The 69,120-nt window shown below is 40.8% G+C and overlaps 3 protein-coding genes and 1 long non-coding RNA gene across 5 annotated transcripts; 2 read left to right on the top strand and 2 right to left on the bottom strand.

The window, feature by feature from the left end:
* Positions 1 to 38,197: 38,197 nt before the first annotated feature.
* LOC124279219 (ribosyldihydronicotinamide dehydrogenase [quinone]-like) lies at positions 38,198 to 43,616 on the bottom strand. Of its 2 annotated transcripts, none has more exons than XM_046715031.1 (5): positions 43,544 to 43,616; positions 42,551 to 42,750; positions 41,661 to 41,857; positions 40,840 to 40,923; positions 38,198 to 38,613 (listed from the first exon to the last, which is right to left on the bottom strand). In XM_046715031.1, the coding sequence occupies exons 2-5, from the start codon at positions 42,747 to 42,749 to the stop codon at positions 38,509 to 38,511; spliced, it is 585 nt and encodes a 194-aa protein (XP_046570987.1). In that variant the 5' UTR covers position 42,750; positions 43,544 to 43,616; the 3' UTR covers positions 38,198 to 38,508. The 2 variants fall into 2 exon arrangements, with proteins under 2 accessions (XP_046570987.1, XP_046570986.1); XM_046715030.1 differs by having other exon boundaries at positions 41,667 to 41,869.
* LOC124279220 lies at positions 42,648 to 44,390 on the top strand. The gene is made up of 2 exons (XR_006899328.1): positions 42,648 to 42,686; positions 43,214 to 44,390. It is a non-coding gene; the product is annotated as an uncharacterized LOC124279220 (long non-coding RNA).
* Positions 44,391 to 61,905: 17,515 nt separating this feature from the next.
* LOC124279231 lies at positions 61,906 to 62,739 on the top strand. The gene has a single exon (XM_046715043.1). The coding sequence runs from the start codon at positions 61,906 to 61,908 to the stop codon at positions 62,335 to 62,337; it is 432 nt and encodes a 143-aa protein (XP_046570999.1). The 3' UTR covers positions 62,338 to 62,739.
* A 3,332-nt stretch (positions 62,740 to 66,071) lies between these two features.
* On the bottom strand, positions 66,072 to 66,599 carry LOC124279232 (putative nuclease HARBI1). The gene has a single exon (XM_046715044.1). It carries the CDS (start codon positions 66,597 to 66,599, stop codon positions 66,072 to 66,074), a length of 528 nt encoding a protein of 175 aa, XP_046571000.1.
* Positions 66,600 to 69,120: the final 2,521 nt, after the last annotated feature.

The raw sequence follows: 69,120 nt of genomic DNA on the forward strand, positions 1-69,120 counted from the left end.
AATGTGTTACACCGACTCGCTCGGTTGTGTTCCCCATGACGACAGTGGTCAGACTGGCCTGACATTTTGTAAGGCTTCTGCAGTGCAGTGTTTGTTTACATCACAGAAATATACAAAATTCATTTCATGGGGGATTTTAGGGGACGCTCACGGTGAAATGCTCGCTCTTATTTTCACATAGAATAGGAAAAGACACCATTTTGGTTTCTCTACGATTGATTTTAGCTATCCTAAGTTGGTCATGAGCAGCTTAGACTTTGAATCTTAACTTTACGATTGACTTTGGTAAGATTGGTTAGTGGAACGGTATGCCGATCGTAACGTCACGCTAAGATTGGGATTTTAGGGTTTACGATTGGCGTAGGGCTAAGATCGGTTAGTGGAACGGCACCCTAATCGAGCTTCATGAGTCCTACTCGTGAGAACTTGTGTTAGTGACAAATGGGTGATTTTTCAAAACCCTGTCAGGAGTAGGCAATATACGAAAGTATTTTTGCTGGACGTAAAACTTCATCATGTAAGTAATTTACCCACTGAGATCCAAACATGCAAGTGTATTAGACATGCTTATATCATGTTCATTCTTTTCAGTTCTACACCTAGATATGCTATTCCCATGTATTATAAAGTTAAATTATCTAATTTTTGCAGTATATATTGCTAGCTTATATGTAATGTCAGCTCAATATATCCGAGTGAAATGAGTTTAGTATTACGCCGCACCCAGCAATATTCCAGCTATATGGCGGTATTTATCCAATTATACCAGTTCATCCTATTTTATCATTTTATAACCATTAAATCAATTATTACATATACTTTACACTCCTTGGCTTTGTGTAATAATTTGTGTAATCAATTATTAAACCTCTTAGCCTTACAATGCATTGACACAAGTCACGTATAACATTTCTAAAGAATCATTGGTTCAATTTACAGATACGTTTTGTGGATCTAGGGACTTGTTGGAGATTGACAAGAGGCTTGGCTTGGTAATCATTTATAGTTACACCCTACCATGCTCCTAATTGCATTAAAGGAAATCTTAAAACAATATTTTTTATTCATCAGCATTTAGTCAAAACAAGTAATCACTAAATAGATACATAGAATAAATTTCTTTATCTTTGTGAAAAATATAATCACTCAAAATGTAACAGTGCGTGGATTCCAGTGTAATTATAAGTTGATATGTTTTCAGTTCCAAGAAAAAGACCAGTTTTCTGTCCGCACTGCCAGTCGCTTGTTTCAAGGAAACAAGGAATCCGTCTGGAATGGACGGCAGTTTCTCATCAGGTTAGTCGTCAAAGATACTTCACTTCATAGGTTTCACTTAACGACTTCAGTTTGATCTGTCCCTTTGTTATCCATCATATATCAATAATGAATATATTTAATTATTGTATATCAAATATGTAACTGTAACTGTAAGTGAATAAGTTGTGTTACACATTTTACAGTTTTTAAATTAAAGTAAAGGTCACATTAAAAAATAATATTTTTTGTTATTATGTTGCTGTGAATGTTTCTTTAGAGGGTTGATAAAACTAAGAAATACCCACGATTTTTCATTCATGGGAAATGTTAGGTTTTGTATGCTTTTCTCAGTTGAGTTGGTCATTTCAATTTGAAATGAGTAAGATCACATATATAATAAGGTGTTACATTCAGTGTTTAAACATGATTCGTATCTATTTAAAATATGTATGTACCGTTTTACCTATTCTTAGATTTCAATTGGCGATTTGGTAGTAGATGTTACCTTGAATATGAGTACAGTAACAGTAATAAATATTACCACAATTTTGCTTCAGAATACTGGGTTGGCTACTATTTTCTGGTACCAATCAATCAAATAAGTGACATGTCCAATGGAACATACAATATACATTTATACTACAGATCTTTCCTTTGTGATTGTGAAAAAAAAATCTTTTGGGTACATCTACAAATTAGTCGTTCTAATTTTATAATTTCATTGTGATCAGATATACCACTGTGCATGTTTTGAATATGTATACATGTGTTACTTTGGCTGTTTTTGTAGTTTTACTAAGCATTGTATGTATTGTATTTGCAGGATGATGCAGAGTCTGTGTGGGACGATGAGCATGGCAACGATGTTGCCAGACATCAACCAGGACTCTTCATATTCACCCACAGATCTTAAGTAGAGCATACACCATCTGTTTGCGGTTGTGGACTGGTTCAAGCCTTGTTGTAATCAACTTGGTTATATTTCCCCTTTCTCTGTGTGGCAAAACAAATGTCTCAACTCAGGCTCTGCTTCATATGTACCAGATCAGAGGATTGCTGTCAGCTCAGTATGAGTGCAATAGAAGCTTCATGATTGTCAGCAAGTTGCCAAGTCTTTACTATGTGAGATTGTTAGTGTGTATATGTTAAGATACATTGAGGCAGCTTCAAATGACCTTTCATACAATAAACATTTGAATTTGAATTTAAAATCTGTTTAATAAATATCACAGCAAGTATGTTATGCCTGCACTAGTAGACATCATTTCATCATATGCATAAAATGTTGTAGGGTTTTGACATATTTGTATTTGCATATTCATACAGAAGTTGTGTTCTCCAATGCTGAAGATTCCCTCTTGATGTGGCTTCTCTCATACATACATACATACATACATACATACATACATACATACATACATACATACATACATACATACATACATACATACATACATACATACATACATACATACATACATACATACATACATACATACATTATTGGGTTCTCTTGAAATGTGAGCTATTCAAAATAATGAAACAGATGAATCATATCAGTGACTGTGTTACTGTGTTTGTTGTTTTCGTGTACAATGTAATAAATGGTACATTCACAAGTTATGCAGAATGGTAGTGAGTTACAAAGTCACATCGGCAGCCATATCGTGAAAGTCGTAAATCTAAATTTGTAAATGTGTACATGAAATAAAAACAAACTTATATACCTACCTGTCTTCTAAGGACAGTAAAATAACTAGTCTATCACAAATGTACACTAAAAACTGGCATGTAACCATAAACACTTTAACGGTACAGTATAAAAATTGGCTATAGATTGCCAACACCAGAAGGTTGATCAATATACTAGGGACTACGGGAACGTACAGTACTTTTGCTTCCTGCATGAACACTAGCTGGATTCTGTATATAGAAATTATCTTGCAAATGTAACAGTAAGTAAATATTGTCCCCCAATGGAACAGCACAAAGTTAAGTTTGCCATTTCATCTAAGCTGAAACCAACAGAAACCTAGCGGAAACCTACATTACCCAGTCATCAATAGGTTTCCGCAATAGCGGAAACTAAGTCATTTTGCTATGAATGTTTCAGCGAACTGAAACTAAATGGAAACGCATAATGATAGTTTCAGATGTAGAAACTTGACGGAAACCTAGATTTGTTAGTTTCAGTTTTGTAAACTATGCGGAAACTCGCATTGTCTGTTTCCGGATACTGAAACCTAGCTGAAACCTACATTACCCAGTATTAATTAGGTTTCCGCAAGAACGGAAACTAAGTTATTTTTGCTGTGATTGTGATTTGTTGATTGATCTCTCACCGAAAGGAAGCAAGTCATATCAGTTCAGGACCAACATATTCCCTGGTGAACTGTTGACCGTGTACACACCTACACAATGAGTAAGCATATACGTCCCTTCCCAAGAGGATCCTCAGCCTTCCTACAAATCCTTGCACACACTCGGTCTGACGCACAGCGGAAGGTACTACTGCATACTATGACCACTCAGCAAATGGATGTATTGTGCGAGATTTGTTTGAATGTATTACGAGGAAATATCCCTTTATCCGATGAACATAAAACGAGACTCCGGAAGAAGAAGAATCAGTTACGACTCATAGCGGTCAGATCGGTGAGCAGAGCAAACACTAGGAAATTATTGGTAGGGATAAGAAAGGAGTTACCGTGTATCATTTCTTTGTTGAGGCGAGAAAGTCGATCGCTGGGCGTACCAGAGGAAGGGGGAGGAAGCACAAGTGAAGAAGAAGAAGACGAATACTACCTACCTAGTGAGGGAGGCGGCCAAAACACAGAAGCGTTCAAAGCGGTATTATGAACACCACAACATCAACCCAAGCCCAAGAACTGGTACTCGTTCCAAAGAGGAAATACGAACTGTTATTAAAAAACCAACATACTGAACCTCATACCACTCCCCCTCCGGTTACTACCGGTTCAGTTAACAGACGAGATAATATTCACTCCCACATGCAACCAGACGAAGAACACGTCAAAGTGAGACGTCTGGATGATGATGATGATGATGATGATGATGATGATGATGATGATGATGATGATAATAGCGGTGTTGATGGTATACTTCCGCTCGACACCCAATCGCGGCTGATGACAGGTCGGTGGAGGAAGAAGAAGAATAAAAAGAAGAGGAAACCAAGAACAACATCATCATCTTCCTCCACCAAACGTCGGTGGATTCGTTATTGAGATCAGACGTTGCTACTGTGAACTTTGATGTTGTTGTTGTTGTTGTGTTGAATTTCATCCTCATAATGTTACGTTTAACCTTATTATCATACTTATATGCATTTCCCCGTTATAGTGGTTGTGACTTTTTTATGCATTTGTAAGGACGTTATACTCCTGTGCACAAGGTGATGTTGTATTCTTTTTATGTTTTCCTGTATATATATATATAGTATATATATATATATATTGTATTGTGTTTATATATGTATATGTATATGTATATGCTGTTGAGTTGTACTGTATCACCGTGAAGAATGAAGTAGTAAACAGTATGTGTTTCCTCTCAATTGGTGTGTGCGTGTCATCCTTCATGGGTACAAGGATCCCGTTGCGTTTGCTCAATGAAGATGTGAAGTATGTACTGCTTCACACACACCACACACACACACACACACCGATGTACACTACTTGCTTGCTTACACTTACAGACAAAAGGTGAGAAACCGGTGATCGACATTACAATTTATTCTATAATATTTAGTGGTTACATTCCAATTTATTCTATAATATATATATATATATATATAGTGGTTCTGCGGACAACACAAACAGACTGCCGAGGCCGCATACAGGAGACATTGATACACGAATATGATATTATTATAGGGTACATAAATAACCGTGACCGACAATAATACACAACACATCAACACCGCTATCTATTGAGTCGCATACATGACCCATTGATTGAGGTGGGGATATATAACCATATTATAATCCAATAACACAACATCCTCCCCATCTTGAGTACAATAACAATCTCCTAACAAGTCTAACTGTGTTGTAGAGAAGTCGACTATTCCGCTCGACCCAGCAAGGTGGTGTAACAAACGTGCGTTGTTTGCGACGTGTGGAACGGTGAGTTCACACACCAGGTCACCTATGCTGGGTTAGTTTTAACACCATTTTTAGAGGTCGTGTTGATATTCCATTGTCCTGCACCTCTCGCTTACAATACAGATAGGATAACCCCATTCGTCGTTGTCTGTACGTGAACACGGTGTTGTGTCTCGCTCTGAAACCCACATTTTCAGAACCCCGGTTCTACATTGCATAATATTCATCCTTTTTTATCTGTTGTTTGCAAAGAAGAAATTTTATAAGTTCTCTATTGTGTTTTTTCATGTGGGAAAATTCACACTCCCAAATAGAGACAAGATTGTACCCACTCTTCTTTATGTATTCCTCCTTTGTCAACGTTCTTTCGAGACGTGCCTCGGCTTGCTTCAGCGAGGATGTTGTTGTTTGCATCCAATCAGCCACACGACACCCAGGTTTCGAGCATCCGTGCCAGTAGCACCCGTTAAACTCATAACAGGTGTTTGTCTGCGAATCGTAACCATCAACTAGATATGGACCGACACGCTTTTCCCATCCGGTATTCATCTTTTGCGATAATTGTATATGCTCAGTGTGAGCTATCCAATATAACCAGTCATGGTAGGCTGTATATTTTTCGCACGACTTTACGGGAGTAAACTTCCTTCCATCTACCGTTGGTAACCACCGAATGTAATGTGATACGGGCAAGTCTCGACCTAGGCAATAAAGGTACAACGCGTTACTGTCCAACCCGATAATATTCCCACACACCTTGTACGCGTTGCCTCGCAGGTATCTCTTCCCTGTTTGGTGGAAGTGGTTGAACAACAACGAAGGTCCACCACATATACCATCCTTCACAGTCTCGTATAAGTCAGTGTCCTTTTTATCAAATAAAGAGAACCCAACCCCGGAATCCTTGGCTGTCTTAAACAATAGTTTTCGTGCAACACCGGGTATAGAAATAGCATCCTTGAAGATGTCGACTTTTATTTCCTTCCAATAGAAGTCTTTCAGGCGAGATATTCCCATCACCCCGGGTTCAATGTCGAGGTTGTTGTACCAAATCAACAGATCCCTTAACGTTTTCATGTTATTTCCCTTCCACACCCTCTGCAGATAAGCGTAGTTTTTTTCAATAGAGTTGGGGATACGTTCGAGCCTCAGTGCACACAATGTTTCCGCTACAGACTCCCCAGGACGTTCACGACGGCGTTTGCTGTACATTTCTTCGTTGGGATCCGATAATGTATTCACTTGTTTGAGGTCAGACCAGAAGGATTCAATGGGTGGAAAACCTGACTCATCCAAACGTTTAGCATCGTCTAAGAAGTCGTAAGGGAAGAATCCCTTTCCCTGGTCTACTTTCATTGTTCTCAAAAAACCGGCATAACTAGTACCAGGAGGCAGATATTGAGAAAGGTCCAGTATCCGAAATAGGTCGGTGATTATACAAATGTACTGGTTGTTGCGCTTGACGATGAGGTGTTCTTGACCAGAGTCAACCAATGAGAGGGCACGAGCCAAATGTGTTTTGACGAGGTTTAAGTCATACCTAGACGAGTTAAATCCTAGAAAAGGAACCTGTCGGCAATAGAGCAACGTGCGTTCCCTTAAGCGAAGCAGTTTTTTTAGATGTAACGCGTGTGTTGGTGTCCATCCATCTCCTCCTTGAATCTCTGCTTCATTGTCATCGGGTACTGTCTCCACATCAGCATCAGTTATTTCATCCCAATCGTTGTATTCAGGACTGATCACGTTAGTTTCCACAACTTTCTTCAGTAGCGTGTGGTACACGTTTGGTTTCGCAAGCCTGTTTACCATAGCTCTCGAGGGGTTCTCTCCTCGTCATCATCATCATCACCATCATCAATATCTTCATCTTCACAATAATCATACCCGGTGGTGGAAGAAGAGACATCGGTCTGGTTTGCTGGGTTAGTGAACGACGTCACGGGCGTTCCACTTTGTTCGCGTCGACTTGTGAGAGACTGTATTTGCTGCGTAAGTGTTTGGAGTACTTCCTCGAGCTTATGTTCGGATCGTTTCCTAGCCTCGTCAGCTATATGATGCATGTATCTCACCATACTGTCCAACAATACAGTAGTATCCGGAGATACTATACACTCCGGCTTTGTGTAACCGGGAACATTGCTGCAGACACTGACCGATATAGGATGATGTTTTGCACCCACCTTGTGTTACCCGTTCCATTCGCTTTTTCCTCGTCAGGGACCATCAGTAGCGCCTCCATATCAAACATGATAAAGAAATCATAACACCTGTTTTCATCAGGAATATTAACACCACACATATCCTGCAACTGTTCAAAAATGGTTTGCTGTGTTTTCATATACCCACCGGGTAATACGAACCTAGTTCTGTTACAACACACGCTTGTTTCATGTCGTCGAACCGAGTAGGGTCTTGCGAAGCATCTGTCGCAATGTCTACACTTAAAACGTCGCGCGTAAGAGCTGAGGTTCGTGATGTAAGACAGGTGACCCTCGTAACAGTTCATATTTAAGTCAGCAAGACCAACTGCGCTGGGTGTGTCAATAGGGGATAGATACATGGGAATACAGGAATACCCCCCGTCCTGTAAGGCGAATATGTTCACTCTCACATTAAATACCTTTTCAAATGTTGGTACGTCTTCTGGAACCCTTAAACCCGGGAATGACTTTTTACACTTATTAGTGTTGTGCTTTTTCACAGTTCGCGTCCATTTACGTAACAGTTTGAGTGTGGTGTTTTCACTTCCACAAAATCCGGGTTGATGTGAACCGGTTGTTTTCCCCCTCTTCCCCGCTTTCCGTCTTTGACACAACGTCAGGTGAGTTGCTAGGCAACGAAAGGCGCACAGAGAGTCCTCGTGCCGGGTTTTAGTCAACAACAGACACTTTTTTCTTCTCATCCAAGGCGGAACTATATGACCACACCTTCCTCTCCCCAGGACATAATTGGTCAGATACACGGAATATACCACGTTGGTAACGAATATAGGCATCCACTTGGTGTTGGGTCTTTGTGTTAATACATGATCATCTATGCTCTTCCGCCGTATAGCGGATACAACCTGTCGAATAGATCTCGCGCCGGTGACAAACCGTGGTCTGTTGAATAACTGGTTATTTCGATATGCTATAAAATATCTATATTCACCGGTTTCAACGTGCATGTATGATGCCGAAAGCAACGTTCACCTTGAACGATTGTTGTTCATTTTGATATATGTACGCGAGGTGAGAAGAAAAATCAATGGAATCAACGTTGTCTCCGTTCAATGGGAAGTTGTAAGTATGGTGAACATTACCTTGGGTCTGGTGAGGGCGCAGTATTACATCCCTGTGGGTGTTGTAGTTCCTCAGTAATGCTGGGTCTACAGTCTCACCGCTCTCGTTTGTCCAAGGTCTCTGCTGATCATTTGTTGTCCACGGCTCTGGCTGTAAAGCGACCACATTCACCATCGCTGTCGTCGTCATTGTTTTCATGTTGCCCACCCTCTTGATTGTTATGATAGTGATCTTCGCGGTGGTGGTTCCACATCGTCCTCCTGTCGGGAAATGGTTTGAAGCAGATTCAACACGTCAACGATGGTCTGTTGGGAGCGTGCTTACATAGTCGGGAATGTACATCAACCCCTTGTTTTCGAGCGAACCGTCTCCCACAATGCGGACAAGCGTGAAGATCCTTGTTGTTGTTGTTGTTGTTGTTGTTGTTGTTACCCGCTGAGGAGGTGGACGCGACAGGAGCACACTCGTTGTTGTTCACGTGTTCAAGAAAGTGTGTATTATCGTTAAAGGTTACATGACACTTCAAACATTCTAATCTACGCCTTAAAACACAAAGTTTATAATGTTTCTCATACTTGGTGCGTCCTCCTTTTATCCATCTACTACAGCGTTTACATTTAATTAAACTAAGAGGTTTAATCCTATCTTCTTCTCTCACCATCTTGGGTAATGTCTATATCTCTCTCTCAGTTGTTTCTCTGGCAGTGCGTGCGACATTGATGTAAGATATGACCTGTATTGCGTCGTCAACAGGTAAACAAACTCCGTTACTTCTCCTACCTAATGCTTTCCCATCTCTGACCTTCCAGCTAACTCTCCTCACATCAATGTACCAAAAATTGTTCAATTTTGAATACGATATTTTGTAACACGGGCGTTCTGACAACACAAACCCGGGTGTCATACCAGCTCTGCGTCGTTTCTTGTACTTTTGTTTCATTGTTGTTAGTTGTTCCTTCATTAGTCCCACGTTTGCAGCGAGCTGTTGATGCAAAAAAAAAACAAATATATAAATAGAGGTACTACCTGTAAGAAAACGCGTTTCTTTTTCGAGTGACTGACGTAAAAGGGATATTACACGCAACACACACACACACACACACACACACACACACACACACACACACACACACACACTACACGAGCGTTCCTTCTATCTATTTTCCCCGCTCCATAACGACCAGTGTTTACCCTGACGACGATGGGAGAGGTCTTCGTGTTTTGGTTGGATACTTTTGTACCCTCTCTCATTCTACCCACTCTATCTCTCTCTTGGTCAGTGCTTTGCACAGCTACTCACCCACCTACCACTATGTTGTTATTTTTGACAGTTTGGGTGTATATTATCTTTGAGAAAGTACTCACTTATCACCACCGATGCTGTTGCTGCTTCTGTAAGTTTGTGTTGCCTTCCTCATCTCCGTGTGGAGGGCGACGTCCACTAGCTCCTAGGTCGTGTGAACAACACCCCAACCGTGGGGATCAGGGATCCACCAAGGTAGCCGCAGTCCAAGAGGTGGTGTCGGCATCTTCTTCGTCCCCTTCTTATCCCCGACTAGGGAGGTGACGAGGGTTGCTATCATCGGTAGCCATAGTCCAAGGGGCGGTGTCACCATCTTCTTCGCCCCCTTCTTATCCCCGAGTGGGGAGGGGACGAGGGTTGCTATCATCGGTAGCCGTAGTCCAAGGGGTGGTGTCGCCATCTTCTTCACCCCCTTCTTATCCCCGACTGGGGAGGGACGAGGGTTGCTATCATCGCTACTTTCGCGGCACGACACCCACGGTTTCGATCAACGGGTAAGTTCTTCTCTCTCTCTCTCTCTCTCTCTCTCTCTCTCTCTCTCTCTCTCGTGTGTGTGTGTGTGTGTGTGTGTTGGGTTGTACTCTCTCTCTCTCTCGTGTGTGTGTGTGTTGGGTTGTATTCTCTCTCTCTCTCTCTCTCTCTCTCTCTCTCGTGGTTTGTGTGTGTGGGTGTGTGTGAGTGTGTGTGTTGGGTTGTACTATATTACGATCACTATTAGCAGTAGTGATCGCGTACTTTCCGTGATAGATACTATAATAATATTATCTTCTCTGTTATCAGATCCAGGAGAATTGGTCTGGGAAGAGCCAACCATCTGCGACTACTTACGGGTGAAGAAGACGGATACTGACCTGAGGTGGGTTTTTTTCACGCCCATAAATGCATTCATACGCATAGTAGTCAATTACTTATGACAGGTGGGTGGTTCTTACACCGCGCGAGGGGAGTTCTCTCAATGGTTAGTTGCGAGGGGAGTACTCTCAATGGTTAGTTTTAAGGGTGGTTTGTACTATTCAATGACCCTTTTATACGTTAACTACTAAGTACTTGTAGCCGACTTAAAAATTAATACGAAAGATGTCGGTGTATGCGCGAAGACCCGTTATGGTGGGTATAGAGGGGTTAATTGGGAGTGGAAAGAGCACGCTTTTGCGGAGTTTCTTGGATCGTAACATCGGAAGTGAGGTATTAATGAATACGCTCTGTCTAAGCGAACCCGTAGATAAATTTACCTCTCTTTTGGACACTGGGGGAAAACTTTGGAATCCGCTACTGGAATTCTACGACGATCAGAAATCGAACATGGTCGCTTTCCAGGTACATGTTATGGACTCGTTTGAGGAACAGTTCTCGAGAGTTTGTCTAGATGAATACAGCTCTGTTCTAATGGATAGGGGGATGCACTCGTGCGAGGTTTTCATAAACGCCAACCACAATACGGGAAATTTGACAGATTTTTCCACGGCTTACCTATTGACTCGGCTGTCTAAGTGCATGCAGACTTGGGAGAAGTGGAGCTGTGGATATATATTTTTTATAGATACTCCCATACCTTTATGCACGTTACGTAAAATCTCTCGAGGTAGAGAAGGGGAAGAAGGTATTAGTTCCGAGTTCGAGGCCTATCAAGCATTGTTGCAGAAACATTATTACTCGTTCTTGGAAAAGTTCCGAAGCGTTAATGGTCCTCGGTCGGTCTACATGTGTCGCGAGCTGGACAAAGACCGAGTGTGTGATGAATTCCTTAACTGGTTCACGACGGTTGTGGTTAAGGATGTGGATGTGTCTTCTGAAAAGATACGTTTCATGAACGGACTCGGTATGAAAGTGGTTAGACCTCCAAATATCACGGGAAAGAGTTGCGGAGTATCATCAGCACCTCTATCAGTTGGTCAGGGAAAGGGTCTCGATCTGGAACGAGGATTTGTTCCAAAACAGATTAACACGCCGAGGAGTCTCAAGATAGTGCAACGACTTCACCGACGATTGAAACGGGAGGATGTAAGGGAACGAGATGGTGTGCGTGGATATAATACCAGAACAGTAAAGACTCCACGGGGTTAAGTACTACGCGGTTGCTCTGTAAGGCTTTCTCTACTGCGATGTCCCAACTTTAGAACACTTCGGAGTCCGCGTGTTGTATTAAACAGTACGGGTGTTGTTGTCGGTAATGGAGGACTTCTTTACAGTTAAATGTGTATCCCGTTCAATCTGAGCTATGATCTACCTTAAAAGAACACTTCGAAGTCCGGTGCGGGTGTTGTCGATAATGGAGGACTTCTTTACAGTTGATGTGTGTCTCGTTCAACAAATGTTATGTTCAGTATATTTAGTGATGTATACTTTGTTACTTTGAAATCTGGGGATGTATACTTTGTTTTGTTGTTTCTTTCAAAATCCAGTGTCTCGGTATACCAACCCGGGTGCGGAAACTGAAGACCTCTATATGGATCCCCTTTCTGTTTACGGGTTACTTCAGTTAATAAATATTCAGTAATTATTATAACGCGGTGTGTTGGATGTTTTTGTGTAAATTGTTTTTTGTTCGATGTTTACCCTTCGGATAACTCTTCGTCTCCGGGCGTTCCTTCTCCGTATTGTGGGGCGTATGACAACGAGGGTTCGCACGTGGTGGTTCGAATTTCATATAATTGTTTCTGGGCAACCTCGTTGTCATACTTGGATCAAAAGAAAGAACGAAGCAAGCAAAAAAAAACCCAAATCAAACGTGTAGAATATAAAAAACACGATTTATTTCAACATAGCCTGAGGCTTTACTGATTTTTTTACATAGGGTAAAGAACACACACAGGCGCGCGCGCGCGCACCGACTCGCATGCACACAACACACACACACACACACACACACACAAAAGCGCGCAGAGATACATTAATAATACATAAGGCAACAAGTACATAATACATTACATATCGTCGCACGCGGCAACTCTAACTAAAAAAAACAAAAAAACACAAAGGTCACAAGCGATTCAGTACGTGAACCTAATCGGGGCTCTTCTACGACGCGTTGATCGCCTGGGGAGAGGAGGTTGCTGCTGCTCTTCCTGTTGAGGTGGAACTCGATGCTGTGGGTTGATAGGTGGAGGCTGCTGTTGTTGCTGGAGCGGATCCTGAGGTTGGTGATGGGTAGGTGGAGGTTGCTGTTGCTGTTGCTGTTGCTGTTGTTGATGTAGATAAAGCTGTTGGACGTATCTAATGAGTCGACTTATTACTCTTTTCCTCATTAATAAAGCGAAGCCGGAAACGAACCAGAGAAGGGCCTCCACGATATAGTTTGTGAACCCTGTAATTTAAATGGGAATTAAAACACTACTAACATCACCTCCACACACTCACTTACGACACACACGTTACATCATCTACTCCACATGATGATGTCTGATTATCGCGGCCTCCTCTGATGAAGGTTCTACTTGTCCCGAAATGTTAAAGATGTCAATTTCGATATCGTGGTGTTGTGATGTGTTGGTTTGACAACACCATCCCCTACGTCGTTGGTTGCTGCGACAGCGTTTGCATTGTTTGCAGTGGTACAAACACACGATGCCTATGATGACCCAACCAACACCTAGAACGCTTATCACCACCGGAACCCACGCGTCGATTTCTGTAAAGACATTTTGGAGTCTGTAAGATATAATAGATATATAAATAAGTATCGCATTCAGGTTCTTGAGATCGGTTGATATTGTTCATTACCAACTTCCTCGTATATGGATGAGGATGTGTTAAACTCAGGTATCATCCCATTCTACTTCATCGAACGTGATTGGGCGATGGGACGTGGACGTAGCAAACATGGGTTGTAATTCACTCGCGGTTGGTAATAGTTGTCTCATTTGAATATATCTCATCTTACTTCTCATGTGATAAATAATACAGAAACCCAAACCCACAACAGCAGACAACGTCACGAATATAATACAGTCAATAATCAAATTATATATATTTACTTTGTTTCTGCTTCTTGACAGAGTTGTCGGTATACCTGATACAATATACGAGTGCGGTGTTTCGTCTTTGATGTGGTCATTACAGAGCTGACGTTAGGTAGATGTTATAGGTGTTTGGGTTAGTAGTGGTTGTTGGTGTATCCGTTGCTTGGGGTAGGTGGGTGTTCCCAGCGGTACTACCCGTAGTAGTAGTAGTAGTAGTAGTAGTAGTAGTAGTAGTAGTAGTAGTAGTAGTAGTAGTTGTTGTTACATCAGGAGGAGTGGAAGACGGTGCAGGGCTGGTTGTGGCTGGAAAAGTACATATAAATAATCGCCTATGACCACATACACCTGCATTGTTGTTCTATCAGTCACTGTCTCGATTAACGCATACATATATAACCCGCATTATTGGTTGCATTTACCTTTCGCGAACTCTGGGGTTGTGATAACCGTGGTCTCGTTGTTGTGGGGTGTGGTAGTGTCGGTGGTTGCCTTCCGGTCCGTGTGGTGCGACGAGGCAGACGAGGATGAGGGGTCTTGCTGGTGATGATGATGAGAGGCTGTGGTGGTAGTAAACAGAAACCGATACAAAAATAATGAGAAACACACACACACACACACACACACACACACACACACACACACACACACACACACACACACACACACACACACACACACACACACACACACACACACACACACACACACACAACAACAACAACAACAACAACAACAACAACAACAACACACACACACACACACACACTCATGTGTGTCTATAATATACAATATACTAACCCGTCGCCGGGGTTGTGCTCCTTGCATCGATTCTGCTGTCGGTTGTTGTGGTGGGTGGTTGAGTCAGGATACTAAAAGCCGTTTGTGGTGATGTCATCGTCCCCGTTGTAAACGTCGTCCGCAGCTGTAAATATGAAGGGGGTAATATGTACAATAGTTGGGGTAATGAAGAACTTGCAGCGACATTTTTCAAGACACTGAGAAAAGAAGAATACTTACCTGTTCTCGACATATATTCCTCCGAAGTACGTTGATTATAACATCATCCAGTTTCCTGATGACTTCACAAGAAACCGTGGAATCTCTCAATCCACGTATTTCAGATTTGGATAAGCATCCCCATCTATAACGAAAGGTGAATGCCACCCAAACCCCTTCATTCTGACGATGTTAGGGTGGTAGCCGGCGATTAAATCTCTAGAGCCACTGCGAGACAATTCATGAGTATCCGATTGTTGAATGGCGCTAACGTCGCGGCATCTGCGAAGAAGGTTGACCCGGCGGGAGTGTTGCGGTAAGCGAGACCGTGATCGCAGTCATCATCATCATCATCATCATCATCATCATCATCATCATCATCATCATAATCTTCATCAGTGGTAATCCCATTCTCTCTCTGTCTGTGTCTCTGTGAGTGTCTTGGTAAGGTGATCGCTGTCCAGTGACCCCCTGACCTTTATACATACCTGAGATAACCTTCTACCGCGTGATCTGGTCAAGAATCACTAATTGATTACGTCTCAGCAAAGACAATGATTGGTCATTACTCTCCGTACCCGCTCGGGTGATGGTATTGTGGGAGGGGTTATGATAGGTGCATGTTTTTGGACACCGATCATGGGTGGGGTTGGGTGCGTTTGTGGGAGGGGTTACGGTGAATGTGAGTTTGGACGCTGGTCAAGGGAATGTTTTTTTGCTTTGTTTTCTTTGGTGTACGTCCCTCCTCTCTCCTCTCTCCCTCTCTGTCTGTCTGTCTGTCTGTCTGTCTGTCTGTCTCTCTCTCTCTCTCTCTCTCTCTCTCTTTCTTTGATATTATAAAATATCTGTTATTGTGTGTTATGAATATTATATTTTGTATACTAATATATATATATATATATATATATATATATTAACATACAAGAATAGTGTGTGTTTGTGTGTGTGTGTGTGTGTGTGTGTTTGTGTGTGTTCTTCACATGTTCTCACGATGTCGATTATGTGTGGTGATGGTGGGGTGATCAGGTGTGTGTTGTGCGAGCAATAAATTCCGACCTAAGTAGACTATGATTGATATGTGATATCTCTCCGGTCATACATTCGTACCTACTTTCCAGCTCTCCACACGCGGGCTGAACCGTGTAGATGGATGAATGTCATATAATAAAACAAACAATAATACCCAAGCAAATGTGTGTGTTTCTTTCTCTCTGTGTCTTTTGTGAGTATTGTCTGTGGATATATTCACACGGTTGAGGTCTTGCTTGCTAAGCGTTTTTCGCTTAGTTGGAATTTTATTGCTAGCTAATATCCAAACGTTGTCATGGTGTAATTTGTTTACCCCTCCCAGTCCTGAGGGATTAAAGCTATAACTTTCACTATTTGGTATCATCTTTCTGTCTTCATATGTTAATGTGAGTCTTTATACATAGAGAGTTATTGGGACTGTCCTCTTATTAGTTGATATGGTGATATGTGATTATGTTGTTTGATGTCTTTCTCTCTTGAGTGTGTGTGTGTATATATATAAACCAAGACTCTCCTACAATTCCTTCATAATTCCTGTTTTGACTTGGGTGAATCCGACGACCATGACTACTCACGGTTAATACGCCGGGTGCTCCTTCCAGCGATAGTGATGATGAAGATGATTTAAACCGACCTTGGTTCGTTGTTTTCGATCGGTTGGTTGAGGATTGAAGGGTGCAATGTCGGGTTGTGGACAGGTCAACTGAGATAAAAATGTTTATCACTGTAGTGGTTGTGACTTTACGTGTTACGAACTCTGATATTTTGTACATCACAAACATCTCCACGAACGCTACAACAATGAAACCGATCGCTGTTCCCAGACCGAAGAAAGGTTACGTAAAGATGATTATACAACTCAACCCAATATGTGAATAAAGACCAAAACGAGACCCACCCCGCGCCCCAACAAACCCCTCTTCCACGGAGGAGGGTCCCTTTTCGCAAAATGAAATGGTTTTATACACACATACACACACACACACGCACGCACGCATACACGAACGCGCGTGTGGGCGGCGGACGAAGTGACGGTGGTGTGCCTTGTAATTCGAAGACCCTATAGACAATAGTCCCCGACCGAACATCCACCATACAACAACAACCGAACAACAAAGGTAAGAAACATATTGCGTACAGATTATACAAGCGCTGAGAATATACTGCCTTATCTAACGAGGCGTGGAGAGTTCGAGGAGCCACGCACGTGGGATGGTTGTTGATTGCTTTGTATATACAACGATCATTTGAAGCTGGTGACTCTGACAATATACTCAGTGCTAGTGTAACTCGCGTGCAATGATACCTGCTTTTATTGCTCAATCGGTGACACACTGTCTACGGGGTCTCGAATTACAATACACCCTCGAATTACAATACACAACAACTGTTCCTCTTGTGTGTGTGTGGGGGTGGGGAAGAGGGAGGGTTTGGTGTTTAGCAGCACACAGAACAACACTCGCGCGGATCGGGGTGTCTTCCACGGTTGCCTGGTTATAGGTAAGCGGTGGGGTGAAGGTTAAAAAAGGTTGGGGTCACCGGGTCGGGTCGTTCCGCTCCATTTGGCGAGGTAGTAACTTTTGGCGAGGTAGTAAATCCTATGTTAAATCTCCATAGGAAAATGTCCGGCTAGCAGCACACACTACACTACTGTTGCTGTCCTAGCCTTGAGGCTGTATACTAAACGCTAAACCCATGGATGTATAGTAATTATATCTTGGTAAAGCCCCACACTTTTTTTGAAGACGAAACCATATCTACCTTACCACAACTACAATTTCATTTTGATTTTCAATACTTTTCATAAATTAGCACCCCCACCCCACCCCCGCTCTGAAAACCGTTCCTACACCCCCTGTTCAAAGAGATAAATATAGATAGGCGGACAACTTAGAGGACGCCAGTCTGTCATTAAACTATTAATCACTACCTTAAAGACTTGTGAAAGTATATTGCTATACAGCACGGTGAAAACAAGGGGTGAAAATGCTTAGTTTTACGCCGCTCTCAACAATACTCCAGCAATATCACAGCGTGGAAACACCAGAAATGGGCTTCATACATTAATTGTACCCATGTGGGGAATCGAACCCGGTGACGAGCTAACGCTTTAATCACCAGACTACCCCATCGCCCCCATTGCAAAGGGTGGGGGGTGAATGGGTTAGTAGCCTAGTGGTTAAAGCGTTGGCTCGTCACGCCGAACACTTGGGTTCGATTCCCCACATGGCTACTATGTTTGAAGCCCATTTCTGTGTCCCCCCAATGAAATTGCTGGATATTACTAAATACGGCGTGAAACTAAAACTCACTCACCCCATTGCAAGGGAAGCAAACTGCATGGGAATCTGGCGACTATATTTTATGTTGTTTTAAGTAAAAACACGTGATTGATTTATGTAGTCTTCTTTGATGGGCATTTTAGAAGTTGAGTTGATGAAGAATAATGACAATTATTATGGATATACAACTTCTTTTATTCTGTGGAGGCGACCTTTTCGACATAGGTTCTAATGTCGTCGTCATCACTTGCTTGACAACGACATTAGAACCTATGTTGAAACGTATTATTATTCTTCTTGATTCATATAGGTTTCACGGATTCCCTCCGTTTTCCAAGTAGCAACAAAGCAACATGATTACTCAATGCCATTTAAAAGTGGTGAAATGCAACATATGTCATATTTGGGATTACACTTTCTTAGTAAAGTGCAAATTCTAGTACTTTCTAAATGGCATTGTGTAATCATAGCTTTCGGCCGTGGAAGCCCTGACAATTTACACTTATCAGAGGGTAAACAAAGTCCGCAGTCCAGACTACTAGTTGTCCGACATCCATTTGTGGAAGTCGCGGTGACTGAGCGGGTTAGGCGGCTGACTTTGTGTGCTGGCGACTTGGTGCCTGACTCTGAGGGTGTGGGTTCGAATCCCGAATGGGACTCAACCTAAAAAGTACTAAAATCTGTACTTTACTAAGAAAGTATCATCCCAAACATAACATGTTGAACAAAGAAACAGTCACCAAATGTGTTTATTGAAACGCCTAGCTAGAAATGCCTTCAAAGGATTTAATGTCCCCGTCCCCTGTGAAACTCTATGAATCAGTTGTTTAAACAGGGCGGTGATGTCCCTTGTAGGAATAAATATTTTGGTTGAAGGATTGAATTGAGCATGTGTCACTAAAATGTCAAAATGTCTAAAAAAATGTGGGGCGGTGGGGTAGCCTAGTGGTTAAAGCGTTTGCTGGTCACGCCGAAGATTCGGGTTCGATTCCCCACATGGGCACAATGTGTTAAGCCCATTTCTGGTGTCCCCGCCATGATATTGCTGGAATATTGCTAAAAGCGGCGTAAAACTAAACTCAGTCAGTCAGTCAGTCTAAAAAATGTCATCGTTTTCAACAATTTCTAGTGGGTAGATCATTGACAAGACTGTCTTAAAGTTGTTGGTTGAGGTGAAGTGATCTTACGAGCGATACTATACGTAAATATGATTAAGAGTAGTGAGTGAGTTAGTTTTATGCCGCACCCAGCAATATTCCAGCTATATATGACGGCGGTCCGTAAATAATCGAGAGTAGTATAGAGGCCTTTATGGCATCAAAATCTATTTTAGAATAGGCCTTTTATAGGTCAAAATCTATATTTAGACCACGAGTCATGTCAACATCTGGTGTTTCTATTTTTAGATTCAGGTGGGTAATATAAGGCCCCCAAACAGTCCTCCATATCATTCTGATTTCAGTCGGACAACGTCCCTTCTCCATTCTATGCTCTTGACTCTACTGGGTCTATTGGCTGTTTACCTTGAAAATGGAAGCCGTTCAGCGTGATATTCTCAGTTGTGATAACGAGGCCCTGGTAAAACTTCCAAATCCCAGATATCATTTACATCTAGGGGACGACGTCTATGTGACTGCCAAGACATGAAATGGAGAACTATAAATTCATGTGAGGAAGTACGAAGTTAACCGAGTGGCAAGTGCTACCCAACCAAACGAGTGCTTACCTTGAAACACTGGCTGGAAGTGTCTCGTGCTCACGTGCAGCTGAAACAGCGGGAAGGTACTCACACGTCCATGTTGGAGGGGAACATGTACGCTTCCTGGGACGACAATGGTATTGATGTGCGATAGTGGGAGAATGATCAGAAAAGTGGTAGAGTGATACCTACCAACCAATGTATTCTGTTGTCCCTAGATCAGTGGGAAAAACTGGTAGATTGTGTAAGAGTCATGTTTGACTTTGTGCCAGAACTGAAGGACATGGTACCCTGTATGCTTCAGGACGATCATCAAAACCAGACGGGATACCTCCAGTGTTCCTTTTGCAACCCTAGTGACTACAGTCACTGGGTGTAAAAGCCATTCTTGGTTTAGGCAGCTGTACTGTGCGGGGACGTGTTACCACTGCTCTGGGATATCATGGATGTGTGTGTGGACATTACTCACTTGACAACACTGTCGTTGCTGATTGCTGTGCTGATTGCTGTGCAATCAAAACTGGCCAGTGCAGATGAAACAGAGTCCTAGTCACATGGCTCAGGCAGGATTTGTGTACTTAATCAGAGGGGACGCTTGCAAGTGTTTTCAATGTGGTCTCGTTCTCAAGAACTGGGAAGTAGATGATGATCCCTGGGTCGAACATGAAAAATGGTCTCCAGACTGTCCATATTTGGCCCTGGTGGGAGTACCTCAGAAAGAGGTGGCCCGCTGGAGTAGTCATGTGGATTTGCAATCAAGAGTGTGATGTAAAATGTGTGACTATTGGAAATAAATCAATGTTAAGAGTACATCTGCCTTGGTTGTCTATGTATAGTATAAATAGAGGTTTACTCAAATACTTATCTCACTGAGATCCCAACCACGATAAGAGTTTGTTTGCTAGAAATAGTATGGCCTGGTACGCATTGAAACTTTACGAATTTTAAGGTTCATGTTAATGTTCCAAGACATTGAGGAGATTCGACAAGACATCTTAGAAATGAACAGAGAACAGATTCTTGCTGTCAAAGGTATTATCAATAGGTTATTAAAGGGAAGATTACCAGTGACTCGATATGAAAGGCGTCGTTTCCTGAGGAAAAGTGATAGAAATAACTATCTAGCGGTTTTACAAAGATTAGTTCACCCCATGTGGACATCAGACAGTATGTGGAAGAGTCTTTTTTGCCAGTAACATGCCAATCGTAGCGTTTGTTTTGAAACCACAGTTTCTCAATGTACTTAGAGATGAGGCCATTCAAAATGCCTGGTTGTTAGATAGAGCACTGGCTTAGTACATCTGATACACCCGTCTTAGGTTTGTCAATCCGGGGAAAGAGCATGTATGACCATCATGGCAGCGATGTTGAAAGCTATACCAAGCCATGAAAGGTCAATGAAGATACCTATATAACAGGCCACAAGGGCTATCTAACTTCATTTACCCATGGACCAGTGACAGTGACGCATCACCTCAAGCCGCTCCCTGTTTTCATCATGAATAATCCACAATACAAACTCTTCGTACCTGATGCCGAAAAATGGACACGATTTTACATGCTCAGGGCTGAAGGGAAAGGAGACCTTTATCATTCTATAATACGTGGAGGAGAAAAATCTGCTATGATGTCTGTGGATCGATATTTAGAACTGTATGATCCAGAGTGGAAGAAAGACAAACAAAACCCCAAACCACAGAGCAACCTAAGATTAATTTCGTTACCCCTACTCAACAAGTGGTCGAACAAGCCAAGGCTCTCATTCAGATGCAGAACAAAGGGGATCTAAAGTTGGAAGTTCCTCCCAGAGTCCCATGAAGAAACGGAAGATGACTTTTTAGATAAAAGCAGTCAGTAGACAGGTTCCCTGCCATTTAGACTCGGACCACCATGCAGTCAACAACGTGTCCCGTGTGCTATCAGACTTTTTCCAGGACAGACAATATGATGAGACATAGAAGACAGAAACATCAACAACCCTCTCCTCCACCTCCACCACCACCACAGCAGCAGCAGCAGCAGCAGCAGCAGCAACCAGTGCAACCACATTCATCAGAAAGTACTACCCAGTCATTGGAAGAATGTAGGCCGCAACATCCATTCACCATGATAGTCTCAGGGCCAACCTCCTGTGGGAAAACCTACTTAGTGAAACAGCTTCTAGAAAGGATGAACATTAAACCTTATCCTGAACGCATTATATGGCTCTACAAACGATAGCAGCCCTTGTATAATGCCATTCAAACCCATGTTTATCCCTATGTGGAATTTCATCAAGGCATTCCTTCTGATCTCGAAAAGGATGCATTTCTGGACCCCAGTGTTGTGAACGTGAGTAGTATAGAAGTAATCAGTTTCGGACATCAAAGCATTCCTAAGGAGAACAAAAGCATTCCTAAAGAGATCAATAGCATTCCAGGGGAGATCAAAGGCATTTTTTAAGGAGTAATCCTACATACCAAAGGAGTTTTCAGGATTCGCATTCCATAAACTCCAGGAGCTGTCCTTTGAACCTTTAACCCTATTGTATACAATGATAGCCTACACTATGGTTCTATACCTGCCGGTAAAGAGTTAAGGGGCGTCTTTATTTAACATCATGACTCACGGAGATGGGAATGTGTATCAAAATGTTATGAATAGGAACCAAGCAAATTTGATATATCAAAATCATTGCTATTAAAGTTGAAAATGGGTGGAATGTTGCTTATGTCTATAAATTCATAGCTGATTCTAACCGCTTTCAATAAGCTCTTGGTACCATAAATAATATGTTCATTAAGTAGTACATCTTATTTGTTAACACTTGTAAGCTAGTCTGTCGTATACACCCTGAAGCAAATATATCCAAGAAAGCCCACAAGTCTACAAAATGTGGCAAGTCTAGATTTCCTCAGCTTCTGAAAATGAAGAAAGACTCAGGGCTCCTTTTCATTATATTCTTTACTATGAACTTTTTTTCAGTAAAATATGTTCATTTCAGAGACTAATTGTTAGTCTAACTTGTATGCATGCATCACTTCTTACGTTATATTCCATCAGAAATTCCAACCTAGAAATGCAGCAGTCTATTTCCTTTTATATGTAATATCAATGTTCAAACCTTATAGCTTCTATGGAAATAACATATGGTTGAAATCAAAATGGTTTGAAAAGAAGTACAAACATATGTCAATATGAATGTAAGGTTTAGCCTGGTGAGTCACGCAGATTGGAATGTCAGTTACTGAAATTGAAAATATTCACCCAAACGCAACCATCCACGTTAAAGTGGGGTCGAAAGTTGGTCATCTCGCCTCAAAGTTGTGTTTTGGCGCTACACTCCAGCGGAATTGTTGTACCCATTAATGCCGAGCGCCAGGCAGAGACCAACAAGTACCCATATTCTAACGTCTTTTCGGTATGACGTGGTCGGGGATCGAACCCGTGACCTTCCGCTCTCCGGGCGGACGCTCAAACCACTACACCACGGAGGCGGTCGTCCACCTTAAATGATTTGTGGTGGGATTACACTCAACTCATGGAAGACATTGAACAGCAAGAGAAACAACACATGGAGATGAATGTCGCACTTGATTTAACAGCGGAAGATCCATATGAAGAAGAGAAACTTACTCCTCTTCAACGAAATTGTAGCATTTGTTGTCACAATAATATGCTGCGTCACGTGAGTTGCAATAGTGGACAAGTCCAGTGTCATGTGTGTTGTAATGAACTTATTGACTGTTTGTGTGACTATGATCCAGAGGGATGATGGAAGACATGTCATCTCAAAATTTTTGAAGGACATATCCTATCAGTGTAAATTCAGAGGTGTTTTAATCATGCTCTGTAACATGTTGATGATCATTATGTACTGTAACACACTAATAGGGGATAGTGGTGGAATGAATAAATAATCAAACCATATGTGTTTTATGTTATATATATTGTTTAGTAAGTCTTATTCTCCTCAGTACAACATGAGTTCCCAAAAGAAAAGCAGTGAGTTGAAACAGCAAAAAGCATTAGAAAAGTATTTTTATGATCCTCACAATCTGGGAGCTTATTATGTACCCCACCGCCCGTGATGAATTGAAGAAAAAGAGTCACCATAGCATCAAGCTGAGGAAGGTGAAACGAGTTGTGAACAACCAAGAAGCTTATAGTTTACACAAACCAGTCAAACATAGATTTAAAGGATGAAGTAGGAACTGTATATCTCAATCTGGTGAAATCGTGAAATGTGAGACTTGAAATTGAATTCAAATCTGCTCTCACCAAAACTTTGAGTTGTGTCATCATGAGTGAAAGAAACTCTATCATAGAAATTGATAAGGCAAGGAATGTGTACATCAAGTAATCATCAACATGAAAGCCTCAGAATTGCAATGTGCCATGCAGTGTAATTCAGTCTTACAGAGACATGTCTTGGGAGTGTATGCTAAAGATACTTTACCCACACTCGCACCTTCACTGTTGAAGAAAGGTGGGTGTCATTGTGAATACAGACAGCATACAAAAGAGTGGTCGCCACTGGGTGGCTATGTATTTCAAAGGAACTAGAGCAGAACTGTTTGATAGTTTAGCAGAACCAGTTGATGCTGTATTTGATAGTTATCTAAAGTCTTATGTTAAATCTTACTTGTACAATGGTGAACGGTTACAAGCTGTAGATTCAAATGTATGTGGCTTCTATTGTTTGTATTATCTCTTATGTAAATGTAAAACCAACTGGAGTTTTCATCACTTTCTTCATCAATTTGATGTAAGGAACTTTATATGGAATGACACTTTTGTATCTCAATATATTTGTCACTACTTCAAATACTGTACACCTTCTTGTTTCAGTAGTCAATGATGCTATTGATGTATGTGAAAAAATATGAAAAAAAAGTAGTTTAGAGCAAATGATGTTTTGTTGGGTATAAGAAAAATGTACAAATGCAAATATCATTTCCAAAAATGTCCTGCATAGTAAGAAAGTAGAATAAATACTAAACTGAAGTATCTAATGACTGGCATTTCACTCTTGCCTGCTGACGGATAAGACGTCCTTTTTTCAACATGAGGAGAGCTTCTGGGGATATATTTGGCCCTACACCCATGTTCACAAAGTTTGGCAAGAACAAGTCAACAAAAACACGTCAGAGAAAAACAATGGCATTGCTGAATAGACAGGTTACATCTAACAAGAAAAAAGAGGGGCAACTGTGAAGGGCAAAAGAAGACTCGCTGAAAATACAACCTGTGTCCAATATCATTATGAAACGGACTAAAGCTGCCTTGAAACGTAACATGGCTCAAAGGTATAAAAGAATGCTTCAGACCCTCTAATCACCCACTTGTGTTACATCACTATGGAGCTTACTACCACCTGTCCAGACTGTGACAAGAGATTTACGCGAAAAGATAATTTACAAAGACATCAGAAGCAGATGCATATGCAAGGATCAATTCAAGAGTTACATCCTCCTCCTCCTCAGGATAAACAACTTCCTCCTCCTCCTCCTCCTCAGGAGGAGCACAAGCAGCAAGAACGATTCAAATTTCTGATTCCCTCCAATGGCATCATCGTCGGACCCAGTGGATGTGGAAAGTCGGTGTTTGTCTTCAACCTATTAAGACATGGATTCATTCAACCTCTACCTGACTGTATAGTCTGGTGTTATACCATGTGGCAACCTCTTTACGATAGCATTCTTCAAACTTTACCCCAAGTACGTTTTGTGAAAGGAATACCTTACAATATCGAAGATGAAAACTACTTTGATGCCCACAACCAGAACATGATGGTGTTGGATGATTTTCAGTCTGAAGCAAAGAATGATAAGCGGATTTCCCATCTGTTTACTCAAACCTCCCACCACAAAATGTTATTATCTTTTGCTATTGCAAAACATCTTCCCAAGAGGTAAGGAATCTCGTGACATTGCTCTAAATTCACATTATGTAACACTTTTCAATTCACCAGTGGACAGACAGCAGGTGAAGTTATTTGCCAGAAGGATATTTCCTGACGACATTAGTAGATTTATGATTCTTTATGAAAAGGCTGTTGAAACACCTTATGGACACTTCACAGTGGATCTCAAACCTAGTACAAGTGAAAAGAATAGACTCCATGTCAATCTCTTGAAAACCAACCTCAATACATCTGATCAACAGAGTGGTTTGCAACAAAACAGGTAAAAGAGGTCTCTCCAGTATTAGACGTTCAGACAGCTTCCGACATTTGTGCTGATGACACATCCAAAGAAAGATCTCTTAGCTTTGACAACGACACTGAAACAGCATCCATCTCGAGTGACGACACAGGACCTTTCACCATGGCCACTGCGTGTACCGACTGCGGCGTATTGATAGACAATATGCATGATCTACAGCGACATATCAAAACATGGTGTCCAGCAAACACCAGTTTGAAATCCAAGAGGAAACGTCTCAGATATGATAGTGACGACAACAGTGAAGGCGAGGAACAACTTCCTGTACAGAAAGGAGGAGGTTCTGCTGGAAAACAATGTCGTGGGAAGCCTTCAAGCACTGACACGGAGGAGTGGCAAAATGTGGGTTTACAACGCATCTGGAATCGTGTGTACAACATTAACCATGACGTTATGAAACTCAAAAGGAAAAGTACAGACAACAGGGTCGAACAGAAGATTGGATTGACAGAAAAATGAAACAGATATGGGGAAATGAATTGGCCAATAGCCTTAACAATGTCATAGAGTTCACTCAATACTTTAAACAGGCACCTCTATTTCAACCCAACCTAGACAGCCTGAGTGATATGGACCCTGGCACTGATCAATCTATCATCAAAAACAAGATAACCCGTTTCATGAAAACGATCATGAAAGACATTCTGACTCGTATAGATATGCCCGAAGTAGAAAGTGACAGTGAATCTGTCATGGCTGCCGATGACGATACTGATGATGATGATGATGAGGGTCAGCAAGAATAAAATCCTTGTCTTGCGTTACAACCCTTCAGTCGAGATTTTATCATCCCATAATAATGACACAGAAGAATCAGTCACCAAGCCGACATAAAGGAAGGAAGAGATGTGGACTTATCCACATATTAAAACACAACCTGCCAAGAAGACAAAACAGTTTTCTCGAAATGACACCAACAGCTCCCTATCAAAGAAACACTTGGTCCTATACATCAGGAGAGCAGCCAAGTTGGGACCCCCAGGACACAAACATGTTTCTGTGGCATAAATGCCGCTAAACGATAGTCTTCTCTGTTCTATACCTGCTGTATCATGTTAAGACTAAAACACAATACAAGCTTTAAAATCATTGAACCAAAAGATTGCTTTTTTCTTGTGAAAAATCCCTTGAATCCTATACTTGTGAAGACTGACACCTTATGTTGTTAATAAAAGGTCTGTTACAATTTTGTTTCGTTGTTTTAATTCAGGTTTCTATGGTGTCATACACATTGTAAATATGTTTCAGCAATCCTATTGTTCAAAACAATATGATCTTGAACAGGCTGTTACTGACTGACTGAGTTTGGTTTTACGCCGCTTTTAGCAATATTCCAGCAACATCACGGCGGGGACACCAGAAATGGGCTTCATACATTGTACCCATGTGGGGATTCGAACCCGGGTCTTCGGCGTGACGAGCCAACGCTTTAACCACTAGGCTACCCCTCCGCCCCCGAACCCCCGAATATATATATATATATATATATATATTGAGACCAGTGTAATTGTCTTTTCACAAGACCGCCCCGCTCTGGATCGGGTGATCAAGTAGTAGCATAACCTTATATGGAAAGCCCTGTTATGCCATGTTTTGGCTGAATGAAGAGTCTAAGTTAATATAGCATTAGTGTATTAGCATCTGTCATCGTCTAACCTTGATGTCATGCATACATTGCGTGTGTATGAGTGTTCATGCACTTTACATAACTACCGAGAGGTAACAACAAAGCAAGTTAAAGAAGCTTTGACCAAACAAGCAGAAAAACCTAAAGTATTTACCAATGAAACTATTCCTACAATACATCCAGGTGGTGTTGTTGAACTCGAATGTTTCGTGTGAAGAAAACACAAAACGATTACAGCTTAGATCATTTTATATTTTTGCAAAATGCTGTTCTTCGAATTCTGCTATCTACCTAAAAGCTCACAAACAGGTTGTTGACACACGGCATCTCTTTTCAATAGTGTCAAGTCACAGCCGACCGCCTCCGTGGTGTAGTGGTTAGAGCGTCCGCCCGGAGAGCAGAAGGTCGCGGGTTCGATCCCCGACCGCGTCATACCAAAAGACGTTAAAATATGGTACTTGTTGGTCCCTGCCTGGCGCTCGGCATTAATGGGTACAACAAGGACTGGTCGGCTCGGAGTCAGTATAATGTGTCTGAGTGGGGTATTCGTGCTTCACTGCGGCATGGTATCTCAGTGGGCTAGCACTATAAAACCAGCTTAAGTCTGGGCTAGTACAAGCAGCCGCACATACATATACACGTGCATCTCAAGCACGACGTAAAACCCAATTTCACCTCACCTCACCAAGTCGCAGCCCCCACACTAGTCAGTTGTGGCTCATGATCTATAATAACATCTCAACAATGACCACACAATGAGCTTGTCACGTGAATACACATTCCTTTCTGTGTCAGCACTTCCCTATTTGGAAATGGCTACTACGTTTTATACTATCCATTGTTTTGCTTTTAAGGAAGGCTGAGATGGCTGAATGTATCAGTGCATGAGAACAATACACCCAGCCATGACTTGGCTGACTTGTTACGTCATGCATATCTTTAGCTATTAATGAGTTACATACATACTAAATAACCTCCCACAGAAAACACATGAAACTAAATCTGACCTCAGTTTAATATAAAGGTTGTAGTTGATGATGTATCAATAAAATAGTTTGTGGCACAACTATTGCAATGCAATGCAATAATCAGATAACAGTGTAACGAGGTCATATGGTATACTTTCTTATTTGTCTGCAAACAAAAAGGTTTGCAAATCTTGATCGTGACATTTTTAATAGAATATGTGTACTGAAAATTCAAAGGAATTGTAAGTCATGATAGTCGTGATATTAATCGTGACATTTTCTGAATAGCGTCTACCATTAAACATTCAAAATAAAGTGGTAAAACATTGAAGACATACGTGATTTAATTGTATGTTGATATAAAATATCACAGGTACAGGTGAACGCACACATGTCTTCCTGGCGTGTGATTCAGCTGAATGATAAGCAGTTGTGTGAAACTATACCTATCCTTAAAAGCAAAGTGAAAAATTTAGTGTTATCAATTCAAGACCAGGAACGGTGTTTCTGCAAACCCTATGTTGTTCGGTTGAAGGTATATAATTGAAACTTTGTACAAATTGTTAGAATTGATTGACTTTTAAGTAATATTTCTCATCCATTGAGCATTTGATATTTCATTTCTTGCAGAGAATAGTCTTAATTTGACCTGCTTGTATACTGCAGAATTATATTCATATGCAGGCATTTACAATGAGCTAAAAAGGTGAGCTGTGTTTCATACATTCTGTTAACCCTTTACCTGCTGGAGTAGAGACATTCAATACACATTCCAATTTCAGAGAGTTATGTTTGTTGCAGAATTACGGAAATGGCTTTGTTTTCTGGAAGCATGAGCCATATCGAATTCATGCAAGTTGGCTGTGTAATGATATCGTGCAAGGTTTTGTAAATAATTAATCTTTGCCGCAGGTACCATTAACCTTTATTTTTACTTAATTTTCACTAGTGAGTTTAAGCTTTTGATGGGTAGGATATCTTAGATTGAAAACATTGCGATCCGCTGGAGTGTAGCGCCAAAACACAACTTCGAGGCGAGATGACCAACTTTCGACCCCACTTTAACGTGGACGGTTGCGTTTGGGTGAATATTTTCAATTTCCAGTAACTGACATTCCAATCTGCGTGACTCACCAGGCTAAACCGTCCATTCATATTGACATATGTTTGTACTTCTTTTCAAACCATTTTGATTTCAACCATATGTTATTTCCAAAGAAACTATAAGGTTTGAACATTGATATTACATATAAAAGGAAATAGACTGCTGCATTTCTAGGTTGGAATTTCTGATGGAATATAACGTAAGAAGTGATGCATGCGTACAAGTTAGACTAACAACTAGTCTCTGAAATGAACATATTTTACTGAAAAAAAAGTTCATAGTAAAGAATATAATGAAAAGGAGCCCTGAGTCTTTCTTCATTTTCAGAAGCTGAGGAAATCTAGACTTGCCACATTTTGTAGACTTGTGGGCTTTCTTGGATATATTTGCTTCAGGGTGTATACGACAGACTAGCTTACAAGTGTTAACAAATAAGATGTACTACTTAATGAACATATTATTTATGGTACCAAGAGCTTATTGAAAGCGGTTAGAATCAGCTATGAATTTATAGACATAAGCAACATTCCACCCATTTTCAACTTTAATAGCAATGATTTCGATATATCAAATTTGCTTGGTTCCTATGCATAACATTTCAATACACATTCCCATCTCCGTGAGTCATGATGTTATAGAGACCATTCTTAATGAGGCCTCATGAATATTCATATCTGTACCAAAACGAGGCTAAATTGGGCAAGGATACAATCGCATAATGGCGACAAATCTCAATGTATACTTCCTGGTTGCAAATTTCCCTTGAACGGTACATTACGAAACTTAAAGTCCAATAACAATAGACACATGCACAATAACTTCCAACTGTAACACTGATGAATAACAATAAAATTTTCAGGGGATGCAAATTGTAGATATATTGGGTGCAATATTTTTGTTGATAGAAATATCTTTTTAGATTAGTCTGACATGAATGGCAACAATTACAGCTGGATCAATTCATAATTTATCATAGTTTTCTCCCCTTACACAGTATCATTATCTCTTACCTGTTTTTTCTGGTTCTCAACTAACTTTTTTCAAACAGGATGAAATACATTCTTTTTCATCAATCAGTAATTAAACAGCAGCAAATGAGTTACATCTACAACTATGCCATTATTAAATACCCTTCTATTATGCAGCTAAATCCATCAATGTGTATGTATTACAGCTATCTGTTACAGCTGTCTCTTGTTTCATCCCTCATTTACACAACACAAAAGCACGAAACAATTTCATTTACATTCATGTCTGTCAATGTTGTGCTGTTTGGGCAAGGTGCATCACAAAACCTGGGAAGATATTCAACAAATGAAAAAGTTCCAGCTAATCAGTGCCAATGTTTGAAATGATGGAATACTGTAAATGGTTCAATCAATTTTTATCATCATACATGAATTTACAAAATCCAAGCTTTTCACGTTTTCTGTTCAGTTCTATCTTGTCAACCTTTTCCCTGAGTTGCCTCCCCTGTTCATGTAATTTCTGATGGAGTTGTTCTATGTAGGACTGGGGTCAGTGGCTGCTGTATCACTCTCTGCTTCACTGTAATATAAGCATTGTAAAGCATCACTATTATCTCTTCGACCACACAAACAATAAATATATCTCTGGAATTACAAATATACATCAAGGAATAGAGGCTAACATCATTTCATATTTTAGACAGTATGGGCAATCAATATTTTTATAGTTTTCAAGTTCAGTTGTATTAAATTCTTTAAAACCATGTCAGCTGGCAAAATTAACTTAATACGATCTGACATTCTTACTGTATCTGAGATGGTGACTGTGGTAGATTCCTTATGGGAGGTTCCTGAGCTGGTGACATGCTCTCTGACTCTTAATTAGCAGCATCTGAAATGGATATTTAAACACTAAATATATTTCAGTTGTTGTAATTAGATTGTCCAGTGATATGTCCTGTATCCCTGAAGTACTGGTCAGTATGCAGTAATTTTGAAAGTACATATTTAAGATTTTTTTAACAGCATGTGTGTGTCCTGCGTACTTGAAATGTTACTTTGATTTGCAGCCAATCTAATTTCACTGATACAGAATATTTGCAAATAAAATTCCCTTGCCATCATGACAAGAGTGTCTCCATATGTCCATATGCTTAAAAAAAATTGATATAATCGACCGTTCATAATTTATAACTAGTAGGGTGATGATGATTTTAGGTGCGGTGTTTGTGGGGGTTGGGGTGTCTCCCAGTTTGTTTTGGGAGGCAGGGGAGGCCAATTGTGTACATATGAACTAGGGGGGTGATCACTGATTTTGAACATGACTGTGTGGGGGTGGGTGGGTGTGGGGTTTGAATGTGTCTGTGTGTGTGTGTGACATTCACATTGTACATGTGCCCTAATATTAAAACCTTGCATAGTGAACAGTTTGTACATTTCACGGCAGATCTAGACTATGCCATGTGCCGTAATTATTTTGTACTTACTATGAATCATTTTCCAGGATCTCTCCGTATTTTCGTCAACCACTGCCTTCTTCTGATCTTATTCTTGGGAATATGGTGAAAAGATACCGTAAAATCCTTACGGGCATCACTCCAACGCAAAGGCACACAGCAGTAATCTTTCCTTTTCGAGGTCGCCATTTTCAATGTTTGGTCAACCTATTTAAGCCTCGCTTTCGATTTGACCTCGAGGTCATGCATATTGGCTAAGAATGGTCTATAAAGACGCCCCTTAACTCTTTACCGGCTGGTATAGAACCATAGTGTAGGCTATCATTGTATACAATAGGGTTAAAGGTTCAAAGGACAGCTCCTGGAATTTATGGAATGCGAATCCTGAAAACTCCTTTGGTATGTAGGATTACTCCTTAAAAATGCCTTTGATCTCCCCTGGAATGCTATTGATCTCTTTAGGAATGCTTTTGTTCTCCTTAGGAATGCTTTGATGTCCGAAACTGATTACTTCTATACTACAAACGTGGTTATCCTCGACGACTTAATGTCTACTGCCAGCAAAGACCAACGCATTACAGATCTGTTTACAGAAGGAAGTCGTAATCTCGTAATCTCTCAGTGATTGCCTTGAACCAGAATTTGTATTTCAGTAAGGATCCCACACAACGAAGAAACTGCCATTATCTGCTTCTGTTCAACAACCCTATCGATCAACAACCTATCATGACTTTGGCGAGGCAAATGTATCCAGGTAACACAGACCATTTCATGGAGCCATTTCAAAGGGCTACCAGAAGCCTTATGGCTACTTGTTGGTTGATCTAAAACCCCAAACACCTCCCCATAAGCGACTTTGGCCAAATGCATTCAGTTTAAAGGAGAGCCTCCAAGCCAGGACAATTCAGTCCGAGTTAGATGTTCAGCGTGAGCAGACGTGTGAAGAAAACCTCTCAACCATGCCATCTTGTGATGACTGTGGACTCATGTTTCAAGACGTGCAAGATTTGCAAAAACACAGAAGAAACTGGTGTCCCGAAAAGTCTTCAGTGGGTCCTCCTGGGATACCCCAAGTGAAAGGAAGTGGGAGGAAGACAACAACTTCTCTCCTGCGACGACCACGTCCTCTGGTGGATTGTGACTATTGTGGTCAAGTGTTTAGCAATAACCATAACTTACAAAGACATTTACACGATAAACAATGCCCTGAAATGGAAAATGATGAGGATGATGAATCATTAAGCGATGTCACACACAACAACAGGAAAAATAAGATGGCTGCTCTCGAAGAGCAAAGGTATAAGACAAATGTATTCACATACACGAGCTGAAAAAGACTTTTGGGATGAGAAACGACAGCTGTACATGAAAAGAGGTTTAAACGAAGACATGATTCAAGCCAAACTGAACAAATTGATGTGCAGCACGTTTAAAGAGATGTATGCACGATTTATTACTTATCTGTACCATATGCAGTATGGTCCAAAGACACGAGGAATACTGAAACAAGTAAAAGACACAAATAATATGTATCATGAGGTGATTTCAAAATTGTACCAATATAAGTCTTGGGTCGAAGGTGTGACTGAAGATGAAGACATAACATCTGATGAAGAGAGTGAAGGACAGGTTGATGAGGAAGGGTAATAAGACAACAGATGTAAAGTAGGTAGGCATTTGGGAGAGCTTCTATCCTAATGTCTACTCATTTGAAACGGAGCTAATAAACAATGAAATCTGTATCTCTCTCTTGTTTTTAATGTATTGTACCCATGAAGGTCTGGGTTACCCTTCAGTAACCCATGCTTGTCATAAAAGGCGACTAACGGGGATCGGGTGGTCAGGCTCGCTGGTTGACACACATGGCACATTGTGTAGAATGACCCTCATGCTGTTGATCACTGGATTGTCTGGTCAATTATGTACAGACCACCGCCATAGAGTTGGACTATTGCTGAGAGTGTACTAAACTCACTTAATGTATTGCTGGAGGATTGACATAAGAAAACTGTTGTACAATTCTTGGTTTTATAATACCAATTTCAACCCTATTTCACTGAATCCACAGAATTTTTAACCTCCTCATACTATTATCAGACATAAAAGTTTCAGTTTAAACGTCATTACTGTTCATTGTATTGAAGATAACAACTGTTTCAGTTCATCGTATTGAATACAAGATAACCTCAATTTTAATGATCTGTAATGAATATATATGAATATATATGAATATATATATATATATATATATATATATATATATATATATATATATATATATATATATATATAAAAACGGTTTATAAATACATAAGCTATTACAAATGGTCACTTCTGTTGTAAGCCGTTTTTGGTCTACAGGGCCGTTTTGGACCTGTAGCCATTTTGAGTCAGAACCGTTTGCAAACCGGTTTGATAGAACCGTTTGCGATCCGGTTTGATAGAACTGGTAACTGGTTTTAGGTCGGGGCTTTTGGCGCAAAGCTTTAAATGCTCTTTGTTCACCGCCATGTGCAGCCGGTATGTTGTGCTGTGTGTGTTTAAGTATTCTGGCGGTTTCATGACTGTTTAAAACAGCACAGTAGGTTTGGAATTCATGTGATGGATCATTCTATATTCTAATTTGTAAGTATTTTTGCGTTTGAACGTATTGTGTGAATAATGTTGTTGACGACTGTACACAATTGCATGTTGACTATGCAAGTGCATCTACACACTAAATTTGGTTTTATGCAAGCTATAGTTTAAAAAACGATGAACCTAGGAAAAGGTTCTCACTATGATTGGACTGTGTTTATTGTGGGGGATTTAAACATCCATGGCATATGGGAGTAATGTGTAATCAACTTTCTATCGGTCGTATTCTGTGTGTGTATCGGGCTGTGTTTATTCATATGATTATGTGAGATTTTAAAGTAGGTTCATGGTGACTCGTTCCACATGGGATATTTTGGTGAGAAGCATGCTGTGTGTGATTTTGCTATGAGTTTCAACATTTTATTCAGTTTTTTTTCACCGGCGGGCATGGCTAAGACTTTGTTATTTGTTCAAATCTATTTATTTATCATTTTTCAAAATGGCGGCGGGGGACGAGGTCTGTGACCTAATTTTACGCTTGTGCATGCATGGTTGAGTACTGTCATAAGAAAATGTTTGTTAAATGTATTTTGTGTTTACATCGGAGTCATGGGTGGGCAAATGTCTTATTCATAGTTGGAGAACAGTGTGAATCAATCTGTTGTCTCCACATGAACGAGTGTCTTGTCATACCCAACAAAACATCATGAATTGGTACCTATGGATGTGTTATTCCCTGCTGTCATTCATATGGATATGATGAACAGAGGTAAGATGACTTCATGTACACTAGAATAGTCTTTATCCCCAACACTCGTTCAATCTGATGATGATGAAAATCTTAATCTGTGTTACGATGTATTCTGTGTTACAATGTAAGGAATGAAGGTAGGACGTTGTCTACATTTGAATTTCACATTCTCAATAGTTTATAGTTATATTTAGTCAGACGGGAATTGATACTGCGATAACGGGCGCTCGGTTTGAGATAAAAGAGAAATACACTGGTAGTATATCCACAATGTGTAGTCACTCCAGAGTATAATCCAAAGATGTTTTGTAATCCAGTGAGAAATATCCACAATGTTTAATCACTCCAGAGATGTGTAGTTGAGAGGCTGAGCTATTGAAAATATAAATCCAGTGAATCACACAGTATAATCCAAGGTTGTTTAGTAATCCAGTAAGAAATACACTGGTATGGAGTATATCCACAATGTGTAATCACTAGGTGTAGTGACTTCAGAGACTGAGCTGTGTATGACATGGGGCTTGTTGCTGGGATGCGTGGGGTGTCCCTCCTTGGGACTAGTGGGTGTGGTGGCGGTGTCCCTCCTTGGGACTCTTGGGACTGGGCATGGTTGTCTCAGTGGCGTTGGGTCTCGGCGTTTCTCCTTGGGCGTTGGGGTCGGAGTGTCCCTCCTTGGGACTCTTGGGCCTGGACTGGGGTGTCCCAGCTAGTTGACCCTCTTTGGGTCGCATGGTTGTCCCTCTTTGGGACGCGTGGTTGTAAGTACACGAGTGTTTGTGTGTACTTACTATTTTTTTTTTTTTTTTTTTTTTGAGCAGACACGGCTGCTCCCCATGGGGCTGTTTGGTGGACTTTATATACCCACCTGAGTCTAAAGATAAGTTGGGGGAATCCCATGTAGAACATGAGTCATACTCTAAATATAGACTCTTCTAAAAATAGAAACACCAGGTGTTGACATGACTCATGGTCTAAACATAGCTTTTGATGCTATAATGGTCCTATTCTAAATATAACCTGTTGCCAGGGGCCTATTCTAAAAATAGATTTTGATGCCATAAAGGCCTCTATACTACTATCGCGCAATTGGGAACCGATGACATGTGTCCACCAAGTCAGCAAGCCTGACCACCCGATCCCGTTAGTCGCCTCTTACGACAAGCATAGTCGCCTTTTTGTGGCAAGCATGGGTCGATTGACAGTAGAATAGCCTTACTGTTATAAGCTCCTGGCACTGCTAGCTGGGGGTTATGACTCGTGAAGATCCGGGTTAGAATAAACCTTCAGGAACCCAAGCTTGTGTAAGAGGAGACTAACAGGATCGGGTGGTCAGACTCGCTGACTTGGTTGACACGTCATCGTATACCAACTGCGTAGATTGATGCTCATGCCGTTGATCACTGGATTATTTAAAGACCGCCGTCATATGGCAGGAATACTACCGACTGCGGCGTTAAATAACTATTCATCAATCAATCAGTCTACTGGGGGTTATGATTGGGAACAGAAAGGTCCAACTATTATGGATCGGAAAGATGCCGGTTAGAATTGGTCTTCAGCAGCCCATGCTTGTCTTAAAATGCAACTAATGGGATTGGGTGATCAGGTTTGCTGTCCTGGTTGACAGTGACACATGTCATCGTATCCCGATTGTGTAGATCGATGCTCATGATATAAATCACTGGGTTGTCTGGTCTAGATTTGATTATTTACATACTGTCATCATACAACAAACGAACAACAAGAAAGCATTGGAAAGTTTACATTTATTTTCAGGGAGTTCCAAACGTTGACAAATTGAAATATTCACAGTAAACGTTGATTGGTCTTGCAATGAAAAGACATCTACACCGCATTCAAAGTGAGACGACACTCTTAATTCTTAGCCTGTATTTGCATCCCACAAAAAAAAACCCAAAACAAATCAGAGATTCCTTCTATTTCCATACCCGTGAAGATCCGGGTTAGAATTGGTCTTCAGCAACCTATGCTTGTGGTATGAGGCGACTAACGGGATCGGGTGGTCAGGCTCGCTGACTTGGTTGACACATGTTACGATATTGATCACTGAATTGTTTGGTCGATTATTTACAGACCGCCGTCATATGGCTGGAATATTGCTGAATACGGCGTTAAACAACAACCAAACCAAACTAAAATTTATTTTTATCGGTAGCCACGGCAACGTGTTAAACAACATCCAAACTAAAACTGAACGCCAAAAGAAATGTTACACCTCTAAACATTAGAATATCCTAAAATGTTATATGGATAGAAGACTTTGGTTTGGTATGTTTAAACATCCAATCATGTAACTCTATTGTGTCAAAACATCAGACTGAGGAAGTCTTTGATAATTAGGATATCGACATGTTTGTTTAGGTGGGGTCCATTGTCCTATTTTCAATCATGTAAAAATTCAAATCAAAAGTGTAAAAAACAGTTAAAAATGGGTCCAAATGATATTGTTTATGATGATAATGCATGCACATTCACAAAGAGTGATAAAGTTGGGTTTTGGATTGGAAAGAATGGTTGTTTACCGTAAAAAGGGACCCAATGCTGAAATTTAATTTTTTGTCTCTTTAAAACACATTCCAACCACTTGAGGTTTAATTTTTGGATCATCATGACTTTCGACTGTTTTAGGAAGTCGTCAAACGAGAAAAGACAAATGTTTCCCTTAGATATTGTAAAATTTTGCCTATTTCTGTCCTTGTATAATTGGAAGCATAACGCCAAAAGGCGTACCCATTGTAACCATACATTCACTTCACCGAGATTAACATGAATGCTACAGAATGCTACAGAATGCTTTAGAATGCTTTTTGGCCCATGTTTTAACAGTCAGCATCTCAGGCGTCGGTTCTTCAAACACAGTGGACAAACGCAAAGCCCAGTCATCTAGATATTCCTTCAGAAACCTTTTCCTCCGTCCCAACCTTTCTCGACACCAAATGAAACCTGAGGGGGTGCTTGCCATAAAAGGACGTCGAATCCGACCACGTTCAAAGTCCCAACCTGTAAAATACATCATAAACCTTGTAAAGAGAATCTCACCCAAGTGTCTTCTGATAAAACTAAATATATCAACACGATTAAAGTTACAAATATCAAAAGACACGAGGGTGAAATTCTATTTATCATAAAAAAAACACTCTTCTTTATTTTTCAATAAAAAATGGACGTCTGTGAATATGGTACTGCCATTGGACTTGCAGTGCAGCGATGTCATAGCATTGTGACTTCATCAAGTTCATGACGTAATAGCATTGTCAGGGGATTGCACAAAATCTAATTTCAAATCTATCTCCAAGGAGATCTCGTTTGTTCTCAGACAAGCAATATATCCTCAGAATTCTCGTAAAAGACCTCTCTACCTTTTTCCCGGATTGAACCCGGAGAGTATAGCCAGTTTGTTTGTAGTTTAACGCCGCACTGTAATTTATGGCGGCGGTCTGTAAATAATCGAGTCTGGACCAGACGATCCGGTGGTCAACAGCATGAACATCGATCTACGCAATTGGGATACGAGGACACATGGTCAACCAAGTCAGCGAGCCTGGCCATGTTAGTCGCCTCTTACGACAAGCGTGGGTTGCTGAAGACCCGGATCTTCAAGTGTATTAGAACGTACACATCTGCCAGCCCACTCTATAATCAGAGCATTAAATTGGGGTCCGATTTTGTTTAGCGGTTACGATAGATATCAATGTCTAGAATTCCGTGCATAAATGCTACCCAGAGTTGAATCTAGAGTCACTCCGTTTAACAATTGGTTTTCAGCAACCCACGCTTGTAAGAGACGACTAATGGGATCGGGTGGTAGGCTTGCTGACTTGGTTGACACATATCATCGTATCCCAATTGCGTAGATCGATGGTCATGATGCTGATCACTGGATTGTCTGGTCCAGACAGCCACCATATAAACTGACCGACAAAAGAAAGTATACCAAAAGTTACCATTTCTCAAATCGTAAAGAAATATTTTTTGTAGGTAAATAATACACTGAAACATGTCACCCCAACGTTTCAATTTGATACCTGCAGTGAAATTCACGTGCACGTCGTGAATTAAACGTCGAAGTGATCAATTGTATAAACCATGATTTTGGGCCTCTGTCAGAGATCCACATGCACTAAAAGTTAGTGTGCGAACAGGTTACACATGCAGTTTGAAAATGATCACGTGGTCACAGATATGCCACGACTATCAGCGGTTGAACGTGAGAGGGTCATAGGTATGCTCTAGATGGGGTCGACACACGGCAACGTTACAAGAGCCTTCAGCTGCACCCGTGTAGCCGTCTCCAGACTGCTGCAACATTACAGGCAGACGGGTCAGACACAGGACAGACCAAGATGTTTGAGACCGCGAGTAATAACACCAGCTGAAGACTGGCATTTGAGGACGTTAAACCTGAGAAACCGTTTCATGACGATAACGTCATTAGTGTCGAATTCCCTTGATCACCGTGTCAGTTGATACACGGTGGCTAGACGTCTTCGGGTCGCAGGTATCAGAGCCTACAGACCCTTCACAGGACATGTGTTGACCCTTGAACACAGACGTCACAGATTGTCCGAGTTGTTCGTCGTTGGCAGCGACGAGAGGAACAACGTGAACGTTCTACAGTGGCCAGCAGGTTCTCCAGACATGTCCCCGATCGAGCACATACGGGATGCACTAGACAGAAACGCCCTAACCCACCACAGAATAGACAGCAACTTGCACAAGCCCTCCAGGACGAATGGCGTCACATACCACGTGACTTGTCCGACGTCTGATATCTTCGGCTAGAAGGAGACTGCGTGCCTGTATTGATGCAGGGGTGGACATACAGGATACTAAAGTGATGGCAGTAAACATTTATTGTGTGTAACTCATTACCTGCTTATCCTCTATGTGTTTGAAAACTGGTTTTCAAGACCACCAGTGAACTTGCGCATGTCTGACGCCACGTGTTTATGTAGTATGCGTGTGATTTTTAGCTCAGGTTGAGAACAGATGTTGTTAACACCACTGTATGTTTGTGTGTCTAGGAAGTCTGGGTCAATGGTAGTGACCTCTTGAAAACCTTGTATACTTTCTTTTGCCGGTCAGTTTAGTAGGAATATTGCTGATTGCAGTGTTAAACAACAAACCAACCAAGCATGGGTTACTGAGGACCAATTCTAACCCGGATCTTCACAGGTGTTAAATGAAAGTATTGGAACCAGTTACTGTTTTACAACTTATACATACTTGCATTGGTAAGAGCATGGCTTCCAGGGACTCCTGGGGTATGCTCGGAGATCCGGTAGTAAAGGACAGTAGCGCCCTTTTACCCTGGAATCAGAAAAATAGATAGATCTTATCTCGGTTTAAGGCGTAAACTTCAGTCAAATCTAGGAGTTTGGTGTTTGAATGAATCATAGCAAAGCCTTTGTGCCCCTTACTTTATCGGTTGGCTGGCACTATATACACTGGCTGGCTGAGTATTTTAAGGCAGTTTATGGGCAGTGGGACCTAGTAGGTAAAGCGTTAGCTCGTCACACCGAATACCCAGGTTCGATTCCCCATCTGGTTACAGTGTGTGGGGCCCAGTTTTGGTGTCCATCGCCGTGATACTATTTACAGGTAGTTCATCTTACTTCTGGGGCTGCGGGATAGCATAGTAGGTATCGCGTTCGCACCGAAGGCCCGTGTTCGATTCCCTACGTACAACGAGTCAGTGGCGGTGGGATAGCCTAGTCGAAATATTGCTGGAATATTGCTGAAAGCAGTGTAAAACCGTACTCACTCACTACTATGAATGAACCCCATTCCTGGTGTCCTGTGGCGTAATATTGTTGGAATATTGCTAAATCAGCGTAAAACCTCACTTACTCACTAACTCACCCTTACCCTTAACAAGGAGCGGTGGGGTAGCCTAGTGGTTAAAGCGTTCGCTCGTCACGCTGAAGACCCGGGTGCGATTCCCCACATGGGTATAATGAATGAACTCCATTCATGGTGTCCTCAGGCGTAATATTGCTGGAATATTGCTGAAAGCAGTGTAAAACCCTACTCACTCACTAACTCACCCTTACCTTCAAATCACCTTTTTTGTAGAATCCTGTTTTGCGGACGAACCCCGACATGACCTGTATGACCCTGTCCATCCAACCCTTCAGTATGGCGGGAAATGAGCCCCAATACAGCGGGAACTGGAACACGACCAGGTCCGCCTGCTCCACCTTGTCCACCTCCTCCTGGACATCCTTGCTTACATCAGATGGACCTGCATCTGAAACTGAATGGAGCAGCGGATTTAAACGGGGACTGCGACTGTAGGAACACTCACGCGGTCCTCCGTCCTCATCCTGGACATCCCTGTATACATCAGCTGGACCTGAATCTGAAACTGGTGCAGGACCCGCTCGTCCTTATTCACTTCTGTCTGAGGGACAGTGGGAGAATGTGAGGTGAAGTGAGGTGAAATTGGGTTTAACGTCGTGCTTGAGTATATTTCGCTCATATGACGACGTGCATGCGTGTGTGTATGTATGTGCGGCTGCTTGTACTAGCCAAGACTTAAGCTGGTTTTATAGTGCAAGCCCACTGAGATACCATGCCGCAGTTAAATATGAATACCCCACTCAGACACATTGTACTGACTCCGAGCCGACCAGTCCTTGTTGTACCCATTAATACCGAGCACCAGGCAGGGACCAACAAGTACCATATTTGGTAGGACGCGGTCGGGGATCGAACCCGCGACCTTCCGTTCTCCGGGCAGACGGGAGAACGTGAGAGACGGAGAGACTTATACACACATTTATTGTCCATGACAGGAAATACGAGTTGAAAGGGTCCAGTCAAGGGAAGATCTGAAGAGCAGTCAACAGCGAGTGGAACATTCCAGAATGGTTTTGTACCAGAGCGTTCTAGAAGTACCGTTTCACCCCTACACCAAACCTGTTCATATGCAAACCTGAAAAATCTTCAAGTCGAACCAGTGGATCAAATTTCATCTTGTACAGGTCGGACACGATGACGTTGTGGCCTTTTGACGACAGCTCTTTGATAGCCTTTTGCAGGAGGGCGCCATTGAACGATTCAGGTTTGGGGTGAGCGTACACAATCAGCACAGTCTTACCTCCCTTTGATGATGTGTTACCTGCAGCCGCCATTCTGTTGGTGAAAGAGGCAAGTGGTTGATTATAGAATGTGAGAGGAATTAATAATAATTATCAAGGTTGACCTTTAGCAGCAGTGAATTTGAGTAGAGGTGACTAACGGGGCCAGGTGGTCATGCTCCCTGACTTGGCTGTACGCATGTCCGATCCCAGTTCTAGTGTTTCCCCCAGGATTATGAAAGGGCAGGGTCGACTCAGAGAAAAAAGGGCACTTTAAAATTCAAAAGGGCATTCAGCAAACAAAAAAGGCACAACAATTAAGGGTTCAATAATTTACTGTGGCTGACATCATTTGGGTCTGTTTGGCATGCTTTGATGCAAGTTCATAAAATTATTCGTTCATATTCGCCTCTTCTTTCGTGCCAAGAACTTGGCCACACACTTCCTCAAGTCAATGTCAGTAGAAGACTTAGCATTCATGCTGACCATAAGTTGCTTGGTGCAGTTATTTATTTCAGCCTGTTCCTATGGTCTGTCACAATGAGTTTCACCCTGGAGAAGACTCTCTCAACCTCTGATGTCGAAAGGATCACAGTAGCATGGATACTCAGGAGCTTCACAATGTTTGGGTAGAGGTCTCCCAGTTGGGGCTTGAGGCTTGTCAGAGTCTTCAGGATACTGGATGGTGATCAGGTGTCAACTTCGTCAGCAAAGAGTTCCTTGACCTGACTCCACTCAAGCTGTGTTTTATCAACATCCAGGCCAAAGTGCTCTGCCAGTTCTGTAATCGGCAAAACTTGAATAGTATGTCAATATATGAAAATGTGACATCCAACTTGTGTCCAAACCATGGATCCATTTCGTCCTTTCATATTCCACTTAGTGCAAAGAGAAGAAGACATCATGGAGCTTGTTTCACCCTCCTCGTTTGCATCCTCAATGTATTTTTAGCCAGGGGCGACCTTGTTTCCATTTGGTATCGAAGACAAGCTTGTGACCTGCATCTTTCTTCTTCTGAGTTGTTTAAGGAGCTGGACCACTGGATGACATCCACTTGTAAAGGTCATAGCAAACAAGTTCTGAATCTTCTACATCGGGTCTGAAATACACATACAAATCAGTTTATTTCCAGACAAAATTTATTGTATTTTGTAATTTGGTAATAAGAAAACAGCCTTTGAATATTAAGAAAATAAGAATAGTAAAAATACCTTGTACTAATGAAAGTACTTTTTCACACACAGAAAAAAACAGTTCACACTTTTATTACATTTCAGTTGAGGATAAATTAGGTAAAATATCAGATAAATATACACAAAAGTTTGGAACAATTATTTTTAAGTTTGAAAATCTTTAAGACTAGATATGGAGACAGATAAAAATTGTCTTTGTTCATTGCAGACACCTTATCCACCACAAAATCTACTAACTTCAAATTAAGTATATATAGAAAAATTAATTTAGTATTTCTACCGATATTTTAGAATATGAAAAACTACATGTATGCAGTGCAAAAAATAAACTTAGATACGTTCAGAAATAGACATGTTTGATGTGGCTTCGATTCCTGTGTCTATTTCGTGTGGAATAATTACTTCGGTAATTCGTACATTTACAAAGAGTAAATAAAATTTCAACAGATATACCCAGTGCAAATATTAACTATAGCAAACAAGAGGGTTTTGTGTCTATCTAGAAAATCGAAATGAGAAATACGTGCTTCCGAAAGATTTCTTTCCAGAGCGAGGTCGACTGAACTAGGAGAAATTAAAAGTAAAAAACAACCATATTAGAATCTATTCACAATCGTAATATTAGAGAGGATAACAATCACCGAGTGTGTTTTAAATACTTGAGACAAGCATTGAAAAGGAAAAGGAAAAGAAAAAACTTCGGAATAAACTGAAGTGATCATGTCCGATATGGCTTCCCTTTGTTTCATTCGTTTTTATTTTCTCCTCACAAAAAGACTATAAAATAAGATATGGACGTAAAGTATTTACAGCAAAGATTCTTAAACATAACAGAGACGGAATGGGCATGTTTTATTAGCTACAAAGAGATCACCTGAACCTAGATTATTGCTGGAAATGATTTCTAATTTTGCCGCTATCGGTTCAAAATGGCGGAAGTCATTGTCAAGTCGTACCTGTTTGGCGCGAAGAAATCCACGAGTCGACGACACTTCCTTGCTTCAGCCTTCACAGCTTCTTCTCTTTTCCTCTTTGTTCTGTCTTTGGTTGGCATTGTGAATCAGAATGAAAACGAACAAAGCCGAAATCGCCATGACTTAAATAGGTAGTTTTATTGCACAACAAAAACATCCGGGAAGGGAGCTACTCTAAGGACAGATAATGCGGTGATTCAAAAGGGCACAGCGCTAAATGAAAAGGGCAGGGCGCTAAATAAAAAGGGCAGGGCGCTGAATAAGAAGGGCAGGGCGCTGCGCCCTGCCAAATATGCCTGGGGGAAACACTAGTTACATTATGCAGCTTGCATACACCATTCCTTTACAGCGACTGATCTATGGAGGAGATACTTTGATGTGCGGTAGACCGTGTAAACCTCCCTATAAATGTAATAACAATGAAGGTAAAGAAGGTATTGAATCAGCCTGTGCAAATGGGAGCAGTGAAGCGTGAAGCTGGTGATTGTCCGTTAGGTCTACTCCCATTTGTGACAACTCCCAGTTGTGAGACTCCCAGTTATGAGACAGTGAAGTCGGTAATTAACAATTAACAACGAAAACACACCATACTCCCCTGTCTGATAGAATGGATTCACCCTACCTTATTACTTATTTGCTATGTAACTGAATCTTGTGGAGGTAACCTAATGAAACTTTATAAGATAAATTGATTAACATACTCAGGTAAATGTCTTTAATAATTGAACACTTTGTGTAGGTAACTTCGTGATCAAAGAGAAATTCATTTACCTACTCAGATTTACTCCGTCTCCGAAACTACAAGCTATAGTTTAAGAAATAACTCTGCAATAACTCTGAAATTTACAGTCGAAATGCCCCTTATGCCAAACCCTTTCTACCCGACACAATACATTTATGGAATGCCCTACCAAATTCCAAAGAGTCATGCAGTCAGAAAGAATTTTAAAACCTAATTACAAAAAACCGAAAACAAGATTTATATTGATCTTAATTATGGCTCTTGTTTTTGTCAAATCGTTCACTGCTGCTCGGATATAGCGACCCAAACGCCGATAAGTATAAACAGACAGACAGACAGTTTTATTCAGTAAAATGTTCTGCTCTTAATTCTAATTTGTACATAATATAAGAATAAAGAAACCTTCTTAATCATATCGACATTTGCAGATTTCATGATATGGATAAAGTTGTTTATCGTCAGCGGCTTACTTAAATATTTCCCAATATATTTCCCTCGAATATCAGAGAAACATTCACAAATATACAAAATATGCCACTCATCTTCAACAACATTAATACCTTTGGATTTACAAAATAAACAAAATCTTTCATTAGAAGCAATATCTTCATATCTCCGAGTCTCTCTTGCTAGATTAAAGTTTCCGCATCTAAATTTTGAAAGGGCAGATCTCAAATTTAAATAAATATTACAATTTAAGTAGTTTTCTACATTTAACAGAGTCTTATACTGACAATAATAAACAGTTTTATGTGAATTTTCAATGGAAGAATACCAGGATTGCTTTAAATTATCGGTTAGTCTTTGTTTAAAAAGAAACATCAAATACTTGACATTACCAAAATCCTGACTGACCCATGCATAGCCAAAACCATAAGTAAATAAAATATGTTACCCAAGTTACATAGTTACCCAAGTTATATGTCCAACATCATCTAATGATTTCAGCATTTTGTAACAGTGTTTTGGGAGTCTGTTTGGGGGTAAGTACATTAAATGACACCAATATTTGATAACCTTAGTCATATATACAATTTGTAAAGGGAGTCTACCACATTCTCCAAGTACCACATTATTACAAGTTGATTTACCAACTTTTAAGAAATACTTACAAAAATTAATTTGTACAGACTCTATGAGTTTACAATAACTGGTGCCCCAAACTTCAGCTCCATAACATAATATAGGTGAGATCATACAATCAAATATTTTAAACAAATCTTTACAATTGACACCACCGATTTTTCTTTGGAAGTTATTTACAGAAAATAATGCCTTATTGGCCTGAGAAACAAGACAGGCCCACCATTTCTAAAAACAAGAATCTTAGTCTTTTTAAGATTTACTGACATACCAGTGAGTTTACAAAATTTCTCAAGAACATTAATCTTTTTCTGTAATTGGTTGCATGTATCAGACAGTGCTGAGACATCATCAGCAAACATAAGTGAACATACATTATCAAAATCTGATGAAACAGTTACACCTGAACCACCCTCCAGTTCCATAAAGTACATAACTTGTTAATGAAAATAATAAAGGGTTGTAGTCAAAAGGGCCGAAGGACAAAAGGGCCGATAAAAGTCAAATGGGCCGAGGCTAAAAGTGAAAAAGGCCGAAAAATAAAAAATAGTAATAAATTATAATAAGTGAAGTTTTTTCTTGTTGTAAGTTTTAAATCCATTAGGGAGGAGCTGCAGAGAAATCATTAAAATATTGACACAGTTCACTATTTGTTACGAGGGAGGAGTGGACAGCCAGGTGTTCGAGAAGCACGTGCACAAGTGCCCACCAAGTTATTGATTCATTAGCTTTTGCTGTGCCGTCTCCATCCTTTCTCGCACACCTGGCTGTCCCTTTCTCTGCACTCCTCCCTCGTAACAAATAGTGTTTCATTGACACAAAGTAAGGATAAAAAGTGATTGAGCCACTGTTGACAAGAAATAGAGGCAGACATATTACTAGACATTTTATACTGTTTGAGTAATTTCCAAAACTGCTTAGGATCATTGCTGGCTTCAACAAGTTTCTGTCTATGTGTATACATGTAATTATCTCTCTTGATACTGAATGTCTTCTTGAACAGATTACGAAGTTGTCTTAATATATCCAGATCTTGATTATTATCTCTATGAGCTCTAAGTGCAGAATATTTATCATGTTTTAATTGTTCCAACTCTCCATCCCACAATGGCGGTTGGGATTTATCACTAGAATTCATGTTTGTCTGTTGTGATACACAGTCCTGGTATGAGCTGCTGCTTCCTGGAATACACTGGTAAATAAATTTACTGCTTCATTGATGTCTGTATATACGAGATCGTGGTACACTTGCAGAATACCTAATTACATTGTATGTACATTCTATTGTGCATGTCAGGCTCCTATATATAGAAGAAACAGAGAGCGCGAGCCTGCGAGCGATCCAATAAAAATACGAATTTAAGGTAAAACATAAGGTTAAAATCGAATTCCTCACCTTACTTCCAGTTTAGGAAACCTATAACCTTATAGCTAAAACGGCACCACAGCAGAACGGCACCAAATTTGTGTGGCGAAGACGGCAAAACCATATTGGCGACAATATTGGCTACTGATTTCTGGGCTAAAACGGCACCATATATAACGGCACGTTGACTCATGTTTATATCATTTCATTATAACATTAGCAAGATTATATCAACATATGAGTCATTCTCAAAATCCGTGCATATTTATGTCAGATGTTTGTATCCGACAAACTTAAGTCAAAATCAAACCAAAACAAGAAAAAATTGTGTCCAGGGACACGGATGCCCCCGCTGGCATTCATAAGACATATAAAGATCAATAATTGAACAAAATTCACAACAAGTTCAATAAACATCTATGCAACTATGACATGCACACCTTTCGAGTCTCAATGAAACACATGTATAAGCTTAATTAATTCTGTTGAGCAGTTTTTGTGGAGAAGTGGATAGACTTAATCCCTTATTTCACTATCATCAGAGAGAAATTCAGGAAAATTTATCTTAGTTCAAAATTCTCTAAACATACACCTTTAGAGTCTCTATAAAAGACATATGTAAGCTAAATGAGTTTTGTGCAGCGGTTTTTGAGGAGAAGTGGATAAAGTACACCCCCTGTTGTATGGGACGAACTGGATGAATAGAGCCAATTCAAATTCAAACATCTGTAGAAGTGACAAAATTAAGAAATTGGATGAACAAGGTATGAGACGCACACCTTTAGAGTCCCAATGAAACACACATAGAAGGCCAGTTCTGTTGAGCAGCTTTTGTGGAGAAGTTGACAGACTTCATCCCCTATAACACTATTGTCAGTGAGAAATTCAACAAAATTTATGCAAGTTTAAACGGCATTAAAATTGGAAAAATAAATAAAATACAAAATCAAAATATGAGATGCACACCTTTGAGTCCCTATAAAACACATGTGTAATCTAAATGAATTCCATAAAGTAGTCACAATATTTTTCCACACTTTACAGTAACAAAAGTAGGGAAACTATATTTTTATATTTACTTTCAACCACCCATCCATGTTATATTGTAAAACTAGATATTTTTCAATATATATGTACATGAAATAAATATTATCTTTGGATTTTTATTTTGATTTTCAAAATGATGTGACACAATTTCAGATGAAAATGTCTAATAAAAAGGTAAAATATGAAAAATGAAACATCATTAAACTTGCATAATATATGTTATGTATATTCAGAAAAATTATTATGTTATGTTTACCCCAAAAGAAAAAACCCCATAAAACAAAAACCTAACAAACAATGGGTTGTTGTTATTTGCTTTATTTAACGTCGCACACACAACTAATTTATTTCGGCGACGGTAAACAATGGGTACATTTGTGCGTTTTAAAACAATTTCATTTTGACACTGAGTTTGACACTGGGCGATTTCAGTTGAGTAAATGTACTTAAAACATCAAAGGTTGCGATGTTTTCACGCTAAATTGGGATGCCCTTTCCAATCACTGTGGGCACAGTAGATGTATTTACTATCTACACATTTTGCAATCCTATTGTCAGCTATGGGATGCCCACTTCCAATCACTGTCGGCACAGTAGATATATTTGGTTTAAACACATTTTTATTTCGTCAAAGAAACCTGGATAGGCGAACAAGCCTAGTGGCTTATATAGACGCAACTCCATTACATTGTTCCAATAGCTGGATACATAATTGAAATAATTTGACAACAAAAGAAAAATACTGAGACAAAATAACAGATAAATGATTGAATAATAAATATGTTCGGTATAGTGTTGGATATGCCTAGCAACGAAATGAGCAGCCGCAGAAAATCAAATATATATAACTTGCCTTACATTGAATATATACGTAGATTTGATAATTACTGTAAGCGGTTACTTTTAGAAATGAACTGTTGTAATGAGTTCAGAATATCACTAAAAGTTGAGTTATTGAACGCGCCTTTACCGTATGAAGTAGTTTTCACATCGTATCCTTGAATATAAAAATACATCCTTGTTCTTAAATTTTGATAGTTCGGACATAATAGTAGATGTATTTATTATCTGCGATCCGATTATCTTATAACAAACTAGTTTTCCCTATAAGACTTTAGTTGGTGCCGTTTTCGCCATACGATTTGTAGCCGTTTTCGCCAAGTCGAGGTTCCGTTATGTCCAAATGGTGCCGAGTTCGCCAGGTGCCGTTTTGCTGTGGTTCCGTTTTAGCCGTTTTAGAATACAGCACCACAAACATTAAAAATACGTCATAATACCCTTTTACGTAATGTAATGTGATTTTGTTCGAAAGCACATTTCACTAATACGCTCATATTTATTTGTATTACGGGCTGCTGAGGTGTTATGTTTTGTGTATTTTGTATTTTGTAATTTTTTAAATTTACATATATATTTTTGTCATTCAGTAATTTGCACCATTACATAGAAATGTGTTTAATTAGTATTTTATTTTTCGAAGAGGTAATAATGCATTACACTAGACACGTCAGTCGTGTTTGTGCCGGTTCGGTCAATGCATTCTATTTATTAGGATTAATTCAAGGGATTGGGGTTAGGGCTAGGGCTAGGGCTAGGGCTAGGGCTAGGGCTAGGGCTAGGACTAGGACTAGGACTAGGACTAGGGTTAGGGTTAGGGTTAGGGTTAGGGTTAGGGTTAGGGTTAGGGCTGTAGGGTTTAGGGTTAGGGTTGGGGTTGGGGTTGGGGACCTAATGCAATATGGTAGGTACATGTCGGGTGGTTCGGTCAATGCATTCTATTTACTAGGATTATTTCAAGGGGTTAGGGTTAGGGCTGAGGGTTTAGGGGTTAGGGTTAGGGTTAGCGACCTAATCCAATATAGCAGGTACATGTCCGGTGTAATACGTGAGTACCATTTGTTTTTCCTTTTTGCATTTTAATACTTTGTTTTCACACAAAAACGGGAAACCAAAAACGTCGAAAGTACATTATGAAATGGGTTAATGTAGAAATTATGGGCTAATGGAAATTGGCCTGGAATTTGCACTCAAGCCTCTTTCACACGCAACAGAAATTTTGTAAATTAATGATTCGAAGGCTAACTCACCCTCGTGCCATCACTACACATGCTCATGTCTCCCTCGTTCCTTAGTGCGATCCACATTATGCTTACAGTGTTCCTACATCACTTTTCTGTCACAAAATCACCGATTTATATAAAATCGCGTCATTCATGCATGCACCGTGAAATCTACGTTTGACGCCTGACGTCAACAACCCTTTTCAGTTTGAGGCATATCGCTCATTCCACGCCACAAATTTGTAGATTACGGAATGGGACGAGTGTGCCAAATGGCATCGGATCCATTCGGCAATTGTCCGTAGAATAAAATCACGAGACACCAAGTCTACCCGTAGCATTCGTAATTGTCCGTGACGTATTCGACTCTTTCCGTTCATTTCCGTGACGTCACAGGAAGGACTCGATAAATTTGCACATTGTGCAACAGTGTGGACGTAGCTCACTCGGTTAGCTGTCGAGCTAACAATCCGAAGGTCGCGGGTTCGCGTCCGACGGGTTCTCACAAACTGGTTGCTTGTCTTAATGACACGTGACCTACGGCAGAGATCGTCCTCACGAGAGGTTGTGGTGCTGTATTCTAAAGGTGCTCCGAAATTTTATTCAAATGCATGCTGGGAAAAGGAACTCTACAGTGTGGGAACACTGATGAAGACTGTCCTAGCGACCAAGACGTTTTGCCTTCTGACGAACACTGTTGAAGACATTGTAACCAGCTGTAATAGGCGCCTAGCGCGTGAGTGATGTTAAATGGACGCCCAGTGACAGCAGAACGTTGTATATGTGTGACAAGTGTCGGTTGGTTACTGAAGTAAAATGCTTTGCGTTGTGTTTGATAATTGGTCTCTTTACGTGGTCAGTACATCTTGTCTGCAAGTTCTGTGGGAATGGTTCCTGGCGGGTTCTCCCAATTCAACTCAATTCAAGTCAAAACAAAAGAATATTTAGGTTTCCATTCTTGTTTATTGTGAAAAAAACCGTATTAGTCTAACAAGCCTACATATATCTACCTACCTAAATCCTACTTAAATACAGTTTAACTTTGGTTTATGTCCACCCCCTAATACCTACTCCCGAAAACAACAAAACAAAACCTACTCATTCCTATACTATTTCTCCCCCTTCCCAAGCTAACACTAAATCAACACGACATCCCTAAAACAACAAAGAATATGTGGAAACTTAAACTGGTCTTGATACAAGACTCGAAGTCGCTAGACACTTACCCGATGCGGGTATCGGACGACTGACGATTCCCTACCTAGGGTAGGCCTATATAGTCGACATCGGGCCACGTGACTGGGGAAATCCAGATCTCGGCCAATGCGCACGCTCCTTGCATCTCTGCCCCTCAAGATGGCGGAGCATGCAAGAAGCGTGACATCGTCCTGTCTCCCCGGCCACGAGGTCCGCATGGGCCTAGGCTTCTACATATTTGACTACAAAGGTAGGTACTACGTCAGCCGCCCACCCAACTACCTAACCTACCCCACCCACTATGAAACTTTTGTATTTAATAAACTTTTATACCCCGAGACGCCCACATTCCCCCCCCCTTAAAGTCAAAAGTTACCCTTTTGCCCCTCTCCTAAAAATCCCCAAAATATGAAAACAAAACAAAAGAATAAATATATAACAGTTTACACACCCAAAAAAATAAAACAAAATAAAACAAGCAAGTAAGAATTAACAATAAAATAAAATTAACAGTAACAGCACAGAATGCGAAAAAATGCGACTACAATGCGACTAGTCGCTAGGAAACTCAAGCAACGCCTGGCGATCCTCCTCTTCTTGGGCCTCACGGCTCAGGCGCCTCCGGGGCATGGATGCTCTGCGCTGCGCTGTCTGATCTTTGGCTAAACGGCGGACCGCTGGGAGAGGGTCCCTCCAAGGGAGGAGACAGGCGCCAGGGTCGCGGTACTGTCGGTTTCTTCTCTGCACTACCATTACTCTGCCAGGAGGAGTATGAGTCACAACATGTTCCTCCGCACCCCTCTTCCTCTGAAAAACCTTGCAGCATGTGGAACACTGTCTTAGGTTATGTTTTGGCCTGTGATATTGGACCCAATGGTTCACCATATTTCTATAGGTCCGGATTTGTCCGCTGGCACATCCTTGGACATGACAAGGTTGTCCATCCTCTGGCCAGATTGGTCTCTCCCCCTCCTCAAACTCTGCCAATTCCTCCTCTTTTACTTTAATCTCAAACTCCATTTTCTGCAAGCAGAAGTATCAAGCAGAAAGAGGGAAGATTCTTCCCAGAGCAAACGAAATCATGCAGAGAAAAACAACAACAACAAAAACAAGCTATATAAACATCATGCAAGTTAACCTGTTTAAAATAACTGGCAAAACCCAATAAAATATAAAGGAAGTCACCCTTGTCTTCTCCTAGCTTGGACTGAACCTTTTTAATGGTTTAACAGTCCGTCCTGCCCGAGTCAGTATAGCTTCAGGCGTTCTAAATTCTTCCTCCAATTGGAAGGTATCCATCCCTGACTGTATATCCGCTGCAGCGGAGTCATGCTGTGGTTGATTCAACCAGCTGCTTGGACTTGGAGTCCCCTCATATGGTTTTAAATGATCCACATGTACACTTACAATAGGTTTATCCTGTGCCCTTTGTATTCTGTAAGTAGTAAGGGATAGTTGCTCCACTATTAAATAGGGACCATCCCAACCTAATCCCAATTTCTGGTTGGCCTTTGGAGGATACCACCTCCAGACAAAAGAGCCCTCTTCGAATGTCCTTGGCTTCAATCGAGAGTCATAGTTTTTCTTTTGGAATTTGGCCGCTCTACCTAACTGTTTATTGGCAAACTGAAAAGTGCCCTGCATGGTTTCTTTCAGCCATTTCACATACTCTACGGGACAAAGCTCACCTTCAGTTGCAGGTGGGGTACCTATCATTAGATCTATAGGAAGATTCACTACCCGACCCAACATCATTGAGTTAGGTGAACAGTGTGTACTCTTATGTTCAGAGGCCCTATATGCCATGAGCAAGTATGGGAGATGGTCATCCCAATCCAAAGGTTCCTGATGAGTGTAAATACTAAGCATCTGCTTTAGGGTACGGTTGAAGCGCTCCACTAAACCGTCTGATTGAGGTCTGTAAGGGGTTGTTCTGGTTTTACTTATCCCAAGTAAACGGCACACTTCTGTGAATAAATGGGATTCGAACTCTCTTCCCTGATCAGTGTGAATCTGTTGGGGACAACCTAACCTACAAATTACCTCCGACACCAATTTGTCAGCAACAGTTGACGCTGTGTGATTCCTCAATGCAAATGCCTCTTTCCACTTGGTATAGTAATCACCAACTACCATAATATACTCATTACCATTTCTGCTTATAGGCAAAGGACCAACTATGTCTATGGCGATACATTCCAGGGGTGCCCGTATGGAAAATTGTTGCAAAGGAGACCTGCCTCGACCTGGACCTGGTTTACAGTGAGCACACCAGTCACAGGATTTTATCCACTGTTTATTGTCATCCGACATTCCTGGCCAATAGAATCTGGCTTTGATAGATGTGATTGTTTTATCTCGACCAAAATGCCCAGCTGTACGGGATGTATGCAAATGATCAAAGATAGACGTACGTACAGCTGTTGGTGCTACCATCCGCAAACGGGAACCCAAAACTTCAGATTCTACCTTACGATACAATAATCCATTCTCAAGCCTAAGATTTTGCCATTGTCCCCAAAGCATTTTTGCATCTGAACTCCAGTCTATGATTTCTGATTTCTCAGGTTGTTCACAGTCTTTTGACATCCAGTTTAATACCGGACCAATACCTCCATCAGCTGTTTGCCAGTCAAGCAACTCATCCCTAGTCCACACAGGTAACCAGTTAGCCACACCACTAGGAGCTGTGGAGTCACTGAACAGTCTACGACCTACTCCTGAATCATCAGCAGAATTCGCATCTTCCCCTGAATCTGTATGTATTTCAACATTCCCATCTTCAACTTCTACTAAACTGATAGGTTCAGGTGACTGAACACGACCCTCTACCACTTGCTGTTCAACAGCATTGTGCTCCAAAGTAACAACTGGAGTATCCTGTTGAATACACGAGAAATCAGGAGAATGACAATCAGTACACTTCTCAAAAGTACATTTCCGCTGAGATCTACGGGACAGAGCATCAGCATTTTGATGCTTCCTACCAGGCCTATACTGGATCTCGAAATCATAAGTTTCAACAATGCTGAGCCACCTTGCTAAGATTCCTTCTGGATCTTTGAAATTTTTCAGCCATATCAAAGGAGCATGATCTGTGCGCAAAATAAACTTTTGGCCATAAAGAAAGTGTCTAAAGTGCTTAAGGAATGTAACCACTGCCAGAAGTTCACGTTTGGTAGTGCAATAGTTGCGTTGCGACTGTCCCAGCGTACGACTTGCATATGAAACAACCTTTTCATCTCCTTCTTGCACCTGAGATAGCACTGCACCTATACCAAAACCACTAGCATCAGTATCAAGCACATAAAGTCCCTTTTCCTGAGGAAAAGCAAGTACTGGAGCAGTTATTAGACATTGTTTCAACTGATCAAATGACTTCTGACAATCCTTTGTCCATTCAAATGGAATACCCTTCCGAGTAAGTCGCACCATAGGTGAAGCAACCTCTGAAAAATTTGGAATAAACTGCCGGTAATATCCTACAAGACCCAGAAAACTGCGAATGTCTGAACGAGTTTCCGGTTTAGGCCAGCTTTCGACAGCCTCTACTTTATCTGGACTACACCTAAGACCACTTGCTGAAACCATATGCCCTAGATAAGCAACTTCAGACTGGAAAAGTGTACATTTCTTCGGTTTAAGTTTCAAATTAGCCTGACGCAACTGAATGAAAACCAACCTAAGATTGTTTAATGCAGAATGAAAATCTGACCCAAAAACAATAACATCGTCCAGGTAACACAGACACTTCTTCCACTTCAACTTTCCCAATACCCTGTCCATCAATCTTTCAAAAGTAGCTGGGGCATTAGTAAGACCAAACGGCATGACATTGAACTGATGGAGTCCTACATGAGTAACAAAAGCAGTTTTGTGTTTGTCTCTTGGATCCATTTTTACTTGCCAATACCCGCTGGCTAAATCCAGGGTACTAAACCATTGACAACCACCCAATGTTTCCAGAGTTTCCTCTATCCTCGGCAAAGGATAGGCGTCCTTCAAGGTCACCTCATTCAATTTTCTAAAATCAATGCAAAATCTGCAGGATCCGTCACGCTTAGTTACTAAGCAAACAGGAGCAGACCAAGGGCTACTACTAGGTTCAATAATATTTTGTTGTAACATCTTGTCAATTTCATTTTCCACTAACTGTTTCTTAGCCAAAGGGATCCTTCTGGCAGGTAGTTTGATAGGAGTTGCATCACCAGTATTGATAATGTGAGTAGTCTCATCTGTCTGTCCTAACGAACCATCTTCACCCACAAAAAACATCCTGAAATTCTCGAACCAAATCAGAAACGGACTGCTTTTGACTATCCGTAAGACCAGAGGAACATCTATCAACTAGTGACTGCAAGTGACTCGGTAAGTCCAAACTTTGTGCATCTGTGGCAACATCATCACAAGCTACAACCTGATCTACTCTGCTAACTGTAGCCAGTACGGATGAACTGTTTATGGACACTTTCTTGCTATTCAGGTTCAGCACTGAAATTACTACAACATCCTTATCAGGCTGGACAAGACTTCTAGCCACAAATATTCCTTTGCTTCGCCAATATTAATTTGGCTCAACCAACCCCAATTCAGTACCAAATGAACCCTCAACAGTGCATTTGATTAATTTCTCAGAATTCTGGGGAACAACAACCTTGTCAACAATTCTAACCCGCGCACAACTACCTGTGTTCAGTTTGTACAACTTGAGTTTACCTCTAGATGTAGACAGTGTCTGTCGTCTCACATGTACCTCACCATCATAATCCTCTAGGAAATCCATGCCAAGAATACTACCCATGGTACCCAAGTCTGCAACGACAAACTCTTGTTGAAACGTCACACTTCCAACACAAAACTCAAAACAAGCAGAACCATGGACAACTATAGGCATACCATTGGCCGTAAAGAAATCCTTGTGAACTTTCTTCAAACTAATGCTCTGAAAACCCAGTTTAAGAACATCATCTTGTGACATAATTGAGACAGGAGACCCTGTATCCAACAACATTCTAGAGGTAAGCCCGTTCACCAAAACATCTGTATACAAACATTTCTGAGGTTTCAAAGAATGTAAAACAATTTGTTCCCGTGAAACTGATTCACTGGAGCAAGTTGACAAAGATGACTTCATCGGTTTCCCTTCACCAGATAAAAATAATTTTTCCTCTAACCCATCACCATTGAGTACAGATTGCTTCACCAAGGGATCAACACTATTCCCCATCCACGAAGGTAAATCTACCTGCACTCCGATATCAACAGTAAAAACAGTTTTTTCCACAGAAGCTACATCTTCATCTGGCCTACAAATTTTCCCAACATCGGCTGAGACCTCGGCCTCGACCCCAGCCTTTACTAGTTTCCCATATCTGTTTCCTTGATATCTGACCGATCAAGCAAACCCAGTTTTGATAAGTATGGACACCTATCGCGAAAGTGACCTGATTGATTGCAGACATAGCAGGTATTAGGCCTGGCACTTCTTAAGCTACGTTTAAACTTTTCCAAGCGATCATCTATTAACTTTGTGACTGCCTCCAGTGTCAACCCACCACTATCAAGTGGTTGCCTAGTTTGGTTCACTCCTGCCACCCTGTCTAAACTTTCAGGTTTCTTTTTCCTGCTACCATCAACAGCTTCGAACTCCATGGCATATGAAATGGCGTTTTCCAGCGTTTGTGGATGTGCAAATGTAACATGTTTTCTCATGTCAAAGCTATGCAGGCCAGTTAAAAACTGATCAATCAAATGTACCTCTAGTGATGAAGGGGTGCTGGTAGGGTAAGCTAAATTTGCTAGTCTACGGAGTTCAAACCCATAATCCAGTACGGCCTCGTCGCGACCTTGACGACGATTTCGAAATTCACTTCTGTAGGCTACATTCCGCTCAACCGGATTAAAACGTTGACTCAAAGCATTTTTCACTGCCTGATAACTGCTGAGTTGCCCTAACGTAAGACTACTCAAAAGTTTTTGTGCTGCACCTCTCAAACACATACTAAGTTGTTGAGCCTTTTCATATTCTGTCCACCCATTCCATGAAGCTACTTGTTCAAAATGAACAATAAAATCCTGCCACTCACATGATATTCCATCAAATCTTTCAGGGACAACTTCACGATGAGATAACCTAGACTTTTCAAACCCCGGCAAAACAGTTCCGACTGGATTTGGTTGTCTTAAACAATTCAAACCTCTAGAATCCGAAAAATCAGTATGCAACCTGTCCTGTATTTCTGGTGTACTGAAATGTACAGAACGGCTACCACTCATGATTCCATCTGATATATGACCAAACAACCGATGATCAGCATTCTGACGTGCACCATAAACTGATGCTAACTGTGTATCCCTACTTATCTGTCTTAAACCGACACCATTTCCTATTTGAGAAAGAGGTGAATACGGCGTAGAAGTTGGATACATATTTTGCCGAAATGGGGGCAACTCACTTGTCAAATCGATAAGTGGTTCCTCCAAATTAGCACCGGCACTGCCACGAAACTGACCATCAGTCTCGGACAACAAAGAACAATTTAGACCTAAATCTTCAGACATGTTTTTGGTAGACTACACTGAGAAAAATTGGAAAAAAACAAACCCTTATCCTGGTCACGGCACCAAATCTGTAATAGGCGCCTAGCGCGTGAGTGATGTAAAATAGACGCCCAGTGACAGCAGAACGTTGTATATGTGTGACAAGTGTCGGTTGGTTACTGAAGTAAAATGCTTTGCGTTGTGTTTGATAATTGGTCTCTTTACGTGGTCAGTACATCTTGTCTGCAAGTTCTGTGGGAATGGTTCCTGGCGGGTTCTCCCAATTCAACTCAATTCAAGTCAGAACAAAAGAATATTTAGGTTTCCATTCTTGTTTATTGTGAAAAAAACCGTATTAGTCTAACAAGCCTACATATATCTACCTACCTAAATCCTACTTAAATACAGTTTAACTTTGGTTTATGTCCACCCCCTAATACCTACTCCCGAAAACAACAAAACAAAACCTACAACAAAACAAAACCTACTCATTCCTATACTATTTCTCCCCCTTCCCAAGCTAACACTAAATCAACACGACATCCCTAAAACAACAAACAATATGTGGAAACTTAAACTGGTCTTGATACAAGACTCGAAGTCGCTAGACACTTACCCGATGCGGGTATCGGACGACTGACGATTCCCTACCTAGGGTAGGCCTATATAGTCGACATCGGGCCACGTGACTGGGGAAATCCAGATCTCGGCCAATGCGCACGCTCCTTGCATCTCTGCCCCTCAAGATGGCGGAGCATGCAAGAAGCGTGACATCGTCCTGTCTCCCCGGCCACGAGGTCCGCATGGGCCTAGGGCTTCTACATATTTGACTACAAAGGTAGGTACTACGTCAGCCGCCCACCCAACTACCTAATCTACCCCACCCACTATGAAACTTTTGTATTTAATAAACTTTTATACCCCGAGACGCCCACACAGGCAAGAAATCGATGTTCCATGCGATCCGGACGATGAGATGGGGTTACGTGAGACACAAACAATATCCTTCTTCTCGGAGGCGTAAACATACACAGAGCCATCGATAATTAACTTGTTCTGCCTCATCTTCACCCGTTTTTTTAGCGTTGCGGGCCTCAACAAACCAAGGTGACAGGGCTCGCCTGTCCTCTGGAACTCGTCGTGAGAAATCCTCCGTGACCCGCTGATTGCTACCTCGTCGTAGTTTCTCACGAGTACGCATGAACACATTACTTTTATAAACGACATTTAATAGACAGTGCATGTTGCTCTTGTGGATAACAACTACCCGTTATAACCTGGATAATTTTTTGAACGGAAACAAAGAATTCACTCCTTGTGTACACCAGAAAATAGTTGAATCCGTCCATGATTATATCATCAAGACACAACCTTCAAATGTTCACAGGAAAATACTGAAATTAACTCAACAACCTTCTCGTGATTGATTTATATTCCTACAATAGCTTGTTAGACACACACAACTGTAACTCTCTAATTATGACTACTTAGAGAATAGTTGTATTTGATGTAATCTGTATATATTTATATGTACTTAAAAATATATTTCATTTTATATTTTATGTTGCATGGGAGCGGTGTTAACATAAGCAGTAATACTTCACCAATCCCAATTCATTTTCATAAATAATAATGAAATATGTTTAAACCAAAATGACTTTCAAACTTCATAAGAGTCAATAAAAATGTGTTATCATAATTACATATTCTTCTGAATAAAACAAATATTCAATGAACTATTTCTTCTGTGTAAATATAATCTTTGATAATGTATTTCATTAATCAACTCATCAATGAACTATGCCTCCTGTGGGTACTGGTCTGGGCTGATCCCACTTTCATTGTAGGGATGTGGAAACACCACCTATGTGCACTGAACCATTAACTAATGTGTCTCACAACTGGGAGTTCTCACAAATGGGAGGACACCGTCTGTTAGGATGTAGATAAAATTACATACTAATTATAAACATTAGTTCTCTTACAGAAGTCGTCAGGGTAGATGAGTGATTGAGTTTAGTTTTACGCCGCACTCAGCAGTATTCCAGATATATGATGGCAGTCTGTAAATAATCAAGTCTGGACCAGACAATCCAGAGATCAACAACATGAGCATCAATCTGCGCAATTGGGAACCGATGACATGTGTGAACCAAGTCAGCGAGCCTGACCACCCGATCGCCTTAGTCACCTCTTACGACAAGCATGGGCTACTGAAGATCAATATTCTAACCACATTTAGTTGGACTAACCCCTTCACATATCTCAATATGGCAATGTGGGGAATATTGATTCTATTTGGATTTATACTATTTACAATGAATCAAAGAATTGGTCACCTGCGAGTCCAACTATTAGCCCGAGGTATCACTGCGGTGACAGTATCAACCACATCAGATATATTCGTCTGGACACCCTCAGTAGTACACCTGGGTATTGTACCCCAAATCCGCCATTTTGAATTTTTAATGAGACACCTGGATGAGGTAATTAAACACCTGTGTCACCTCATTGGTGACCCGTTGCTATGCACATGGTCTATTTTTGGATTCCAAAGTGTTAGGGAGATTTGGTTGACCTCATCACGGTGACGTAGAACGTTCTAGAAGGTATCACGTCATTTAGCAGGTAGGCAATATAAGGCCCCCCTAATTAGTCCTATGCCATTCCCATCTCAATCGCCAGAGAGAACGTACAGATCTTATGCTCTTCACGCTACTGATTCTGTTGGTTGTTTACCTTGAAGATAGAAAATGGAAGCAGCTCACCGTGATATCCTGAGGAAGAATCACTCCGATCTCGAGACTGACTGACTGCGTTTAGTTTTATGCCGCTTTTAGCAATATTCCAGCAATATCACGGCGGGGGGACACCAGAAATGGGCTTAACACATTGTGCCCATGTGGGGAATCGAACCCGGGTCTTCGGCGTGACGAGCCAACGCTTTAACCACTAGGCTACCCCACCGCCCCTCCGATCTCGAGACAAGTATACAGCATGTAGAAGTGATGGTCGACAAACTGGTGCAGTTTGAAGTGCTTACTTGCCTCATGAAAGCTGAGATTATTGAGAAACCAGGGACGTCTTTTGATCGGGTCAGGGAACTACTGTCCATGTTACCTAGACAAGGCCCTCAAGCTTACACCCTATTCTGCAAAGCTTTGGAGGAATGCGGAGAGATCCAAGCCCTGACAATGCTTGGACTAGAGACTCCAAGTGACAAGTTCCCCCGGAGTCATCTGGACTTAGGAGGTGAAGTGTTTGTAACTGCCAAGTCTTGGAATAATCTACTGAACATCCACATTAGGACGTATGATGTGTATTCCAGTGGCAGAAGTTATCCTACTCGTCGTGGCATCGTGCTCACCTTGAAACACTGGTTAGAAATACCAGGTGTAAAGCTGTCAGGGAAGGAAGAAATCGAGCCTATGTTCACCTAGGAGCTAACATGTATGCCACTTTGGAGCTAAATGGTGGTGTGGATCTACGACAGTGGGAGAAAAATGAACAACTGGGAGTCGTACCTACTGCTAAGGGTATCTTGTTGTCCATTCAGCAATGGCAGAAACTGAGAGACTGTTGTGATGTGATGTCAGACTTTGTGCCAGAACTGAAGGACATGGTTCCCTGTATGGCACAAGAGGATCATCAAAACCAAATGGGGTACCTCCAGTGTTCCTTCTGTAATCCAAATGACTACAGTCAGTGGGTGTAAACCCATTCTTGTTTGGACTCTTGAACAGTCAACATGTTTTTCGCATTACTGAGTGGTATGCTCTCTATATGTATTGTAAACAATGGTACCGTGACATTCAAGAAGCAGTGGAAGCTGTGATGGAGGAAATATCTCTCTGTGTGTAAATATTGTCTTTTGTGAATACAATGTTGCATTGTATTTTCGTCTTGGGTTTTGCTTAAATAGCATGATGCATGTGAGTAATGTTTAGTTGTGTTTGAGATGGCACCTTGGGAAGACTACTTGAATAGGATCTATTATAACCCACGTGGTCAACGTATGGGTAGTTGCATATTAATCTCGTACGTCACACGAGTGTCGTATCGCGTTGACCTGTGTCGTAACGACTTGACCTGAGATTGTAACGATTTGATTGGATAACCGATGGCCTCTCAATTAGGTCACATTCTGACGTAACTATTTTTTCATTCATAACAAACACGTGAATTCATTCATTCTACAACTTAAATGCATTGTGGGAATGTAAACATTGCGAACGTTGCCGTGTCGCTGTTTAATTGTGAGTTGAACTGAGACATTATACTTGGGGAAAAACATAAACGCATTGTTTCCACCAGTGATGTTAGCCGAATGAAGCAACTGGAAACCAAGAAACGAGTAGTTTACTGTAGGAGGCTGTACGAGCCGATGACAACTTAAGCTGGTCAAAGAGACGATGGCTGAGAAGGCCTACGAAAAGCCAACATTGACAATGTTATGTCATTTTCCATTGGTTGCTATTTTTAGACGGCCGCGCTTGTCCTTCATCGGAAGACGTCCAAAATACATTTTGTATCAGATGCTTGATTGGCATTTTAGCAGATGATATTTGATGAACATAGAGATTTTTTCTGGGTTACATCTTCTTTTCTTTTCTTTTTTCATCGCGACGGAATCCAGTTTGACCAATCCGGATGTGACGTCAAATAAACGAGCAGAGGGTTTTAAATGGCAGCCTATACCGGACTTGCGTTCAATAGGCAAAACGTTACGGAACATTCGGGACGTTTTGTCTGTTGGACGACCCGTTTCCCCGTAACGCTACGTTAAACCGCGAACAGTCTGACGAGGTTTCACGCGAAGTGACCAAGATGGCGGACGATGCATCAGTGTCATCAGTCGGTACATTTTACAAGTGCTCCGTGTGTGGCATCTTCTTTGATACGATGGAAGCTTTTGTTGAACATGAGTGTGGTGAGTCCTGAAAACTTTGGAAGTACTTATACAATGGTGGTAACTTGATATTACCTATGAACCCAACGAAATCGCCGTTGATACATGCCACCATTATGGCCAAGTAAAAAAATGTCTTGTTATATAGGATTCAGCACTCTACTTTGCAGCACCAATTAGATGTTATCATGCTATGTCTGCATTTTACACGGTCAGTGTTCCCAAATATGTGCATGTTGCAATATGTTTCAGCTTCAACTACTGAGAAAACTGCAACACCGACTGAAATCAGTGTGATTGATGAACTCGGGACTGACACTGACAACGTGGAGAATGAAGTGCACAGTAAGTGATTCAGAAGGAAAATGCAATGGACATAATAGACCACATACATTGCAGTCAGAGTAAATATTGTTTGCAAATAGATTACGTTTATATTATTTTAAGACGGTTAAAAAGAACAACAAACAAGTTATTTGTAAATACTGCTCCACAGAAGGAGATCAAGTAAAATATAGATCTAGTTCCCTATACATGTCGCATAGTATTAATGTAGTACACTACTTCTTTACAGCTTCTACCCACTGCACACGGGGGTACTCTGCGACCATCCTCCTAATTGAAACCTACAGAGATCTTCAATATATTTTCAAATCTTCTGCCTACAAAAAGATTGATGCTTGGAAACGAGTGGCCAAAGAGTTACAAAAACAGAATTATAGTTATACCGCAGATCAGTGTGACAAAAAAATGAGAAGCTTGAAGTACAGGTAATTTTTTAGATGTCATTTGTCTAACTAAATAGATGGTAAACCTTGTTGTCATCTTTGCTAAAAGTGATGCATTATGTTAGTGTTCATTTTACAAGATGATAATTCATATAAATGTATTATCGGTAGGTAAATGACACTTCAATTGAAGAGTCACAGAAATTGTTTTTGTTGTTTTTTAAATCTAACTGGAAAAAATGTTTAGTGTATTCACTTTAGTGTTAAAATGATAACTTTATATTTTGATCAGACTGATAATGCCAGTGTCTGTTATTAAATGTATTCAGTAAGTGTACGTCTTTATTCAGACACAAGGTAATAGTGGACGGAAACAACAAAACTGGAAGGGGAAAACGGACTTGGGAGTTTTTCGATCTTATGGAAGATCTGCAGGCTGGCAACCCATCAGTCCGGCCAACCATAACAGTCTCTTCACTTGAAGGTATGTGCAAATGTTTCTCTGAAAGACAAATTAAGAAGAATGTCTATAACCACTATGGGGTAACGGAATTCGTCACAGGTTCATTATAATTTTGCATGCCACAAATATAATGCTAATACAAATGATGGAAACAAAAGTTTATCGATTGAAAGAATAAACATGTCTTCATTATATTTACTATTGTTGTTCACATCAGTCGTATAGTGTAGTGTCTTGTTTGTGTATAATTGTGCAGGTGAAAAGACCAAAGAAACAACTTGTAGTGCTCCTTCAGCTACTAGTACTCCTTCAGCTTCAGAATCTCCCTCGAGATCCTTAGCATCTACATCGGCTGAGACACCATCTAAGGCTGGTCGGAAGCGACAAGCACCAGAATGGTTTCAGCAGTTTACAGAGGAAAACAAAAAACAGTTGTCCCAGTTGGTCATGCAACAAGCAACAGCAAATGAAGTAGCGAAAGAAAGAAATGAAATTCTAAAGGCTATCTTAAACAAAAAGTAGAGGAGTATGTCTCTATCATGTCTATTTTCTGGTTCCTGATGGACATTTTTTAGCCATACCTACTCAAAGGCTAAGGGTCATCCAAGCAGTAGTTATCATTTGCAAGAACGTTAAATATTTGCAGCTTCCAGTTTTTGGTTTTATTTTGATCCTTGTGAATACCAATGTTCATGCCGTACCTGAGACTTATCGTTTTTTGCTGTTTGAGTAGTATATTTTCAGCAAACCGTAACAGTGACCTTTGTTACAATTTAGCAAGCCATGCTGTGGACATTACTTAACCAGTGGATTTTCCAGTCTGAGGACATGTTGAATACCAAAGTGTTTATTTATTTTGTTCATTTATTTTGTTTAACAGATCATGTTTTGCTGTTGTCATGTTGGACCAAGTTGATGTAAAGAATGAACAAAAAGTGCCAAAATTTTATTTTATTGTTTTATTTATTTTAATAAATAATTTAAAAAGAAGATTGTTATCAGTTTGTCTTTATTATAACATTGAGGCATGACAGTGTCACCATGAGTTAAGGGTCTTGAAAACACAGATTAAATCTACAGGAGAAGGGCAATGTCATTCCTCTTTGCAACAGCATCAGCTGGCAACCCCTCGAGTAGTGCCTCTTCATCGATCAACTCATCTGCCTGGTGATCGTCATCACCAATAATGTCATCATGAAACATTTCCCTCATGAGAATAAAATTATGCAACACACATGCTGCTACAATGAAGTTGCACATTTCCTCTGTTAGCTGCATGTCAAGATACTTCAGTCTCCGAAATTTACATTTCAGGAGTCCTATAGCTCTTTCAACATCCACCCTTGTTGATGCATGGCATTTGTTAAACTTCTTTTCTGCAAGGGATACATGTCCATTGTCCTTGAATGGAACCATGATGTACGGAGCAAGTGGGTAGGCTGAATCACCAATAAGATGGAAGTCCGGTGGCAAATATCCTTGCTCAAGTTTGCGTCTTAATGGGCTGTTCTTGAAAACTCTGCAGTCATGAACCGACCCCGGCCAGCCTACATAAATGTCGGTGAACTGCAGTTTGGCGTCGCAAACGACCTGTAACTGCATGCTCGAGTAACCCTTCCTGTTGATGAATGCATCTCTATTACAGGATGTACCAGAGATTGGAATATGAGTACCGTCAATGGCACCAATAACTTTAGGGAATCCACACCGTTTAGAAAATCCTTCAGCCACAGCCCCTAGTTCATTGAGAGTTGGCAACTTTATATATTCATTGACTGTTGAAGAAATTGCTCCACAGACACTGAGAGCAATAACATGCAGGGATCCTTTGCTCAAACCAAACCTGTCGGCAATACCACGATAGGATTCCTGATTGGCAAGTAGCCACAAAGTTGACAGTAGCTTTCGTTCTGCAGTCAGTGTTCTCTCGGGTAACAGTGGTGCAATCCGTTCACAAAGGTCCTACAACAAGAAACAGCACTCATACTACTGGCTCAGTATACTGTTTAACCCTTTCCATGCTGGCTAAATTATTATTCTATGGGATCTGCCAGTAATATTACCCTACCAGTATGGAAATAGTTAAGCTTCAACTAGTAAGATTTGTTAACCCAATTTAATGCAGTTGGTTTCCTCTTGTCCAAATAGTATTTGGCATATTCTAAATAAACTCCAGACTGGAGGATGCATATATTAAACTAAATGTGTTTTTTTTATGATGATGATGATGAATTCTTTTGTCCGAATAAAATTAGTGTCACTAGTACCTGAAACGTCGATCTTTTCATCCTGAAATATAATCTGAAATCGAAGTCCCTGTATTCTGGAATTACTGTTTCAACGTAGCCCTTCACACTTGCTGTTTGCTCTTGAGTTGTCAAACACATACCCAGCGTTATAGTTGATGTTAAGGATGATATCCTTGCAATGTTTACAGCAGGTAGCAGGCAGGTTCCCTCTGCTAATTCACTGAGAACTACCCGTTCTTCTAAAGATAACGCCATTTTGCAAAACGTTTGCACAAAACTCTGCGTTCATCAGGCGAACAGAATGTTCTTACAGAATGTCGCAAAACGTTTTAGGCTATTGAACACAATGCGGCTCCTAGCTTTGGCGAACGTTAGCGCGAGCAAAGGGAGCCGGAAACCAGCTTAATGACAACTGACATGCATCGTGACGTCGGTTACCATGGCAGTGACGTCATTAGTGTGACGTCATGCAAATATTGTACTACAGTACAAAACTCTTCCGCAACCTCTTTATGAATCCGGTTTCGGTTTGAAACCAAAAACATAACAAAAATACTCTATTTTGTCAATTTAAATGCATGTAAGACGTGGGTAATAAATAAAATACCACACTCGGTCTCATTACATACGAATTATACGAAACTCGTGACCTTCCTATGTTATCTGACCTCGCTTTCGCTCGGTCAGATACCATAGGAAGGACACTCGTTTCATATAATTCGTATGTAATGAGACCTCGTGTAGTATTCTCTATTTACGATCCAGAACATCCTGGTAGTTATGCTGGACCCCAGAAGTTATATGAAGCCGTGAACGCCGAGGGTCAGTTTCAAATTGGTTTACATCGAATCAAGAAATGGCTCAAAGTTCAGGAAAACTATACGATGACTCATCAAGTTAGGAGAACATTTCCTACGACATTCTTACATGAGGCTGGATAAGATTTTATATGCTCCATGCTGAGGGGAAAGGAGATCCTTATCATTCCATTGTACGTGGAGGAGACAAATCAGCCATGATGTCTGTCGATCGATATTTGGAACAAGTTGTCGAACAGGCCAAGGTTCTTATTCAGATCCCCCTATAAAAGGGGGAACTAAAACTGGAAAACAGTTCCTCCCAGAACCGCAAGCTGTGCACATCTAAAAAAGAGGGCTCTGGCGATAACTTGGATATACCCCCTTAAAGAAGAAATAATGGCTTCATACACTGAAAATTGATGCGTCGAAGCTAACGGTGATGAATTTAATCTCTTCACTATACCTCCTACCCATACCTCGGTGGATAACCAATATTATATGACCTACAGACCTTCGTCTCAAATTACAACCGATTCCAGTCCCATTGAATTAAACATCTCAGGACAAGGGGTAGATTACATTGACTTGAGGAGAACTCAATTACATGTACAGGCCAGGATACTCAAAGTAGATGATACAGACATTACACAGATGAAAAAATAGGACCAGTCAATCTATGACTTCAAAGTCTGTTCTCTCATTACGAGCTCGACCAATATTTATCCTTACAAGAGTTATATAACCCACTCCTAATGCATGAAACAAGGGTCTGTTTCAAAGATATGAATACTCTAAGCATGGAACCGTGGATATATGAGGACCTCTCTATGAAGATTTGATGGATTCAAACTTGATTAATGGCGTGGATTTACAAATACGAATGTTCCACACCCCTGCTGCATTTAATCTCATGTCTGGAGAAGACTCACCCAGTTACAAGGTGAAAATAGAAGATATCTATTTGAGGATGTGTAAGATTCGACCCAGCTCAGCCATCACCACCAGTCATGCCAAAGTTCTCGCTCATCACACTGCAAAGTATCCTTTCACCAAAAGTGACATAAAAACTGTATC

Source organism: Haliotis rubra, unplaced genomic scaffold (genome assembly GCF_003918875.1).
Source record: "Haliotis rubra isolate DU_JTF1 unplaced genomic scaffold, ASM391887v1 Scf248, whole genome shotgun sequence".
Taxonomy (NCBI): Eukaryota; Metazoa; Mollusca; class Gastropoda; order Lepetellida; family Haliotidae; genus Haliotis; species Haliotis rubra.

What these genes read in the sequence shown, in the direction of transcription:
- LOC124279219 (XM_046715030.1), bottom strand. Translation starts at nt 42,749, where the DNA reads ATGGCGGCTGCAGGTAACACATCATCAAAGGGAGGTAAGACTGTGCTG. An exon ending in TCGACTTGAAGATTTTTCAG is followed by an intron (nt 41,870 to 42,550) that starts GTTTGCATATGA and finishes TGCTCCATTCAG; the next exon opens with TTTCAGATGCAGGTCCATCT. An exon ending in CCATGCTCTTACCAATGCAA is followed by an intron (nt 38,614 to 40,839) that starts GTATGTATAAGT and finishes TGTATTTTACAG; the next exon opens with GTTGGGACTTTGAACGTGGT.
- LOC124279232 (XM_046715044.1), bottom strand. Translation starts at nt 66,599, where the DNA reads ATGCAGTTACAGGTCGTTTGCGACGCCAAACTGCAGTTCACCGACATT.
- LOC124279231 (XM_046715043.1), top strand. Translation starts at nt 61,906, where the DNA reads ATGGTCGACAAACTGGTGCAGTTTGAAGTGCTTACTTGCCTCATGAAA.